Genomic DNA, 72,089 nt, shown 5'->3' on the forward strand with positions numbered 1-72,089 from the left:
CTTTATCCAGCTAACCCCCACCCTGCTTGCCTTGGGCACAGGCCAACCTAATCTATAAAACTGTTTTGGGTGACTGCTGATCACTTAGCATATGCTGCTAAAAATTGTATGATTTCAAAAATGTTGAGAACTAGTGAAATAAGATCTTCGAACATACTTTATAGACTCATGTTTCACACAAAGTACCACCAGTCTTGGTTAGCTGTGCTGTCAAATCGTAACTGATTGATAACATGCAATTAGAGGTGGGAGGACTGAAAGGGACAGTCACACTTACAGTTGACAGACTGGCAATAGGGAAGTAGGCATCTAACCACTATTTAGCTACCTAGTAAAAAGCTAATTTGTTATAATAATAGCAACTCTTGGGGTTCTGTAGTGCCTTGAGCCTAAATTGTGTTCCCACTGAGTTTCCGCAATGTGTGGGCATATCAGAAGGGCTGGGGAGGCACACACAGATGATCTATTTTAAAGAACAATCTCAGGACACCCTAGAGGAAAGATTATTTGGGACATTCCATAGTGTCTTCAACTCATATTATCCATCAGCCAAGTCACCCCTAGCCTATTCCTAAGGAGCAATAAGGCTGTAAATAAAAAGTGAGAGACCTGTTTCTGCATAAAATCTCTGAGTTCTTAGGAGTACAACAACTCAAAAGTGTGAATAAACATCCTCCTCACGTCTAAAGAGCAGCTTCAGAGATGTGACCCTGCCATAGAAGGAGCCTGCAGACATCACAGGAAGTGGTACCAGAGTCACCATGTCACCCAGGGAAACTGGTATGATGACTTTCACTTCTTCATAGGTGGCAGAAGCAGTGGTTGGTCATGAAGCATCAGTGAACGATGGTCACCCTAGTGACATCTTAACTCACAGCAGCAGGCCAGTATGAAAGTTATAGATAACAGTGCCTAGGGGACAGGGAGCAGGACCAGCAGCAGTGGCTGAGTTGAGGAGCCTTCATGTGTCCACATCACCTAAGGGATCAGGAGACAAAGAAGACACTGTGCAGTATTTGAAAAGAGTCGTCCCTTTACGCTTAGAACATAGGACATACCCTTTAGGTACTTTTAGAAATCATTAAGGGAGAAAAATCCTTCAGTAACAAATGGGGATTGAAGTCAAAGAGAGTATTTATTGCTCTTACTCTATTTTCATTTCCTGCCCCACTCCTGGTCCCATTTGGTAGTTCTGGGGAAATACTGACTACATTAAGAAAAAGTGTTAGTTATTTGGCTATGCTATTTAAGATAGCATGTGTCACAGAATACATTTCAGCAGTGTTTTTATCACAATGGCTCAATTTTTAAAAACTTTTTACACTTCAGGTTGCATGATTGTTATCTATGAAAATCACTTATGTGGAACAGTTCATTCCCTGACCGAGTCAGACAAATAAGGTATTGCTGTAATAATAGGACAAATTTGATTCAAGATGGATTTAAGATCACTTGTCTTAAGAACAACTCTTGGTTTAATAAGTATTTTCAACACTTATTTGTTAAACTTGGGCCAGATTTCTTGAAGGACTGATTTTATTTCCCAAAACTTTTTCAAAATTAGTAGTCTTCCTTTTCATCCCTACTATAGACTAGATGCTTAAAATGTAAATGTATGTGCCTCAATGTAATAAAGGCCACATATGACAAACCCATGGCCAACATCATACTCTATGGACAAAAAGTAAAAGAGTTTTCCTTAAGAGCAGGAACAAGACAGGTGTGTCCACTTTCACCACTCTTATTCAATGTAGTACTGGAAGTCCTTGCCACAGCAATCAGACAAGAAGAAATAAAAGGCATTCAAATTAGAAAGAAAGAGGTAAAACTGTCATTGTTTGCAGATGATATGATACTGTATATAGAGAAAGATTCCACCAAAAAAATACTGGAACTGATCAATGAATTTAGTAAAGTAGCAGGATACAAAATAAATATCCAGAAACCAGTTGCATTTTTATACAACAATAATGAACTATCAGAAAGGGAAACTAAGAAAACCATCCCATTTACAATTGCATCAGAAGAAAGTTTAACCAAGGATGTAAAAGACAAGTACTTAGAAGATTATCAGACACTGAAGAAAGAAATTAAAGAAGATACAAATAAGTAGAAGCATATACCATGCTCATGGATAGGAAGAATTAACATCATTAAGATGTTTGGACTACCCAAAGTAATCTACAGATTCAATGGAATTCATATCAAGATACCAATGCCATATTTCACAAAATTAAAAACAAATATTCCAAATATTTATATGGAACCATAAAAGACCCTGAATATCCTCAGCAATCTTGAGAAAGAAGAACAAAGTTAGAGGAATCCCGCTCCCTGATATCAAACTATAGATACAGACTGACAGTTGTCAGGGGGGAGGGAGGTTAGGGGGCTCAGTGAAAAAAAGTGAAGGGATGAAGCAAATAAACCCAAAACTCATAGACAAAGACCACAGTATGGTGGTTTCCAGAGAGAAAGGGAGGTGAAGGGAGGAAGGAGAGGGTAAAGGGGGGGAAATTGTTGATGGAAGGAGACTTGACTTTGGGTGGTGAACACAGAATACAACATACAGATGGTGTAGTATAGAACTGTACCCCTAAAACCTATATAGTTTTATTAAATCAATGTCACCTCAAAAAAGTCAATAAAAATTAAAGAGAAAAGAAAAAAAATGTATAGTTAGGGCTGATGGCCTCTGTAACATAAAATTTCAAGTTCTGAAGTCAGCTTGGTTGCCTCAGAAAGACTTCTCTTCCCATTCACAGGGGAAGACAAACATTTAACTGCTTCACGGCTGGCTCTCTTCTGCTGCGGGCTGCCTCTGCCAGACTTTGGAGCTACAGCGAACTATAAAATTAACAACTGAGCGTTACGATACTCTGCAGAGTGTCATGCATCTGGCCCGAGGAAGCATGTTGGAGAGCAGTGACATGGGTAAGTAACTACAAATCAAGATCAGATTCCCAAATTAGATTGACTTTTTTTTTTTTTTTGCAACTGCAGCTCTCCTATCCAATTTGCATACTCTACAGTATCAACCCAGATGCTAATAAGATGTGCTCTGAGTAAATGATTGCTTTAAATAGCTAAATGAAGTCTGGAAAAAACAGAGGAAGTAGTAGTAAGGAGAATTTAAATGTATGCTTAGCATGAAATAAAAATTGTGCATGCTTTCCTTTTAAAATATTGGGTTTTTCTTGCTGAGGACTTTTTTTTTTTTTAATAAGAAAGAGCTATTTACGTCTAGAGTTCAGACTGGCCATCTCACATCTGAGGCCACAGCAGAAGGCAGAAGATGTGCTGACTATGAACGACCCCACAGGGCTCAACCTTGGATAAAATCACTGATGAGTCTTTCCCAAAAAACTACTCCATAAAGAAATGCATCATCCTAAACTTAGACAGGTAGAGTGTCATTTCCCAAAAATGATATGGACATCCCAAGCCTTGTTTGAGATAAAATTATGTGCACACACACACACAATGCACACACATATTATATATAAATGCTTACTAAGGTGCAGGCTCAGGGTAAACGTTCAATAAATTCCTCTTTCATTTGTTTTACAAACAACAAAAATGAGCAGTAAACAGAAGTCTCGGTAAGTTTCCAAGTCTCAGACAAGAGGGTTTGACCCCCGTTTTTGTTCTTTGTCGGTCCATACGTGGTTTTCTGGGGTCATCTATTTTCCCCCTAAGAAATGGATTGTAACCTTAATCCCAAAGGTATCTTAAAGTGGGTTAAAAAGTCTATATCTTTGCCTCAAGTCCAGATATTTTATGGAAAGAGTTTAAGCAACAAAAAATGTGTCTTTGAAATAGACTCCATTCTGATGTCTAGAATTAACAAATGGGCCATGCTTTGCAAAGAAAAATTAAAAGTTCCGAAATATACTAGTTCCCTCTCTCACCTTCCTCAATGACTGCTACTGTGCCAAGACCTGCCTCGCCTCTTTCTCCCTGACCCGTCTATAAATGTAAGGGTCCTGTACATCTGGGGAAGGGCCCATCATTTCTCTGAGGCTTCTCCAGGGATCTAAAGAGTAAAGACAATGGAGAGAAGAAAGTAAAGAAGAGAAATGCCAACCTCTCTTCTATCTGTTGGGATGGGACCAACTTCTCTATGGGATGGGTTGTGATTTCAAAGTTACGAATTCTACTATATGCTTTATCAAGCTATAATTTTTAACACATTAAAAATAGAAATATCGCCCGGCCGGGCGTGGCTCAGCAGTTGAGCATCGACCTAGGATCCAGGTGATCAGGGTTCGATTCCCGGTCAGGGCACATGCCCAGGTTTCGGGCTGCAGCCAATCAATGACTCTCATCATTGATGTTTCTGTCTCTCTCTCTCCATCTCCTTTCCTCTCTCTGAAATCAATAAAGATATATTTAAAAATAAAATAAAATAGAAATATCCTTCAAGTATAGAATAAAGGCATGTCAAGGATATAGTTAACTCTTTGATGAAAAAACAGCAAGATGATAAAGGTAGTTCAAAGCAAAATTTGAAAGTTTAAGTGTATACAGAAAAAAAAGAAAAGAAAGAACGCTGAAGTAAATTTTCTAGATTACATGGAAAACTGTCTAATGCCCTGCCCAGCAACAAAGCCATAAGTTTCAGAGTCATCTTTCCATGGAACAGAAATCGTGTGCATCTATCTCTACAGGATAAAACCTGAATGTTAACAACATGTGATTTCGCACAGGTTTGACCCTGATAAATAGTGAAAATAGTGAATGGCAAATAAAGACAAAAGTACATCCCCAAAAGAATTAAATAAGAGTTAAGACAATGTCCTGTTACAACATTGTGAAAACAAAGTTATTCTTTTGCCTGATCCTCAAGATAAATTTTTAATAGCATCTAACTTCTCTGGGTAGGTTGGATTTCCTCTCAAAAAATGCTCTCGTGCTCGCCTTCCACGATGATTTAAGGAAGTCGTGGTGATTTAAATGCCTCTCACCCTCTGAGATATGCCTTCCGTCTTTGAAAACCCAGCTCGAGAATCCCAAGAACCCCTCATATTAGAATGAATTGCTACCCACTTTGTGCTCTCCGCAGTTTTTGATTATAACAGCAGTGATCATAACTCATTTCTGTGTCTGCCTCCCCTCAAGATTGTGAGTTCTCTGATGCAAAGATTACATCTTGACAATTTTAGTATCCCGAGCGCTCCTCTCATGCGCTATGCTGAAGGATATACACTTCCTAAAGTCGTCAGCATTGTTGTAAACAGAGACCGGATTCAAGTGATTTTACATAATACCCCTTTATTTGTAGGCTATCCTAACCTGCCCAAAAGATGATTAGTTAGTAGCAGATTATCCAGTGGGCTGCAATAATCAGCAAAAAATTACCCCGAATTAATGCAACATAGTTCCTTCTAACGCATATTAAGATGCACAATCCATGGTCACCTCATTTCATTTACAATATTCATAATTGCACATACAGTATCTTAATTGGCCTAGATTTATTCTTCATTTTGCACAAAGGACACAACTGGATGTGGCAAATAGGCAGTCATCCAAGATTTACAAGGCACTCATGCCTTAATAAGCAGGCCCTATAGCCGATGAGTAGTAAACTCATTTAAATTTCTATAAAGTTAAATGTCCGTGTTTACGCAGTCCTTTATCTAAATGTTGCCATTTGAATAGCAACATCTATTTCATTTCTCCCTTGGTTTCCCTTGATTAATCTTGCAGTAGATTGTGTTGAGGCTGAATTATCCAAAAAAGGAGTTCTAATGTCAAGTTCTTGGCATTTATTCAGTGTAGCAAGATGGAAATACTAAAGTTTTAGTGGTAATGACGTCTGAGCTTCTGCAATGCTGCCGATCTTCCCCAAAGATGGAAAAGGGAATCAGTTAGACCGAGCTCTGGTTAACAAGCTCACATCGAAACAAAAATTCAAGTGATATCCTTGTCAAATTGCATGAACTTTTTAGGTTGTAGATACTAGCTTTAAGCTATGCCCAGTAAGCAGAAGACTGGCTTTCAAGTGCAGCATTTAATTCATGTACATTATTAATATGGATCATTGTAAACTAATGGTCTAGTGGCCAGCTGAATTATCATTTAGGTAAATACCCAACATTTTTAGAAAAAACATGTTTTTGCAGTGTGTTTTTGCATATGCATGGTTAGAAAATTGTTTAGCATCCATAAGTGAATATTAGCATGTAAGAAAGGGGAGGTACTTGTCCATCGAGTCAAGGAAATGTAATGAAAAAAGCAGATAACGTTGGTTTGAGTCTAAGCTCTGCCGTTGACTAACCATCCACCTGGGGAGGGACAACCCCCTTCAGCACTCTGGGTGATAGCAACTTCTCTATAATTAAAGAGGAATTTGCACCAGGTACTCCCTGATGTCTTTTCCAGTTTTAATAAACACTCTACATTTAGGTAGCCCCAAGAAAGAATACTTTGGGGATATTCTTTTAAAAAATCCCTCCCTTACCTCCATCAAATCACTAATCCCTGAGGATTTTTCCTTCTAGGTCTTTATCTCAAATCCATTCACTTCTCTCCTACCTGCAGCCTCCTTATTGGTTCAAGCTACTGTGGATTGCTGCCTTGGTTTTAGTAACGACCCCTTCTTAGTCTCAATCATTCTCTCTTTGCCTAGTGCACGCACACACACACAAACACACACACAATCTTATGCTCCACTATAGCCAAATTATATTTTTAGCAAAATTAACTCTTTTTTTTTGGTAATGTTTTTATTGATTTCAGAGAGAGGAAGGGAGAGAGAGAAACAGAAACAGCCATGATGAGAGAGTCATTGATCAGCTGCCTCCTGCCCTAGGGATTGAGCCCAAAACCCAGGCATGTGCCCTGACTAGGAACTGAACACTGACCTCCTGGTTCATAGGTCGACGCTCAACCTCTGAGCAATGCTGGCTAGGCACAAATAATAATTCTTTAAAATGTAAATTAACCAGGGTCCCTCCTTCTCTGGCTTTCCATTTCTCTTTGGATACAGCCAAAAATCCTTAACATGGCCGTCCAGCCATAACTCACTGACTTCCCTTCCTACTCCAGAAATCGGTTAACTTGTCTTAAACCCTCGGGATCTTCAGCATGGAGTGCTGTTCCCATATCTTTACCAAACTAATTCCATAACCTCACTTCCTCAGAAAAGCTTTCCCTGATTTATACACCAGCTTAGACCCCACTGCAACCCATATTTTTCTCACTATTTAGTACAATTATTATTATTAAATTCTTTAATATCTCCTCATGTATGCTCACTAGTGAATGGTACATGAGAATTAAAATAGGTCTCCAATAAAGCCTTCTATCCTAAACATTTATTTGCTGGGAGGCATAAAGGCTTCCCACAGCCTGTGTCTGTAGTGAAGCCTCAAGCGCCTCACCTGGGCACCCCTGACACACACATGCTGGGTAGGTCCCCTCTGCTCACATGGAATGGTAGTTTTCTGCAGTTTCAGCCAATCTTCCAGTTGTTATCAGTGAAAGCGGCATCCCTTTCCCCACTGAGTGCTGGGAGTTGGGTCCTTAAGATATCTTGAGAAAAAGAATTTTCTGAGACCCGAATAGGAGGAAGAGTGATGTTTATTTGTGTGGAATTATATCTCTAGGTTTCTAAAGTCCCATTTCCCTTAATGCAGTCCTGGAAGATATGCAGCTGGGGATTCAGTGGAGCTAGAAGCAAAGCCAGCGTCTGGAGTGTCTGTTCTGTGGTGGTGGAGTTGGGTCTGGTACAGCATCAGGCTCGTTGCAGTCCATCAGTCTGTTGTGTGGGGTCCACTTGGCTGTGGGCCATGTGGGAGAAAGCAGAAGACCAAGAGAGCGCACCCCCTGCAACAAGAGTCCCAAGAGTCCCAAGGGCCCCAGGAGCCAAGCGAGCAAACTCCTTTGTTTAGGAGATTAAATAGCTCAACCTTCCCTTGCTTGGAGTGGCCAGGCCTACTCTGGCCAATGTCTTGTTCCCAGGTATGACTGACAGGCAAGTATCTTCCCTATGTCACCCAGACGCTACTGGGCATGCATCTGTCTCCCCACCCCCATCCAGTCCCTTCCCTCATCAATCTGCAGGGAATAGGCTGGTGGTTCCCTGGGGAGCTTCCTGGGAAAGCTGCACAAATGAATGCCTGTAACGTCTGGCCTTCCCTTGGCTCCTCTCCTGTTACCTAATTACAATGGTATCACAGCCAGATCTGATGTTAGTTCTTTTAACTGGAGCAAGAAGGACCAGAGTTTGAAGGCCTATATGTTAGACCACCAGGCTAGCTGGTATTCTATATCCCCACCTTTCCCAAGATGACACTAGCTTTACTTAAATTCACCTCATTTCCAAAGTCTTCCCTGCAGGCCAGGAGGCTGGGTCTGGAAGGGCTTCCTCTCTTGTGACAGGCAAGGCCTTCTAGCCAGTGGCAGGAAACTGGTGCAGGAGAGGGCTGGCTTCCGCAGGGAATTCCTGGGAGGGTCCCGGTGCACTTTCCTTCGAATCAGCCTCAGGCCAAACCTCTCTTCACCAGTGCTAAATGCAGTGAATCTCAGAAAAGGAAGACTGAGGGGCTCAAGTCTCTTCCTTTTAAGAGCAAATTGACTAACTTTGTTTCAAAGAAGAAGCTTTAAATACAATCATATGTCGTTTGCCAGGGACACATTCTGAGATTTGCATGCTTAAGCAATGTCCTTAGTGTGCAAGCATCATAATAGGCACTTACACAAACCTGGATGGTATAGCCTAACACACACCTAGGCTCTATGGTGTAGCCTAGTGCTCCTAGGCTACAAACCTGTACAGCATGCTACTGTACTGAATACTGTACACAGTGAAACACATTGGTACAGTAAAAACATGGTATAAAGCCCAGCCAGCGTGGCTCACCAGTTGAGTATCAACCTGTGAACCAGGAGGTCACGGTTCGATTCCCGGTCAGGCCACATGCCCAGGTTGCGGGCTCGATCCCCAGTAGGGGGCATGCAGGAGGCAGACAACCAATGACTCTCTCATCATTAATGTTTCTCTCTCTCTTTCTCTCTCTTTCTCTTTCTTCTTTTCTCTGAAATCAATAAAAATATATATTTTAAAATATATATATATATGGTATAAAAGATAAAATATATGTGTGCACACACGCACATCAGATGTGCAGGGAGAAAGCAGTGGAGGGAGATGCATTGGAGGGTTATACTGGTATTAAAGATATTAAAGATGGTCTCTGTAAATAAGTAGATAGATAAATAATTGTGCATGGGGGAAAGATGGGCCTATATTCTGTTAGGAACAAAAGTGCTAAGAAGATTCCAGATGATAAAATAGAAGATTCAAAGGGAAAGTTGCCCCTTTCCCCTTTGATGTTTATGTCTAAAGTTTTATTTTTTAAAGCCTCTTATTAATTCATTTCTTCAGCAGATAATATTATGTGCTTCCTATGCTGCAAGGACTAGGCTAGGTCCTAGTTCAAAGATCAAAAGTGATAGCGTATGTGAAAGTGCTTTGTAACGTACTATACAAATATAGGAAGAGTGATTGTTACTATGATTAAAGAACCAAACTCACTGGAGTGCATTTTAAAGATCCTATTGGTTTTATTTAGCAGCTCATGAATTGGGCAGCAGCCAACCTAGCAGAGAGAGATGAGCTCCAAAGAGCTGTGAAAGTTGAGAGATTTTTACAGCCCCAGGTGAGCAGGACTGAGGAAGTCACACTGGGCCTTGCTGATTAGTTAGAGTACGGTTCCTCACCCTGTATGGACCAAAGGGAAGACTTGGAGCAGGGTTCCTCACCCCGTATGGACCAAAGGGAAGACTTAAAGCAGAGTTCCTCACCCTATATGGACCAAGGGGAAGACTTGGAGTAGGTCCCGTAACTTGTGTTGAGCAGACAAGCACTGACCCTTGATACACATGTTCCTTTTCTGAGACAGCTGAGCACAGAAACTTAGTGAAGCTTTGCTTTGCTGATGTGGGGCTTAGCATGAGCGACTCCATCTTGGGCCAAATCTGGTGACGTTAACACTACAATAATAACCACGAGACTCTATGTTCTTTTGTTGCGAAGGCTTATTGTTAAGGAGACAGAGGATGGGGACATTTTGTTCCACAGTGGCAGCACAGAGACCTGAATCTTTAGAGTTGGAAAGTTCACTAGAGCCTACACTCCATCCGAGTCCCAGACGCTAGGCAACTTCCCACCACTGAAGGCTGACAGATGCCGAGGTCTGCAAGGTGCGGCTGGGTCTCGGCTGGAAGGAGGAGGTAGTGCCCCTCGCGGGGGGCCAGCCTGTTTACAGTGACCACAGGGCAAACCTCCAATAAAATCTCGTGCTGCTGTTTGATGGAATTTCACGGGCATTATTAGGATTTCACCTATGTGTGTAATACTACAGAGGGGAGTTGGGGGTTGCTGCAAGAAATCATCTCATTTGGAGCATGAGATTTTCTTTGATGTGTCCCTGTGGTGAGTGCACCAGTGTAAGGTTTGCAACCCGTTCTGCACCATCGTGTCTCCAGTGTGACGATAGTTTTTTGTTTTGTTTTTTAATTTTAGGGAAGGAAGAGATGAAGAAAGCCAAAACTACCTGTGAACCCCTCACCCGCTATGTTCCATGGCAAACATCCCAGTCACCTCCAAAAGACTCCCATTCATCAAATGACTACATGAAGTGAAACTACTTGAGCTAGGAGTGGGGGGGAAAGATGCTTAGAGCTTGTTAAGAGCACAGACTAAAAATGTAAAAATCACATTTCTCTAGCTCATCCATTCATTCTACAAATACATGATTGAGTTTTTTCTATTTGCCAGGCACTCCGGATAAATCAGTGAACAAAAGCAACATGCATGCTCATCCAAATGGTATTTACATAGTACTTGCAAAGGAAAGGCAATAATAAACAATAAATATGTTACAGGATTGTATTAATACAGGGTGCCTTGGTTTTCAAACGCCTCCATTGACCAACATTTCGGGTTACGAACGTCAAAAACCCAGAAGGAAATGCTTCGGGTTTCGAACTCGCCTCAGAAGTCAAGCATACCAAGCATCTCCCGCTGAGGGCAAGGTCCTGAGGCCCAGCTGTTGGCTGCTGATCCCTCGGTTTTCGAACATTTCAGAGCTTGAACGGTCTCCAGAATGGAGTACATTCGAAAACCGAGGCACCAGTGCTTGCATAACTGATACTAGCTGTTGCAAAATAAATGCCTCACTATCTCAATGGCGCAACCAGAAAAAGTTTCCTTTCCCTCTTGTGTCATGTCTGTTATGTGCTGGTGGCCATTCCAGCTGGGAAAGTGCCATCTAAAGTCACCGTACCAAGAGGCAAAAGGAGAGGGAAACAGAGGAGGCAAAGGCTACATTGACTAAGAAATGGCCCATATTCTTCTGGTTATATTTGATTGGCCAAAATTTGTCATGTGTCCTTACACTAATTGCTTTCAAAACTGGGAATATAGGGTAGGCCTGCTTGATGAGCACTATGGGTAGGTCTCTGTCAGTGTACGTTAGACGGCAGGAGAATGCAACAAAGACACACACGGCGGCGCAGGGAACAGCTGCACCCGCCGCCTCCCGCAGCCACGTCAGAATCACAACTAAACCACAGACCCACCGTCACTCAGAGCCCCTGAGACCCGGCTGCACAGAAGCCCCGCAGCCAGGGGGCTCAGGAAGCACCAAGATGGTAGGAGGGGCGGAGACGCGGGCGGGTCGGGGCTGAATCCTGGAGACGCGGCGGCGGGCCCACACCCAGTGCCACAGGGTAAACCCAGGAGGGCATCTTGGCGGCAGGGGTTTCCCGGAGGAGGGAGGGGTCCCAGCCCAGGGCTCCAGGGCCGGGAAGAGACGTCCCCACAACTCCGGGCTGTGAAACCAGCGGGGACTGTCGCTGAGGGTCGCAGAGGCTGCGGGAGCCCCAGCAGCTCCTCTAAAGGGCCCGGCGCGGACTCACTCGGACGCTCCCTCTGAGCCCAGCGCCGGGAGCAGCCGGAAAGGACCCGGGACCCTCGGGGGAACTAACCTGCCTGGAGTCGGGGCGAGAGGCGGAGGGCGGCTTCCTCCCGGCAGAAGGGCTGGCGGAGGCCATGGCTCCTGTGGCGCGTCCTCCCCGCAGAGCCGGCAGGCAGGCGCCATGTTTGAGTCGCCAGCACCTGACTCACACCCTTGGCCCCGCCCCGTGATTCCCGGAGGCCCCTCCCCTCCCCACCTGCAGCTCATCCGGGCCATTTCCAGGGGCTTTTCTGTGCAAGGGGCCTCTCGAGCCCCATGCTTAGGACTTTCCTAAAATCTCTCAAACAAGCAGCAGCTGCCCCATACGGCTTGATAAGCGGCCCCAGGCCTGGCACTAGCGGCAGCCGCATTGGCTCATAGCTGGGCCTCTCCTGGGCACCTCCAAGCCCAGTAGAATAGAGGATGCTGAGAATCAAATCAGCAATTTGGAACATGAAGAAACAAAAAACACCCAACCAGAAGAGCAAAAAGGAAAAAGAATCCAGAAATATGAAGATAGTATAAGGAGCTTCTGGGACAACTTCGAGAGGCCCAACATTCGTATTATTGAAGTGCCAGAAGGAGAGGAAAGAGACCAAGAAATTGAAAACCTATTTGAAAAAATAATGACAGAAAACTTGCACTACCTAGGGCAAGTTTTAGAAAAGAAATGGACTTACAAGTCCAGGAAGCACAGAGGGTCCCAAACAAGAGAAACCCAAAGAGGCCCACAGCAAGACACATCATAATTAAAATGCCAAAGGTTCAAGACAAAGAGAGAATCTTAAAAGCAGCAAGAGAAAAGCAGTTAGTTACCTACAAGGGAGCCCCCATACGACTGTCAGCTGATTACTCAACAGAAACCTTGCAGGCCAGAAGGGAGTGGCAAGAAATATTCAAAGTGATGAAAAGCATGGAACTACAACCAAGATCGCTCTACCCAGCACAGCTATCATTTAGAATAGAAGGTCAGATAAAGAGCTTCTCAGATAAGGAAAAGCTAAAGGAGTTCATCACCACCAGACCAGCACTACAGGAAAAGTTGAAGGGTCTTCTTTAAGAAGAAGCTAATGAACAAAAGAATCTGACAAACTAAATAGAGCCAGAGACATTGATGCAGGCAACAGACAATCATATTTCAGAGGGAAGAGGGAAGGAGGGTGGAGGGTGGGAAGAGATTTACCAAAGAAGTTATATGCATATATGTATAACCCATGGACACAGACAATGATGGGGTGAAGGCCTGGGGAGGGGGTGGGAGCGAGGTGGAGGGGGTCAATTGGGGGGAAAAATAGGACACATGTAATACTTTCAACAATAAAGATAAGTTTTTTTTTAAATGCCATGAAAAAAACCTAAGGAATAGTGAAAGGGGACATTAGGCATGTGGGGCACTGAGTGGTGAGTAGGTTGCATTTTAAGTACAGTGGTTAGGAAAGACCTCAATCAGCAGGTGACTTGCAGGGGCTTTGGGATCAGATTTGAAAGTGAGGGAAGTATCCATGTAGCTTTTTGAGAGAAGAGATTTTTAGGCAGAGAGAGTAGCAAAGGCAATAGTCATGATGCAGGAGTGTATTTGGCTTATTGAAGGAGCATCCGAGAGGTCACTGTGGTCAGAATAGACTGAGTGAGGGGAGGGAAGGAGGAGACCAGGCTATAGAGGGGCTTGTAGGCCACTCCAAGAATTTGGGATTTTACTCTGAAATGGGGAGCTTTTGCAGGACACTGAACAAAGGAGTAACATGATTTACATTTTAAATGATCACCCTGTCTGGTGTGTTGAGAATAGGCTGTAATGTGTAAGAAGAGTTGGGAGTAGGAAGACCACTGCAAAAATCCAAGATGAGATAACACTGTCTCCAACCAAGGTGGTAGCAACGCGGATTCTGCATATATGTTGGAGATAAATAGAATTTCCTAGTAGATAGGATGTTATGTGTAAGAGACGGAGAGAAGTCATGGGCTGATGCCAAGATTTTGACCTGAGCGACTGGCGGGATGGAGTTGTTATAAAACCAGATGGTGAATGGCAGGTGTGGATTTCACATAATGAACACATTAAGCTCGTATATTCAAGTCTGGATATATGAGGACTGAGTTAATTATGGAGACCTAGGTTTAAAATGTAACTTGGAGAATTCATGTCATATGTGTGGCATTTAAGTAATGAGATCTGATGAAATTACCAGAGGGGTGAGCAGAGAGAAGATCAGAGATTGAGCCCCGAGGCATTTCACTATTGAGAGGTCAGGCAGAAATGGAAGATAAAAACCAAAAAAAACCCTGAGAAGGATCAGCCAGTGAGGTGGAAAGAAAACCAAGAGACTGTGGTATCCTGGAAACCAACTGAGTAAAAAAAAAACCCAAAGAGGAAGAGCCATTAATTGTGTCAAATGCTGTGGCTCTGTCAAGTAAGGAAGGAACTGATCATTGGCAATTGAATTTAGCAATAAGAAAGGAATTGGAAACCTTGGAAAGAGATTTTTCAGTGAAAAGCAAGAGGAATCTGAAGAAGTGGGACCAAAGGCTAATTTGAGTTAAGAGAGAACTTCTCAGACTATAAGATGCATGGCCCAATTCTGGGCAGAGATTGAAAAACAGAGTATCCAATACATCTTTCTGGAACATCGAGTTTATTACAAAATTTGAGATCAAATACTCTAATAAGAACCCCTGCAAACGTGGGAGCAAAGGAGAGCAGGGGAGGGAGAAGGGCCCAGGAAAAACTGTCCAGTCTCTGAAGTTTCATTCAGGTGAGGGCCGAGGGATGGAACCACAGCAAGGGCAGCCTCTCCTCTTGACCCCAGGGGGCTCCAGACAGTTCTACAAGCTCAGCAGGTGCTTTGGATGAGACGCTTTAGATTCCACCTGTCAGAGTGGCCACCATCAACAAATCAACAAGTCACAAGTGCTGGAGAGGGTGTGGAGAAACGGGAACCCTCATACACTGCTGGTGGGAGTGCAGACTGGGGCAGCCACTATGGAAAACAGTGTGGAGGGCCCTCAAAATATTAAAAATGGAGCTGCCTTTTGACCCAGTGATCCCACTTCTAGGAATATATCCTAAGAATCCTGAAACACTCATCAGAAAGAAGTTATGCACCCCTATGTTCATAGCAGCGCAGTTTACAACAGCTAAGATCTGGAAACAGCCCAAGTGCCCATCAGGAGATGAGTGGATAAAAAAGCTGTGAGACATTCACACCATGGAATACTACGCAGCTGTAAAGAAGGACCTCGTACCCTTTGGGACAGCATGGAGGGACCTGGAGAGTATTATGCTAAGTGAAAAAAGCCAGGCCGAGAAAGACAAACATCACATGATCTCACTTGTATGTGGAATCTAAAGAAGTTAATAAACTGATGAACAAAATGGATTCAGTGACATAGAAGCATGGATCAGACCGAAGAATCTCAGAGGGAAGGTGGGGGTGGGGAGAGATTAACCAAAGAACTTATACGCATATATGCATAACCTATGGACACAGACGACAGTGTGATGAAGGCCTGGGATGGGTGGGGAGGATCAATGGCCAAAAAAAGGGGGCCATCTGTAATGCTTTCAACAATAAAGATAAATTTTTTAAAAAGTATTTAATAACATTTAATTAAATTTCTAAAATATATATTAAAATTTTAGTTTTATTTAAATGCCAATTTTTTGTATTTATTAATTATAATTTATAAAACTTGTGTTATCCATCATTAGAATAGATTTTCAAATGTATTAGGGTAAATACCTTTTTGAAAAAAATGATTTATACTTTAATAAATATATTTTCAAATTTATTACTCCAATACAATTATATTTATTTGTCTAAAGTAATCATTTTAACAAGAAAAAATTACGTGAAAATATAAACTATGAATTTTAGTAGAATTTTAGTCCTTTTGCTGAAATGAAGGAAATAAAGGTAAACCTTATAAAACACATACTTAATGGATTATGAATTATAGGTATATTTCTTTTCTTATCATGTAAACATTAACCAGGCTATTAAAAGAACACTCAATAAGAGGTTAAACCAGTCATCCTTGGTATTTTGTCAACTTTTGGTCATTTAAAAACCAAAAGCTTTACACAAATATTTTTATTCCATCATTATTTAAAAAAAAAAAAAAAATCCCAACGAAGTAGGAAAAATAAATCTTATTTTATTTTTTGTTTGCTTTTTCTGTAATTATAAAAAAAATAACCTATGATCAGTAGAACTTCATTTGTATCTCCTGCCTCAAAGCAGGAATGGTACCTGGCCATAGAAACAGGAGCCCAAGCTGAAGTCTAAGGCTGTTTCCTCTCCTATTATTGTTTCCCCTCGAGGTGTGTGTGCCGCTCTCTCGCCCCAGTAAAAGGTGAATTGCAGGGCAGAGACCAGGCCTTTCGCCCCTTCTCTGTCTCTCCTGGTCCCCATCACTGTTGTGAGCAGGATGCTGGGCCTTAAGCAGCTGCCAACTGGTTAGAAAACAGATGAGAGAAAATAATTATGAAATTTCAGTAACCAGTGTTTCCCAGGGGGGTGCTGGGTGCACGTGGGTGGGTGGGTGGCAGGGGGGTCGTGTGTGGCCCTGAAAAGGACAGCTTCCCACAGGGGTGGAAAAACAGGCCTAGGAGCCACAGGAGGCTGCTTGGAGCAGGGTCTTCCTGATGGAAGAGCAGCGTTTTACGGCCCCACAGCCACGCTCAGCGCTGTTTAATTTAAAAATGAGGGCCTGAGAAGTGAGTTCTTAGAAAGCAAATCTGCAGTCAATCTTTTTTGTTGCTCTATTTTGCAGCTGTGTCAGACCCTTTCATTTCCAGACCCTCCGCCAGTTTGCTCAGAATCAATTTTCGTGTGAGCAGAAATAAAACACTGCCCCCCCGCCTACCCTCACTGAAGAGAAAGGACATGATATGTAAACTGAAACTGACCTTTAACCACTGCCAGTTTGCTATGAAGTAAAAGCTTTCTTTTTAAAAAAAAAAAAAAATTAAGCAAATACAGACATCATTACTTTACAAAGACATTTTGATTTAGCTGGTTTGAAAGCTCTCATTGGGCAGCTGCAAAATAGTTCAGTTAATGAGATTTCATGAGTGTGGAGAGCCAACCATTGCAAGATATGTGTTGCCAAATTCCTAAATGAAAAGTGGCTTATTGCTCTGGTTTTAGGCATTTTGGTAACTATGTGTAAGTAAGATGGTACTCAAGATAGTTTTTAGTTGGGAAATAAAATTTACAGTGTTCCTCAACGGTCAATGTGATTTTCTAGAGTTTATGTGTTCCCCTTACCCATTCCAAAATACGTTTATGTTTATATATGCACAAACAGTGATTTCCAAAAGGAGCAATGTGAAAATCAAGAGCTCTGCAGGAAACGTCACCGTACTTTATTAACAAGGCCCGTTTCACACTGCGTTTCTTATTTCTTGTAATCCGAGTCAAGGGATGTCGCTTCACTCTCATGTCCTTTCTCTTCAATGAGAATGGGAGGGGGCAGCTTGCTTAACATTTTATTGAATAAATTTGATGTGTAATGTGTCAGTTTAAGGTGTACACTGTGCTACTTTGACACATTTACATATTATAATAGGATGGCCACTGTAGCGAGAGTTATCACATTGCATAATTATAGCGCATTATTATCGCCGAATGTCACCATACCTTAGTGCATTAGCTCGCTATGGCTTATTTACCAGTAACTACTAATCGGTACCCTTAACACCCTCACTCTCATCCCCCATCTCCCCATCCCCCGTCTGCTGGTAACCAACATATTACTCTGCTTTATACAGGTGTAACCGTTTTAGATTCCACATATAAGCAATATTATAGAGTGTTTTCCTTTTTCTGACTTATCTCACTTAGCATCAGGTGCTCAAGGTCCCCCCATGTTGTCCTATATGGGAGGACAGCTTCCTATGTCGTGGCTGAATGACACTGCGTAGTGTGTATGTGCAGCATCTATGTTACCCATTCATCTGTTGACGTGCATTCGGGTGGTTCCCGTATCTTGACCGTCTCGAAGAATACTGGGATAAACATACGGGTGCTCATATCGCATGGCAATCCTGTTTTCCTTTAGGTATCTACCCAGAAGTGGAATTGCTGGATTATATGGTAGATCTATTTTTAATTTTTTGAGGAACCTCCATTATCTTCCCCCCCACAATGGTTGAACCAATTTGCATTTCCACCCTCATAGCTGAAGCAGACGTGCAAAGCATCTTGCTATTTTAAACAAGCATCGGATGGGACGTTCAAGTCAGGCATAAAGCTGGTCACTCGCATCTACCTGGGTCTGGCATTCCCGATGGAATAATAGATGGACTTCTTAAGTAGGACTTTGGGGAAAATGAAATAATTAAGGCAAATATCATCCTGAGTAAACTATACACACCTTTTCTGTGCATGGCTGACTGAGCGATGGGTACACAGAGAATATTTCCATTGTAAATTCGTGATAAGATCTCCCCGGGGACAGGTAACCCTCTGACGATCACAGGCTGCCACCAGGATTAGATTTGCAGGCTGTTCTAAAGCAACCTCTTATCTTCCAAGTTATGTTTTGCTTTTATTGAGTTCCACACGGGCTCTGCCTCGTCTGTCAGATCACTGCTCCCATTATATAAATTATCCAGACTCTCAGATTCCCTCCAGACTTGTCATGAGGCCTGTCGCAAGCATATCCGCATTTTAGCTACTCTGACCCCCGAAAGACTGGCACTCGCATTCCTCTTAATTATTTCCTCCTTTGACTTGTGTTTCTTTTTTTCTTGGCATCAACATCAAAATTGTGCTTACGGCATGACACAGAGGAGGGTAACGTTTCTTCTCTCTGAAAATGGGACGTGTTATGTGGCTTCCCCGTCGTGGAAGCCGCAATACCGAAAATGACCCTCCAGAAAAGCCACGCACATTCGCCGTGCACCTGACAGCAAGGAAAGGGGACATAGCTCCTGGTGGATGTCTCGTGTTACCATCAAGTCTACCTGCTGAACTGTCTTTTTAATGCCTTCCCTTAAGAAACGCAAAGGGATTCTTTGGGGACATAGTGACTGAGTAATCGCACTGTCCCCTACCAGCTTTGCAACCGGAGGCAAAGGTGTGCAGAGGGACCCAAATGCTGGTGCGAGCCGCCCTGATGTAGCCGTCACGTCTGCAAAGCAGTTTTCCCGGGAATGCCCGGGTGACAGTGGCCGTGTCGGAGGAATGGACTTATTGATTTACTAGAAATGTATCTCGGGCAAGACGTTTAAGCCCCACAGGCTGCCAGGCGAGGATCTTCTGGGTCATTACTTGTTCATACCCTGACAGGAGAATACGTTCTCTGGAGACCGAAGGAGCCCACTGCGAGCCTGACACCACGGGGCTGGCTCTCGCCCTGGGCAGGCCCTGCCCGACCCCTGGGTGGCCAGGCCTCAGGCTCAGGAGGGGAGCGTGAAGAATCGTGCTTATACGTATCCCTGTATCCTCTCCGCAATAAGAGAACCCATTCCCCTTTTTTAAAATGTCTATGGAATTTATGGGTTAGTAAAATTATATAGGTTTCAGGTGTGCAGTTCTATAATGCACCATCTGTATGTTGTATCGTGTGTTCACCACCCAAAGCCAAGTCTCCTTCCATCACCATTTTCCCCCCTCTACCCTCTTCTACCTCCCCCTTTCCCTCTGGTCATCACCACATTGTTGTCTGTGTCTCTGAGGTGTTGCTGTTTTTGTGGGGTTGGGGTGTGTGTTTTTTTGGCTTAGTCCCTTCTTTTTTAAAATTTTTAGAATTTTATAAATGATCATGTAATTGTAGCTCTATGATGCAGATTGAGAAGGGTGCTTTGATTTCTAATTTACCCCTTATATAAGGATGCTGCTTTAGTGTTTGTCCTTAATTACAAACATTGGGGATGCCATGGGAGTTTAAAACAAGGAGGGAAAGCCACCAATCAATTCTAGCTGATCCACAGCAGCATTATAGAAGTAAATGTTCTCTATGGCTTCCTTCAGCTCCTCACCACCAAAAGTATTCGGTGAAACACGCTCGATTTGCACATCTGTAAGGACAGCTTGTGTTTTGACAGAGCTCAGTGAGAAGGGACGCCTCGCCTTAGCAGTGAATGGTGACGTGACAGTTCTTAGCGAGGGAGGAGTGATGCTGGGGGCCCAAGCCTACAGGGCCCAGGCACATGTAGAGGGGAAAGGAAGGAGTCGTTGCAGGAATTCTAGGTCCCCTGGGAAGGTGATATTGACTCATTATGCGGGGTGAGGGGAATGGGCCCCTTAAAGACCCATCTGCGCTCTAAGAATGTCAGGATGCATGCATGACCTGGGAAGCTGCACAGAGTCATACCTGCAAAAAAGCTCCCTGTACAGCTAAAGGGGGGTGTGTGCGTGTGCGTGTGCGTGTGTGCATGTGCATGTGTGTGTACTGCAGGGAAGTCTAGTCCATGAAGCCATGTACCGAGTCTGGAGCAGTCTCCATCTGAGGGTGACAGTGGCTTCGATTCAGGCCTCGCTACCACATGTAACAGCAGAGACCCCCCTCTCCTCTCCCTTCGATCCCCTACTCACCTCCATCCATCCTGTTCTACTTTCCCCCCGGCCTGTCCCTCCCTCAGCCCCCTTTCCTTCCCTGTCCCTCTGAATACTACAAGGGCCACCGTGTGCATGTGCCGAGAAGACGCGCCTGGCCTCCCTCGGGCAGCGAGCAGCAGGAGTGGGGAGCAGCGAGGCCCGTGAGGAAGGGCAGTGGGGGGCTGCTGGCAGGCGTTCAGCGCCAGGTCCCGGGCTTCGGAACCGGCGCAGCATTTCCAGGGAACTGACGCGCTGGTGCTCACAGCGGCCGAGAGGGGTTTCTTTCCCCCAAATGTGCAAAGAGCGAAGGACACCGGGCAGAGGCTAGAGAGATTCATTTTAGTTTCCCATAAATGAGCGAATTATAAAAAATATTTGCCAGGGAAGCGAGAGCAACTGGACCCTCCTGGGCCAGATGGAACCAGCCAAGGCTGTACACAGGGAAATTAAGAGAGGGCCAAGGGGCCGTGCTTGTGACAGAATCTGATACACTGGCTTCCAGTAACGGAACAGGTTTTGTTGAATTCTGAGCAAGTTAAATAGGCACGGAAACAAAAAAAATAAACAGCAGAGCATTGCAGAATACTAGATATATGTATACCTGATGTGGATGGATAGAAAACTTCTAATGTTTGTGGGATCTGGAAGGAGTATTAATACCTCCCTAACTGCAAAACCCCCAAACAGGTTTGACTGGTTAGGGTGGTAAAACGTATCTCAAGAGACATCCCTCTACTTCTAATGATTTCTTCCTACAAAAATTCAAATTGTAAAAGTAAAGTGAAAAATGTAGGCCTTCTAAGTAGAGATTGAGCTTCATATATTTTAAAAATTATAATAAAATTCCAAGACTCAATCTTGGCAACCTATTTCTAGCATTTTGTACATGCTCTTTAATTTTATTCTTTCCCTTATAATTGGGCACGCAATTAACTGAGCACTCAGCTGACGCTAAAAATTCACCCTTTTTTATATGTAACTATTTCAATATTTGTCTCAGTTTTGTGAAGTTCACGAGACCCAAGCCTGTCACTTTTTCTCTGTATTGCTTCATTTTTTGGTAAATGAACAATGTCAAACGCAATAAAATATTCAAATAATAAAGAAATTCAACTGTGTAAATTGTTAACACTGATCAATACAGAACTGTTGGCTGTGATGCAGTGCCAATGTAGCTCAAAATCCTTGATTTTCAGATAACGCAGGAAGTCTAAGTTCAGAGTACTACTGGAAATGGTTTATGGATATCAGTCCCCAGTAACGTAAAACAGGAATAACAGCTTATGAAAGATGGACATAGAAATTTCAAAATCCACCTACAGTTTTTAAAAACCACCCCACCAATGAAGCACATACACTATCTCCACAAAAGGTGAAGTCAGTTTACAGAAGAACCTAGAATATAAAGGAATTGGAAATATACTCTTCTATACATAGACACTATGGTTATTTTGACTTTCAGATGCTAAAAAAATAGATTAGATATAGATATAGATATAGATATAGATATAGATATAGATATAGATATAGATATAGATATAGATATAGATATAATCTCATAGAAGTAACAGCAGTAATATGGAAGATGCTCAGCTGGAGTTCATCTTGACCATAAGCCAGATTGGCTCATGATGTAAGGTGCTATGATCTATGTGACATAATCATATTTATATTTTTTAAAATTTAATAAGGATGGAATGGACTGAAAGTGAGCACTACTGGAGTCTGGGAGATGAACTAAGTGTAAGTTTGGGCTCAGCCACACAGGTTGCCTTTCACTGATAAATGAAGTCATGACAATTTGGTTGCCAAGGATGAGTGGCATGGGGAGAGGTCAGCAGGTCCACCCATCCTGAGTTCTACAAAGTTGGTCTAGATGATTATATTTCACCAGCCATTTGTGTATGGCATAGCTGCAAATATTAATGTCCCTTCCTGTTTCTTAAACTGTCTTATCTAATCGCTAATAAACCCAAGATCCGAGTCTACTGCAGGTAAATCCCGCAGACACAGGAATGCCATCACAAAAATGCCTGGCTCCTGCCTCTTAACATTCTCCTTCCTGGTTCCTTAAATTTCTTAAGACTATTAAGTTGTTTGAAATATTACAAAAACAAATTGAGTGAAATTAGCCTAATTTTCTTAGACTGCAGTAATAACCCTTTCGTATAGCTAGTGTCCTCGCCAATTTATCACAGAGTCTGTAGCAGTAATCCAAGAAGCTAGAGGCAAAGTGGGGTGGAGGGAAGTAATGAGCACACGTATTCTCTAGAATAGGTAAAGCAGTTAGGTAATAGATTGGATATTGGGAAGAGAGTAAGTAGAGAGAATAGCAAAGATTATAACCTAAAGGAACTGTGCAGGGGCTTAATAAATACTATTTACTCACCCCCATTAGGTCATATGAAATTGGATGTCCTAACATCACATCATAGTCATTGTATGAGTTAACCCCTCACCTCTCTTAACTAACCCGCTTCTACTCATGGTTCTTAAGAATCAAACAGTTGAAAAACAAGGCCCTCTCTGACCCTCACGTCTCCTTTTGTCTGTACGTTCATTTATTTCCCCAGCTCATTAACTCACACTTAGATAAATAGTATAATTTTACATTTGGTCTTTCTGGTCCACATAAGCTAGAAAATTACCTGAAAAAATTATCCAGTAAGCACATTCCCACCTACTTTCATACAGGTCTTAGAGATGATTCCGTTGAAGCCCAGAAAAGTTAAGTGAACACCATGTGGCTAGCAAGTTCTAAAATGAAAATTATAACCAAGGAAATCTCTCTGACAATACAATACCTTTTCTGTCACACCCAGCCCACAGCCTGCTTTCAGTTACATCTTCTTCAAACACTAATTTCAACTCAAAAGCTGCCAGTGTCTCTCTTTTGTCTGAAAATACAGTCCAAATTTTCTGTTATTTAAGGCTGCCCATTACCTGGCCTTCTCTTACCTACATTATTTCCCGCCATATCTCAACACAAATCTCCACACCTCTCGCTCTCGTATTATTATCGTCTGCACACACCAGCCTCTGATAGGCTGTAAACACCAGCTTATGATTTTCACTACACTTAAATTGCCTTTTTCTATCCTTAGTCTCAATCCACCCATTTTTTTCAAGTCAATGGAAGCTCATTTTATTTTCTCCAAAACAACGTTCTTTTGCTTTCCGAGAAATAAGTAATCTCTGATTGAATTCTTGCTTATATCATACATTTGGACAAACTAGTATTGTACTTTGCTAAATAATTATTTAGAGTAAGTAAGTTATCTCTTCCAAATTATTTTCAAAATGCTTGAAAGGGGTAGTAGCCACTCCTGGGGTTTCTTTGGTGTTCCCTTTAGCAAAAAACAGTGCCATTCAGCCCGGCCGGGCGTGGCTCAGTGGTTGAGCATCAACCTAGGGTCCAGGAGATCAGGGTTCGATTCCCGGTCAGGGCGCATGCCCAGGTTGAGGGTTAGGCAGCCGAGCAATGACTCTCTCATCATTGATGTTTCTCTCTCTCTCTCCCCCTCCTTTCCTCTCTCTGAAATCAATAAAGATATGTGTTTTTTTAAAAAGGAAAAAAACCCACAGTGTTATTCGTATACTAATCATTCAATAATTACTAGTTAAGTGAATAAAATCAATTTTCAATGATATGATTTAAGAAGAATATATTTTCATAGTGAATGTCACTTTCTTGGCTTTTACTTGGGACATCAGCTCCCCTCTACCACCATCCACAGGCAGCAAATTTTCATGACACGGGAGGGAACTTAAAAAAAAAAAGTTCCTGGCCCTGGCTGGTGTGGCTCAGTTGGTTGGGTGTTGCTCTAAGCACTAAAAGGTTGCAGGTTCAATTCCTAGTCAGGGCACATGCCTTGGTTGCAGCTCAGTCCCTGGTAGGAGGCACCCTATATATTTTTTTCTCTCCCTCTCCCTTCCTTGCTCCCTAACAATCAACAAAAATATTTTTTTAAATAAAATAAAAACAAATCCCTGTGTCAACTAATACCATGTTGTTTACCATTGCAAAGCAAGCTAGCATCTCAAACAACCTTACATACCCAGGAATCCCTGGGTCCTAGGATTCACATCCGGCCCCATCAAGTTGCTCTCCAACATGCAGAAACACTGCTGTAGAAAATATTTACATAATTTAGATTAAATTTGGGGAATTGATTACTACCTTTCCTTGTTTAACTTAATTTTAGAATTTAGAATTATATATAATATGTATAATATATAATTATTTTTATGCAATTTACATATAATTATATGTATAAATTATTTTCTATAATTTACATATCATTATATACATTATTTTCTATAATTATAAGCATAATTAAATATATAATTATAAGTCATTACATATAAGTTCATAATTTGAGGTTAACTGTGGTTATTTCTATTCAAAAGTGAGTATCAAGGGCTTATTTAACAGTGTACCAAACTGTATTTCCATTTTTAAAATTATTCAAATTATATATTTCACCTTGCTTGCCTTTCCACAAGCATAACCCCCCACAATTCTGAGAACAGTGTTAGAGAGCATCGTAGACGATTAGACTTAGAAGGAACTTTAAGTGATCACACAATCCCAAACATGATTTTTCAGATAAAGTAATTCAATGTGAAACACTTTCTGCAAATAAATTCAGTTAGCGATGCACGCATGACACCGGGCAATATAACTCAAACCCATGATCATTATAATTCTTTACAATATATTTTTATTGATTTCAGAGAGAGGAAGGGAGAGGGAGAGGGAGAGAGAGAGAGAAACATCAATGATGAGAGCCACTGATCGGCTGCCTCCTGCACGCCCCCTGCTGGGGATCGAGTCCAAACCCCAGGCATGTGCCCTGCCCGGGAATCCAACTGTGACCTCCTGGTCCTTTGGTCGAAGCTCAACCACTGAGCCACACTGGCTGGACTAATCATCACAATATTTCACATTCCTTTCTGATTGGCTAAGTGAGACTAAAGTTATTAATTTACTTGTGAGATACCGTCTACCTTTTTTACCACCTCAGAACCCTACCCCAAGCTGGCAGTGCCTGCAGGAATCTTGCATTATTGTTTGAGAGTATAAGATCAAACACAGCCACAGAAAATACATAAAAGAACACAGCTCAAAGGCATAAAAACATCAGTGAGCAGAAATTCCCCTGAAATTTGAATATTCCCCTCCCATATACCAAAGAAACTTACATGAAAAATATTCCTTTTTTTCATATTTTTTTCATTTTTTTTCTTACACATCTAATATCCTTGTCTTATTAGGTAAACTAATTTGCTATCAGCTGCATTTTCACCTATCTCTGTTCTGTTTTACTATAATTTTCAATGCTTTTTTTTCTTATTTATCTAATAAAATTTCTAATAACTGCCCAACGTAGTCCCTGGGTGGTTGTAGAATTTAAATGTGCTAATAACTAATAGATACAAAAGTGTTTTGAAAAGCTAAAAAGCTCATTAGAGCTGTAAGATATAATTATTATTGCCCTTCTTTCGAACAGTAGTCATCTTGTAGTAACCTAGGGAAAAAAAAGTCCTTGATATAAGATTATAGGAAAACAGGGAATTGAGGAAGAAAGAACAATAGATCTGCTCAACTGAACCAAAGATAGCGGAGAGCTGAAGTGAAGGAAACACAGGTGAGAAATGCACTTACACCAGCAAGTTGGGGTGGCCCCAGTTACCATCGAAGGGCAGTCTTGTCCTGGTTTGTTTGTGTGTTTGTTGGTTTGTCTGTTTTTAGTCCCATCTACGTGCCCTGACTATCTCAGAAGCTTTCTCTGTTGGTCCCCAGCTTTTTCAGAGCTGAAAATTTCTTCTCTTTTCCGAGTGACCTCCTCCCTCCAACCTACATTTCTGGGTTTCTCTTTGATAAATAGGCCTCCCCAACCAGAATCATGTCATCTCCCCTGGGAGAAGGGGAGTGCTTATGTACCCAACGCAATGAAGAGAGAGACAGACAGAGACAGAGACAGAGACAGAGACAGAGACAGAGACAGAGACAGAGACAGAGACAGAGACAGAGACGAGAGAGAGGGAGAGAGAGGAAGAGAGAGAGAATCTCAGCGTGGTTCGATGAAGGAATCCACTTATTGACATATGAGGATACTACTCAGCAGCTAAGGGCAAGTGTGTATGTGTTGGCACCTCGCAGTAACCAAATCACAAGGTACACAGATAATCTGTCCAAAATACTCCCCAGATTAAAGCCATGGGTTAATGCTTCCAGAAGAAAAAGTAGCCTGCTTCGTGACCCCCAGGGTCTGAGGCCGCCCCTTTGGGGGAGCTCTGGCCCCGCAGCGGTGCTCTCGACGTGCGGCACTCATCCATCCCGCAGGGTCTGTCCCAAAGCTGGTGCTCAGCGACGGTTTGCGTGGCTCCTCTGATCCTGTCTCAGGAGCGAGATGATGAAATGAGCACTTTGATGTGCGGATGTGAAATGTAAATGTACAGGCTTTAAAGATTTCAATTTACAAGAAGGTAAGAGGGCAAATGCGACGACGCTGTGAAAACGCTCGTTTCTGTTCTTCTGTAGAATTACTAGGCCCTGAGCAAAGGAGGGAAAATGAAGGTTAGATTTAGATTTTTTTTAAAAGGCCAACATAGGGAGAAATTCCTAAAACCTTATGACCTAAGAAATGAGCTTAGTTTGGATGCAAAAAATAAAAATTGAATATTAGGATCAAGTATTGGTAATGTCTTGTTTCCTCTGTAGTTTAATAACTGAACACTGTAATAATCCTGGATAATTTCTCCAAATATGAATAACTTCTGTACCAAAGACTTATTTTGTAAAAGGAGAAAAAACGCACGAAACAATAAAACTCAAAATTTTCTCTGTATTCAACGTACAATTACCATATTCATGGGCATCTTTATTTGGGGCTCTATGTCCTTCACTGTGGCTTCATAAATTTGTTTTCTAGACCAGGCCTAGAAATGCTGACCCCTTGCCAGCCCTGTGGGTGCATTTTCATCAACTAGCCAGAGGTAGTCAAGTTTGCTAACAAGGCTAACAGGCAAGTCGGTCAAGAGAAGGTATCTACACGCAGAAAAACAAAGGTCCCAATTATCATATATGATCCAGATAATATAATAGCTGCCCTGAAAGAGAAAGACTCTTAAAATAATGGCAACAAATTTTCCCATTCACTACATTTGCCCAGTAGAAATAGAAATTATATGAAATAAGAAGATAAAAGCTATCTATCTTCTTCCTCTAAACTCAGTTTTTGTCTTTGAACTATCTAAGCTAAATCTGTTCTGCCTTTTTTGTCTTTAGGATAAATATTTTGCTTTGTCCCATTTATGCTTTGAGCATCAAAACTGCTTTCATTCTGTGGCTGAAACGTGTCCTTTTGCAACTCCAATTATCTAATTAGAATGATCTTCCTCGACTCAGAAACACCCACATCCTCAGTATGTTTTTGTGTTTTCTTTCTGAACTTTTCCATCCCAGTTGTGAAACTGAAATTGTTGCTTCCCTGAACACTTTCAAGAAGCTGTACAGGGCTTAAAATTTCTGTTACTATCCCAAGCAGAACAAAATGTATGATCTTTTAAAATGTCATATTCCTAACACATAAGCAGCATTTCCCCATAACTCTTTCATTCCTTCATTCAACAAAGACTGATGCTCAACAATATACTCTAGACCACTCATTTAGAACCAGAGAACTTGAAGAAAGTCAAAATGCAGATGGAAGCACACGTGTATATCCGGACCCCAGTTAAGAAATACTGTGTTTCTGTTAAAGTTACTACTTATAATAGTTGCTGGAGGACAAAGTGATCACAGACGCATATGCAACCAATGACACCAAAGAGTTATGCCACTGCCTGATTATACATTAGCCACCTAGAGCATGTTATCAACTGTTTCCATTGTCATCTACATAAAAATCACATAATTAAGTATATAATGAGATATGCATATAAAAAGTAAAGGCGATAACTTGAGGTTCTGAGAATATGAGAATGGCCTCCTAGGAGTGTTATGACCTCGGGTTGAGAATCTCTGCTCCAGGTTAAGATATCGGTTTCTACTCCTTTGAAATTCTAGCTTCTACCTCACACAACCTGCCCCTGGTTGCCTCAGGTAAATTCACAGCCTGGTTTATTCCCACCACCTCTAGCCTTTTAGCCAGCCCATCAATTCATTTATTCAGCAACTGACTAAATAGTGGGTCTTCTTTTATATCCGTTCTGTCTTACTTAACTTTTTCAACATATGGAGCACATGTCTAATAACTGTCTTTATGCCCCTCTCTGCTAATTCTAACATTTGGGTCCATTTCAACAAGTCTTCTTATCCATAGTTCCCCACCTGACAGTGATCTTTCGTTGGATGCCAGACTAAATTTTCCCTTGGGTGCTGGGGGTGGTTTTTTTGTTTGTTTTTTCCTGTGAATATTCTTGAGCTTTTTTTCTGGAACACAGGTACATTCATTGGAAAGCAAGTTTGATCCTTTCAGCCATTTCTTTTAAGATTTGTTAGTGGGGACGAGAGCAGTGTTTAATCTCTTTTTTTATTTCTTGGGAGAGCTGGTTAATTCAAGAGAATGTTTTCACTTTTCAACCTTCCAACAACTTACAAATACTATTTAGGGAAGTGGCTCTTTAAGAGGAGTGGGATTTAAATTAGAAAAGCTGCACTTACAATTTTTTCTTCTCCCTCAAATTTATAAAGCTTATTTTAGTCGGAGTATAACAGTGGCACGATTCCTAATGTGCACTGGTGAGAATCGCACACTGACTCTGAATTCTAGATGGGAAGGAATTTTAAAAGCTGTTGGGTTCAGGATCAATTCGGATTTCAGTCGAAAGCACATAACTTTTTAATTAAATGTATTGGCGTGATGTTAGTTAATAATATATAGGTGTCAAGTGTACGTTTCTAGGATACGTCATCTGTGTATTGCATTGTGTTTACCACCCAAGGTCAAGTCTTCTTCCATCACCATGCATTTGACACCCTCTACCCTTTACTACCCCCCATCGCCTTCCCCCTGGTAACCACTGTCTGTGGCTATGAGTTTTTGTTTGTCTTGTGTGTGCACTTGTGCTTTCTGTTTTATAGCCCACATATGAGTGGAATCATAGGGGTCTTGCCTTTTCTCTCTGACTTATTTCACTTAGCGTGATATTCTCAAGATGCGTCCATGTTGTTGCAAATGACAGAATTTCATCTTTTCTTATGGCCGAGTAGTATTTTTATTTTTTATTTTATTTTTTTAATATATCTTTATTGATTTCAGAGAGAGGAAGGGAGAGGGAGAGAGAGAGATAGAAACATCAGTGATGAGAGAGTTGTCACTGATCGGCTGCCTCCTGCAGGCCCCGCACTGGGGATCGAGCCCGCAACCCGGCCATGTGTTCTGACCGGGAATCAAACCTCGATCTCCTGGATCCTAGGTCAATGCTCAACCGCTGAGTCAGGCCCGAAAAGTATTTTTAAACAATATTTCCCAGACTTTTTTTGTGTTCATTGGAACAAAAAGGCAGAAGACTTGAGAGTTACTGAGCCTCTGTGATGGAAAATGGACAGGTGCCAGGGGGAAGTCAGAGAGAAACTCTGGGGCTTCTAGGAGTCTGAATTCTCACAGAGAAGAGTGCGGCCTAAGGAAATGGAAGATGAATATAAAACTAACAAACTAAATCACTGAAATAAAATTTTATACCTATTGATATTCTTTAGGTCTGGTGGAGGGATGGGAGAGGGCATTGTGAAATTTGAGTCTGAGAAAATGTTTTGTTCTACAAATAGTTTTAAGCTTTCCATGGCAGATATCTTTTTTAGAGGATGTTTATTAAAGCCGGGGACAGTGAAACAAGGAAGGGCTGGGGAGCGAGCCTAGGCTGGGCTGTGTTGGCTCACCAAGAAGGCAGAGAAAAGTGGGCCTTGAGGGGTTCAAGGGGTTTGCCTGGGGTAAACTGCATAGCAGATGTCATGAATGATTAATAAAGGATAGCTACCACTTTGATTTAGACAATTTCAGTAACAGAATGGACAGATTCCTTTGATATGGGCTGAATCAGTCCATTTCCCACTGAATCCAGGCCGTGGTTATGAACTAAATACTGTCAGGATCTGACGTTTTATGTCCTGTGAGAATGAGCACAGACTGTCTTGTGTGAAAGAAACCTGCATGTCGGCTTTAGATTCGAGATCAATTTTCTGTGCCTCTATGTTGCAAACACCTAAGAGTCTCCACTCTTTCGGTTTTATACGCTTTTAACACAGGACCAGAATTACATCTACACATTAGTGTCACAAGGCAATAGAGCGCAATGAGCAAAGCTTAGGCTTTGAAATCAGATATCCTGGCTCCAGCTTTTAATAAACTCCACGGATAAAATTAGGTAACCTCTCAGATGCTCTGTCTCCACATCTGTAAAGCAGGGGTGACAGCAGCCATTTAATAATTAAATAGATATTAACTGAGCACAGTCTTTGTCAGACGCAGGAGAAATAATGCCTCCCGCATTTAGGACCTTATAATTTGGCCAATGCTACCAACAGATTACATTTCTTCAAGAAGTTTATTGTAACTCTCGAATGACCCAATAGGCAGAGAACTCTTAGCGGACTGCCTGTTACGTAATAATTGCTGAAAATCATGCTGGTTTAATGTTGTGTTTTGATGCAAGCATCATCACTATCATCATTTCCTAAACCAAGCTATCAATTAGCTACTTGCATAACATGGCTTCAGAAGAATCCAGGAGGCCCACGTACCCACCTGATGATGTTGGGCTATAGGCAAGTGTTCAAATCCAAGGTTACTTATGGATTGTGGGCAGTAGCTTGTTCTGGGGCATAAGTGAGCAGCATACACGAGGGAAGACACACTTAGCTTAGGTTTTGGAGGGAATTGAAATTCATACATTTTTACAAAGTAAGTACTGTGGGAGGTTAGAGGTATGTGTTAAAATATGAATCAAGTTGCATGTTATGATTTGAATTTGAAACTCTCAGAGGCATTTCAAGCTTATTTTAAACATCTGCAGATAAGAGACAGGAAACCAGGCTGCTTCCAAATATTGGAAATTCTACTCAGGCTTTTGTATGTATTCAAATGGAGACCTTAGGTGGGAAGTGAGGTGATGATGAAAAAAACAATAGGTTTGTTTAAGCTGATTCTGTCTGAGCCTTTTTTTTAAACATTTAGCTTTATTGTTGTAAGTATTACAGATGTCCCCTTTTTTTGTCTGTGCTTTTTAACTATAAAAAGTGCAATTTGTAAGCTAGCACAACTTCCTCCACTGTCAGGTTCTAAGACTTTCCACAATTATCTGAAATGTCCTTCACAGACTCGCAGCACAAATGCCCAGGCTTCCATTTAACAGGTTGCATTTCCACTGAGGAAAGTGACGACACATGTGCCCTTACCTGGCTGGCTGGTAAACACCGACAGAAAGCTCATCGCCACCACACGGGTAGGGCATGGTCAAGTTTAAGCTTGTCGGAAACATTCACTTCAAGTGTGGCTATCCAACCCATGCTTTTCTGTCTAGGTTAGTAGGTCCAGAGTTTGGTTTCTCATAAACACTCAGAAGGTATTTGTAAGACAGAAACCGAATATATGAGTATTCCCCCCTCCGCTCTCCGGGATATTGCCTACCCAGATTCTCTTTAATTAAAGCTGATTGTTTTTTTAAAGGAAGAATCCTTTTTCTGATTTTCTATTTTCCTGCATCAAACAAAGGACTTTTAATGTTGGATTCCATAGGGAGAGCATTAGCCCAGAAGAAAACACAGGGAAGGTTATACATCCCAGCCCCTGGGAGGAACTGAGCAATGGTTGTGAGTGAGGGGGTCAGTCATTTAAAGGCTGGAGCTGCCTGGGAATTGTGTGACATGCAAGCAAGCTACCTGGCTATTATTTGAAAAGTGTGGTATGTCATTATCTGCCCACTGAGCTCCCTAATGCACCTAAGAGTACTTGCCCAGCCCAGCTGGCGTGGCTCAGTGGTTGAGGGCCGACCTGTGAGCCAGGAGGTCACAGTCCGATTCCCGGTCCCAGTACAAGCCCAGGTTGCGGGTTTGATCCCCAGTAGGGGGGTGCGGGAGGCAGCGGACCCGAAGATTCTCTCTCATCATTGATGTTTCTATCTCTCTCTCCCTCTCCCTTCCTCTCTCTGAAATCAATAAAAAATGGAGCTCACCTAAAACAAAAAAATACTTGCCCAGTATTCATACATTTCCAGGAGAGGAAAGCGCTTTGAACAATGTTCTTTCGTTACGCGGCTCTGATACGCTGAGGGATGCGCAGGGCGACGGTGCCAGGCCACCCGGAGGCCCTCGGTGCTCCCGCTCCTGCCTTAGGCGGCAAATTGCATCAGAAATAATTTAGGAGAGAGGAGACGCAGAGAGAGCCTTGGAAAGAACGCAAAACCCTCAAAAGCAACAAAGTGGGGATAATATGCCACCCTCTGCTCATATTCCCGTGAAACCGGCTCGGAGGCGTCCAGCTCATGATGGTCGCAGCCAGGACGAGAGGTGTGGCTCCCGCCTGAGAGAAGGACAGCATCTCGGCCTTTCCACTGAGGTCATTAACGACCACATTGTCCCCTGAAAGCGGAGCGTGACAGGGAGACACAGGAGAGCCGGACACAGGTTCCCGGGAGGAGCAGGATGGGGGCTGGGCCTGCTCCAAACAGGGGCTCCCCCAGACAGGGGGGATCCGGAGAGAAACTGCGAAGGCCTCACGGCTGAAGGCAGGGGCTGTGGGTCCGATCTGCTCCTTTGGTGGCTTGGTCGGTCGCCTCATTCCTCTAAACTGCACTTTCCCCAGCTCTCCAATGCGGACGTTAAACCTCCTTCCAAAAAGTGATCGGAGCGAGGCCTGTAAAGCGGTTAGCACGGGGACTGGTACGAAATTCGTCGTTGATTCCTGTTAACTGCCTTCATTGTTGTCATTGTCACTGTCGGTGGGGGCAAGGGGAGCCCTCGCTAGAGACAGAGTCTAACTAGCTAACGGGGGGCTCCTGGCTACATCCCTGAGGCCTGCCAGGGCCCTCTCGGTGACATCGGAGGACAAGAGCATGCCTGGGGCTCGGAGCAAGGGCCTGGAGGACCACAGGCCCTTCGATGGCCTAGTCCTCGCGTCCGTGGGAGAAACCCGGCAGGACTGATCGCCCAGAAGAAAACCTCCCAGCCATCGGCTCCTACAAAGTTTCGAGCTCTCTCTTTTCCGACTCAGGAAATGTGTTTAAGGCTTACCCACCAGCGTAGCTGAAACACTGCGGATTCAGAAAATGAGAACGACGAATGCACCGTGTAATTTTCTTACAGATTTCAACGCTTCTTTTCTTTTCTCTTACTTGAAGAGAAAATGAATGCAGAAAAGAAAAAATACTGAAATGGGCAAAACTTAAGCATCCAACACTCAAAAATGTACAGTAATGGGGCAGTAATCTTACAATATACGGTCTAGTCTTATTAAATGTAATTTCTAAAATAAAGATAATTTTGCATCCATCTAGAAAGTGGAGATTTTGAACTTTCTAAGTGTCGTACACTGAGAATGTTAGCTTTTAAGTTATATCTAAGACTGCGGATTTACCTGCTGTTTGACCTCATGAATCCAAAATGGAGAAGTCGAAACAATTCATTAGAAGCAATCCTTTGTTCCAACAGTTCATTGTTTTTTCACAATTTCCATATCTATGCATTTAACACTGTATTTTCTCTTAACTAATACAATAAACATGCAGAAACTGTACCAAAAAATGCATCAAAGAATTTCTCCAAAATGCTATGTCATAAGGATCTTAGTTACTTTCAAACTTACGAGTCCAGAGAGCAGTTAAGAAATTATGTGTGGGAAGGAAATCCAAAATGACCAGAACAGAACTTAAAATTGTGGAAGAACCTCAGCTCATTCGTGTATAAAGCAAACTGAGTCTGCATATATTAAAATGGCAAAAACAAATAGGCTCTTCTCCCTGCAATTTTAAAGTTGTCAATTGCCATCTGTTAAAATCAAACTTTAATATGGCACAAATAATGGAGCTAATATTGAGTACGCGGCGCCGAGCTGTGAACAGCAAAACGTGATCCAGTTTCAAGAGACTGATTTATTCGTAGAGTAAATGTAAAGGGAAATATTTCTTTAATTAAAACAGAGATCTGGCAAGCACTTCTGAGCATGAAATAATATCAAGAGCCCTGAGTGGTTAGGTAATTGATACAATGAAATATGAAATAAAGATGATAGTTTCCTAATGACCCTGATGCAATGAAAATTCCATTCAGTTAGAAAATGTTAAATTCAAGATTTAGGAGGACTGTGTTTGTAGAGGAAAGAGGTGAGATCATCAACTGCTCCACGAAAAGGCCCTCGTGGTGGTGTCTTTATGTCGCTGGCAGGGGCCACACGGACATGCATGATGGAATTTCATTGTAATAAACCAAATTCGTGATGACAAAGACCAACAGTTGAGACATTTCAGAGCTTCTTCAGGCGGGGTACTGAGGCACGGGGTAAATTAAATATTGTAGGTGGGGATCGGGCAAAATCTCAAAGTCTACATTAAGCCCGGAGTAGAGGGGTGATTATATAGATAACCACAGGTATTTTATTCATTTATCTATTCAGCCATTCAAAGGAAATTACCAGACTCATCCAGTGTTCCGGAAAATATCCTCACTTCCAAATATTTAACAGTGTTTCACAGATTAGTCCTTGATTTCAAGGCTCTTAGGAGCTCAAGGCTTCCCCTGTGCCCTCACCTGAACTGAGGGGCATCCTGAGAGGGCGGAGTGGACATGGCTGATCCTAATGCTAATGGCATTCTTTGGCTTAAAGTCCTGCAAGGTTTTGCCCTTTTTTAGGCTAAGTCTCAGACTTCTTGGCATTGCTCACGAGGCCCTCCTGCCTCGCCCTCTGCACACTCCCGGCCTCAGTCGTACCCCATCCCCCCCGCACTCTTTCAAGGAGCTGCGCAGCCTATTTGGTTCCTCCGAAGCTTCTGCCCTTGCTGTTCCCTCTGTCTGGAATGCCTTTCCCGGTATTACCCACCAGGTCAAACTGAGTCAGTCCAATTAATATTTCAGTTCTTTATCTCAGTTCCTCCTTCCTGTGGAAGAGTGCATATGTGCATGCACACACACATACACACATGAGGGCACGCACGCACATGCATGGACACACATGCACATGCACACACCATGCCTGAGCCTGAGTCAGCTGCCTCTTTTCGGTGCTTTTTTTCTGTGTTCTTACAATCCTCTGAGTGTCTTTACGGTGCTTATCCCTTAGGTGTATCATTGACTGTTTAGCCTGACCGAATTGCAAGAGGAAATCCATCTCACTGAACGTCCTACAAAGAGCGGTTACTAGCTCATCTGGCTGTTCATAGGTTCTCAATAAAAAATCCTCTTCTTCTGATAGACGCCAGAGCTCAAAGAGATCACCCTGAAAATAAAACCTTTCCGTTCTCGACCCTACATATTCCAATTAGACCTTTCTTTCTTTAGTTTTTACATTTACACCTTTCCGTTAAATATTTCCATAAACCACATGTTTCAGAAGGTGAAACATAATCCCACTCTCATTTAGGAAGAGACCAGATGCAGAAGGAGAGAGGTAGGGAGCTTGGGGCCCGGTTGCTGTGAAAGGAAATCCCCTTCTCTCCGTGGGACAGGGGAGCACAGCCACTTTCCACTGAGGTGACTGACGTCCCTCCCGGCACTGGCTGGGTGGAAATAATAACCATGAGAGCCGGAGGGACGAGACAGCGAAAGAAAGGAGCCGGCCGTGCAGCGGAGATGGGGTGCTTTCCAGGAGCCCTTCTGGGGGCTTCCTCTGCGCCGCCCACACTCACAGGAATGTTACTAATCGCATGGCCTGGATGGTTTCCCTAACTCTGTTTGGGGTAATCAATGTGGCCCAGGGCTAAATTAAGACATCTTTTCGCTGCTTTCCCTGAACTGCTGGTTTCTGCTAATGGGCATGTCCTTCCTGCGGGCAGGCGAGCCTGCAGGCCCCACCAGGCTTGCTGCTCCTGCCCCAGGGCCTACCCGCCCAGCGCCGCCCTGCTTTCCAAGGATGCTTTCTTCTTTCAAAGTTGTACTTTTGGGAGACACGCCATCCCGTTTGTATTCCCATTTCGTGCCTTACTTTAATTATTGCATCCGATATTGATGGTGAGGAAAGGAAAACAAAGCTAAAGGTGTACCATCAAGTGCCTAGTTCAAGTATTTGCACTCACAGATCCTCAAAAGATATAAAGTTCTCCAAAATGCTATACAAATGCCTTTCAAATTATGGAAGCATCTCTCACCAGACAATTAGAAAGCTTTTTTTTTTTTGTAAATAGACTACGGCTATAATATATTCAAAACCAAATAAGTTCTGTAATGCCTTGACCCGGGTGAAATGCCTACCATATTGTAACTGCACAATTTCATGATCGTCGGGAGTATTGGGGATTTTTTGTTTGTTTTATTTTTCATTTTAGATAATGATTCTATTATAATTTAGTTGTATAACAGCAATAATTGGGCTTAATACTTAATTCGCCAAGTAAACATGGTTTGTTGCAGTTTCAGATTGCGGCTTGGTCCATAGTTTCCATTTGAGTTAATTCCTCTGGGAAGGCATATGCTTAATTTGATAATACTTTCATTCAAAACAGATGGTTATTTGGAAAGAGAATAGGTAGGAGATTGCCTTTTCCACACGTAGAAAGAAAAAGTCATTTAAACATAATTTGAAGGAGAATGATCTATTAAGGGGCAACTAAAATGTTTTCAATCACAAAACATAAACAAAATACATGATGTGATTTTTTTTACAGTTGAAAGTGTTACAGATGTTGCCCATTTTCTCACCTTCCCACCCAGTCACCCCCGCCCCAGTCACCCCCACCCCAGTCACCCCCACCCCAGGCCTTCACCACAGTATTGTCTATGTCCAAGGACTACGCGTATATGCATATAAAGTCTTTGGTTAATCTCTTCATGATGTGATTTTTGATGTAAAAAAGGCTTCTTTTTAAAAGACAAAGAGAACTGAGAAGAGTTTGACCAGCAAGTGTAGGTAAGATGAGGCAGGAATAAATGGGGGAAACATGACCAGGGGTGAGATTGTGTCAGATGATTGGAACTTGGATTCTTCACTGCCCACGCTGGGTGAGCCATCCCACAGCGAGGTCATTCTGAAAGAAATGCAAAAGGCATTACAGGAAGGGGAGATAGTCCCAAATTGCATTACCTAAAAAGATTTGGAAAGCGTAAACAAAAAAATCGACAGAAGGGGGAAAATGATTTCACCAACAGTCATATTAGGAGACTTTTTCAAAGAAACAAAATTTTAGTAAGGATGTAAAAGATTTGAATAGCTTGATTAACAAAATTCAAATAAATTATATATAGTAATCTCTTTATAAGCTGCCCAAAACACATTCTTTTCAAATCACATGGAACATTAATTATAATCAACACATTCTGGGATATTAAACAAAGAATTTTAATCACATAGTGTTCTCTGATTGCAGAGAAATAGGTTAGAAATCAAGAACAAATAACTGCAGAATCTTCGTGGATTTAGAAATTAACAAGCACATTTCTAAGTAACTCATGCGTTATAGCAAAAGCCACAATGGAAATTAGAAAGTATTTTTAACTGGATGCTTATATAAATATATCCAACTCGAAGAATGCAGAAGAAGCTGTGCTTGTAAGAGAGATAGAAGCTGTATGATTTCCCATGACCTGGGCTCAAAATTATGCAAATTCACTTCAGCATTACTCTTGTGAAATGCTTGTGAAAGGACCAGTCTAAATTTAAGGGAGGGTGACACAGTTCACACAAACATAATCACACTTTCTTTCTTCAAGTAAAAATCAAACTTGGCCCACCCACCATACAGCCTTCCACAAGGGGGCCTCCCTAGGGTGACCCACTGATGGTCTGTCCCTTTTCCTGAAACTCTTCCTCACTGAGATGAGACGGGGGAAGAGTTACATGGGTCATGTCCTTGAGCCACCTCTGTGGCTTCCTTTGAACCAAGACATGGAGCCTTCTAGCAGTGGGTTGACCCTTTCAGTCAGAGGGGAACTGGCCTGTCTCTTTGGCCCATTTGAATAAATTTATGTGATAGCCTTTAAATAAAGAGCATGTGCTTAGGAATCACTTGCCAGAGTTTTCAATTTTTAATTTCATCAGAAGTTTGGTCTTCTCAACGGTAGATCCTACCATCTCCTGAGAGACTCTCTTCAAAGCTATTAATAAAAAGCAAAGAGTTCTACTCTGGGCAGGCCTCCCCTCAAAGTCTGCTGTTTCTCAGGACATTGGAGGCATCTTCAACTTCAAAGATGACTAACCACTGCCCCAAGTGGGCTTTTCATAGGCTTTTCCAGGAGGCCTTAGCGTTTATAGCATAACCTATTGTGTAATCTTGGTTGGCATTGACCTCAAGGTTTCCTAATTTGAATTTTCCAAATTTGAGTTTTGATGATTGTGATAGGATTTCCTACCTGAGTTGTAATTTTAAGTATTTCTAGTATTAAAACAATATTTCCACTTACCACACTCTCTCAGATTTCAAGAGTTTTTTAGGACACATGATTAAAATCTTGGACAACTCCTACATATGTAAAATCTTGGATGATTACTACGCAATTAAAATCTTGGCTGACTCCTATATATATAAAATCTTGGACGGCTCCTACATAATTAAAATCTTGGACGCTTCCTATATATATAAAATGGACCTAAGCTTAGGAAAAGGGATAATTAAAAGTGATTAAATACACTCAGTGTATTTTGTGTGTTACTCTTGGATTACTTTTTTGAAAACCACTTTCTTTGGTGGAGAAAAGAGAGGCAAAAGCCGAATCGATTACTTTTCAATTTTCTGTGTCAGTAGCTCTGAGCTTTTGTTAAGCACTATATATACTTGTGTCAAGAAAATAAAATATACCTATAAGTACTGTGCTACCTGCTTTTGCTTCATTCATCTTAATGCATTAAAAAAAAATACTATAAACTATATCATAAGCTTTTCTTATTTGACATATGTCAAATAATTTGCTTTTGTAAAACTTTAGACTCTAGATATTTTTGGTGCCTCCTACTCATTTTTGCTGCATCCGCAGCCTTTCATCCTTCACTTAGATTTATTTTTTTTAACATCCGAGATTGTAAAGAAATTCCCTCTGTGGCTGACCCCTCCACTTTCGGCCTCCCTTGAAGAGCACTTTTGGGAGAAGACCAGAACCCTTCCAGTCCTAACCCGTGAATAATTCACGCTGTGCAACTTCAACCTGACCTTCACTGGCTCTCAGTGACTCCTCTATTCAACTTTCATTGACTTGATGGAGAAAACTAAGGCCTTGTACACTCTCTTCTTTACATCGGAGAATCGATGACCCTACATTTATACAACTTCCAGACTCAGAGAAAGAAGAGAGGAAAGGTTATAATCACCGACTTACAGAAATACAGGAAAGTTTGAAGGTCATCTAGTCAGAGACTTTTCATTTGCAGCTGATGGACCTGAAGCCAACAAAGGTAAAGTCCAGAAACCCAAAGAGCCAGGGGTATCTATTTCATTGTCCTTTCCATTCCTTCTTTCTTAAAAAAAAAAATAAATAAATATTTAATTCTATTCTTTTCTGCCTTTACAAGATGCTACTTAATTGAAAACCTTTCCCTTGTTAATATGTTTTCAGTGCACTCCATTGAACTGGCGACTTTTGTTCGTGCCATATGTCACTGACTCAGAAATGCATTGAACTATAGGCAAGATAAAAGCTCAGCAGTTGCTTTAGAATATAAGGGTTATTTTTCTCACATTTCAGACTGTCAGGAGTTAAGGGTTCAGGAGCTCAAGGACCGGGCCTGGCTACTCTGATTATTCAGCCTTTTCTTCATAGTCACAGGCTGATGGCTTAACCTCTAGTATCACAGGTCTTAGAGGCAGGAGGTAGGGCTACAACCACACTACCAGTCATAGTCACACCTTTAACCAGAAACATTTCCCTGCCAACTTCACTGGGGCATCCTCCACATCTGTGTTCTTGGACAGACTACACCATGTGGCACTTCTGAATGCAAGGAAGATTGGGAACTGTAGTGGGTTTTGTTTTTTGGCAAGGAGGGAGAGGGGGGCATTTATACAATTTATGTGGTTTAATTTTTATGTACTCATCACTAATGAAAACAAATTTTTATATACTCATCACTTATAATATTCTTATAAAAATATTTCTTGCCCAGCCAGAGGCTGAGCGTCTACCTAGGATCCAGGAGATTGAGGCTCGATTCCCAGTCAGGCACATGCCCGGGTTGTGGGCTCGATCCCCAGTGGGGGGCGAGCGGGAGGCAGCTGATGGATGTTTTGCTCTCACATCGATGTTTCTCTCTCTCTCTCCCTCTCCCTTCCTCTCTCTGAAATCAATAAAATATATATATTTTTAAAAAGAGTATTTCTCACTCATCATTATATTGAACATCTATATGTGCTTAACTCCATGTTGAGGTGGCAAAAGAAATGCAGTTTTTCATCACTTGAACCATTGCCAAAATTGTCAATGATGACATGTGAAAAAAAATGGTTTTATACCATTGAGACTTTTAAAGATATTCACATTCTTGGTCACAGAAATTTTTGCTTATGGGAGTTTGATCTCTGTCATATCATGTGACCTTTTACAGAATGTACTCATAATAGAGAAAGTCTGTCCAGTAGATATAGTTTCAAAATGAGTAATTTAGGCAGATATGTCTCCATAAATCTTTTCCCTGTTTAAAAAATAAGTGAGGGAGAAAAGGAAGTGACTATAATGGCTAGAAAGAGCAGACCAACTCCAAGGAAAGATTTACAGTTTGCAGAAAACCACGGTGACCATCAATTCTAAAATTTCTACCACTTAGACTGAATTCTAAGTGGAAGTTAGATTCATTTTCTCTAGTACAAATGTATGACTGATAAGGTACTGCAATTTGAGATAAAATATGCTTTATCTTTGAAAACATTCACATGTTCCATTCAGATTAGAGATGAATGCATACATCTGGGCCACTTTCCTTGTCATCAAAAGGAAAATAGAAAAATTATGCTTCTTCTTTCTTCCCTCCTAAATATATGAAGATACTGCTATAGATACACAGATATACATATAATATGCATTTATATATTTCAGTGAATCCTGATAGTTTCACTCTCTATTTATTGCTTAATTCTGTGGCTACCAGGAACTTTCTATTTCTAGGTGTTATTTATTTAGTAAGTAACTTGCTTTGCCAGCTGCACATATGTTCAGTGAGATTCCCGGGTGCCAGGGTTAACCTGTTCATTTAAGTCAAGCGAATGACTGGGGCACAGCAGCTACATGAAGCCAAGAGGCCCTTCCCAGCGTATTATGGAGAATAACATTTCAAGCAGCTGGGATAGAGTTTAGAAATTCTGTTTTCTCTTTAAACAAATGTGGACAGAGAAGTAGTATCAGAATAACATTCACTCTCTTCTCAAGTTTGCCCCTATATGTGGTCAAGGCTTAGTCATGGTCCGTGGTATTGAGAATATCCCTCAATAAGAAGGCAAAAAGGGATTTTTTTTTCTACTTTATTCATTTTTTTCATTAAAAGTGTTAAGGTGTACAACACAATATCCTGATAGACACACGCACAGTGAAACGATTACTATAGTCAAGCAAATTAGCATATCCATCTCTGCGCATGGTTATGTAGGTATGTGTGGGGAGAGGGTCTCAGATCTACTCCCTTAGCTAGTTTCTGGTGTACAGAACAGTATCATTAACCATAGTCATCAAGCTGTACATTCAGTCTCTAGAACTTATTCATTGTATATGAATGCAATTTTGTGCCCTTTGACCAACATCTCTCCATTTCCCCCACCTCTCTACCAGACAACTACCTTTCTACTCTCTGCTTCTATGAATTTAACTTTTTTAGACTCCACATATAAGTTAGCTCGTGCAGTAAATCTCTTTTATTTGTGTCCTTACCACAAAACAAAGCAAGGAGGGGGACAGGAGGAAACTCTGGGAGGTGCTGGGTATGACTGTTCCTCTGACTGTGGTGATAGCATCATGGGTGTTGGCATATGCCCAAACATTTCAAATGGTCCACATTAAATATTTGCAATTCTACGTGTGTCCATTAGGACTCAATAAAATGGTTTAAAAGACAGAAATGTATACTTTAAATTCTTACATTTTAACATAAGCAAGGCTTAACATTAATTAGCTAACTTCTCATTTTTATTTATTTTTTTAATTTTAGGGGAAAAACGAAAGAGGAAAATAGGGATAATAATAAATATAAGGCCAAAAATTAAAGAAATAGGAAACAAAGATTTAATTGAGGGGTAAAGTAAACTTAGCTTTTTAGAACAATTACTAAAATAGAACATACCTTGCAAGTTTCACTAAAAAAAAAAGCATAAGTATATAAAATTTCTAGTTAAAAGGGAGACAAAGCTATATATATGACAGAGGTTAAGGAGATAAGACATCAGAGTTTTGTTTTTGCTGTAGTGGTGTAAGTCCATTGCTCCTCCTGATTTCAGCCATAAATTCTAGAAAAAATCCAAAATAAACTACACAAGGGCTGTGAAAAGTAAAGTAATCAGATTGTTCATGGGAGTCAAAAATTAGAGAAGCAATTTGCCTGGAGATGAATTTTACATAAATTTTCCCTAAGGGCAGGTCACAGTTTGGGGAGTTCAGCTCAGTCAGCTAATAGTCCAGTAGAAATCCCATCATCATTCTTATTAGTGAAATCAGGGAAAACCCCTGAGAGCAGGAGAGAGAGAAGAAAATATCTAAGGAGATAAGGCCAGAAAAATAAAATCCCCTAATTTTATATATGACTTGTACAAGTATTAGTGTAACTCTTGAACTGCACATGCATGGGACAGACTCAAATCAGAAAAGTAAAAGCTTAACTGAGGTTTGAACACCACACACAGAATGAAAGATCTAATTCACTATGCGAAAAGGATGGACATATCAGGAAAGATAAGCAGTAAACTTGAAGATAAAACAAAATCAAAAAATTCAATTGGAAAGAAGAGAAAACAAAATTTTAAAAATGGACAAAGTCGAAGGAACAATATCAATGATTTGATATACATATAATTGGAGTCCAGGAGAAAGTGATTGGTAGCCTCCATACCAAAGATGTGAAGGAATAATAGGTAAAAATTCCAAAATTTGGTGAAAAACTTACACAGTATTTACACGCTCCAAAAACTCACTGAACTCTGATCAGTATAAAATCAAAATGTCCGAAACATAATAAAACTACTGAAATATATGTGTGTGTGTATGTATGAAACCCTCAAAAAACCCTAAAAGCATTGCTATGGTAAGTGATGGAAGGAATAATTTAAATTACTGTGGACTATTCACCAGAAATCATGGAGGTCAGAAGGCAGTGTAATATTTGTAAAGTGCTAAAAGAAAAAAAAGATTAAAAAAGCACTCTCAACCCACAATTCTATACCCAGCAAAAATATTCTTTGGATATAAAGGCAAAGTAGAGACATTTTCCAGCGAAAGAAAACTAAGAGAATTTTTCACAATGAAATTTAAAAGACTTTTTCCCTCATTTTCATCTGGATGGCTTTTTAAAGCAAAACTACCTTCTGGGTAAGGTTTGTAGATGTAATACATATGAAAAACTAAAGCCAGTGGAGCATGAGGATAAAGGATTCTATCTAGTTGCAAAGTTTTTAAATTTTGAATGAAGTGGTACAATATTAATGCTAAATAGACATATAAGTTCAGATATATAGATTGTGATATAATACAAAAATAGCAAAAATATCTAATAGATAGGTTAAGATAGAATTTAAAAATTATCCAACTGATCCAAAACAAGGCAGAAAAATGGGATCAAGGGGGGGAAAAAATAAAGGAGACAAATGAAAAATAATAATGTTAAGCCTAAATACAACCATATCAAAAATTTTATTAAAGGTTATTAGTCTAAATTATTTCATTAAATGGCAGAGTTGACAGAGTTCTTAAAAAGCAAAACATCCACGGGCTGCTGCAAGCAATACATTTTAATATAAAAATGCAAATAGGCTTGCAAGTACATACAGAGTAAAAGATTATATCATGGAAACTATAAGCAGAAGGCTAGAATAGCTGTATTAATATTAAATGAGATAGACTTTAATGCAAAGGGTCATATCTAATATAAAGAGCAACATTTAATAATCATAAAAGGTAAATTTTATGAGGAAATAATAGAAATTATAAATGTGTATGCCTAATAAAAGGACCCCAAATTAAAAGGAGATAAATAAAACAATTAAAGAGAGAAACTGAAAATTCCACAATTACCAAAGGTTATAACACCACTCTCTCAGCAATTGAAAGAAATGTAAAATGTGCATTCATTTCAAATGCATATTTGCCAAGAGAGACAAAAACAAAACAAAACAAAAACCTTCCCCCAATAAACCTCAGGCCCAGATGGTTTTAGTGGTTAATTCTATCAAATATTCAAGGAAACATTTGACACAAACATTTGCAGAAAAATTTTAAAAGAAGGAAGATAAACTTACTGCCCAAACCTGTCCGCAATAATAAAAATATTACAATTTCAAAATATTATGTAGGAGGTACATGATGTAATGAATAATCTGTTTTACTATATAAAACATGACTGTGACAATATATCTGAAAAGCGGGCTAAAATGAGGGGAATATAGAATGCAAATTGTAGAAAATCAGAAAAAAAACTCTTGTATGAAACTGTTCCCAGCATAGGAGGAGTGTTAGAAAGAGGCTGGGTGGCAAAAAATTATGACAAATATCCATTAAAGTAGGAAAGGTATTAGGTTTTTTCCAGTTATTTGTAGTTCTATAAAATTTATTTCATATTTGTTATATTACTTCTAATTTATAGATTGGAATTGGAATTAGTCCACTGTTGTATAATATTTCAAAAATATATACTTGTAAGTATACATATTCCTCTTCTGTTTACTTATACCATTGATTCAGTCCGTTGAAATTATTTATTGAGCATTTCCTATGCACCAGGCACTGTTTGAGGCCCGGAGATACAGGGAATAAAGCAGAAGTCTCTGCCCTGGTGGAGCTCGCATCCCAACGAGAGAGCCAGCCTCCGAAGCACTGCCGATCTCCAGCACTCACCCTGAGTTTGAACAGCAGTGCCAGGCAGGAAATAAAAACCAGTGATAATCGAATTTAAACATATGACACGTCAGGAATTGTCAACAGGTGTTGAAAGAAATATGGATAATTATTATAGCCCATTACCAAAGCGTTGAGGTGTCCAGAATTCTGCTGGCAAATGTGCCTAGTTAAGGGGGGAAAAACCCACAAAGTTAACCTCCACAAGTCAGGATAAGAGTTTTTCTATTCACTGAGCTACATCCTGAGACTAACACAGTTACTTAAGGACAGGGCTGCAACCCCTAAGCATGTCAGGTGGCGATGTACCAGGGGCTTATTGCACCCCAGAAAATGCTTCCTAATGAAAGACGCCGTGCAAATCTAAGCCCTCTGCTGGGCTAGCAATTTATATTCATGAGGGTGTGCGCCCAGCAATGATCATTTAATTAACAAATAAAGAGTGTTCTAAAGAGAAAGGAGCCTTCCCTTCTGCCAAATGTGTCATCCAACATCAGCGTCACTGCCGCCGTATCGGGAATGTCAGATAAATCTTCAGATGCCTTGCGCTCTGTGCAGGGGAAGTAATTCCACTCGGAGATAAAACTTCCATTTGGCTCAATTACCCTCATACACTCTAATTCCAGGAGGCAGGCGGGTTTCTTTTTTAACACCCTTTTAAGCTTCAAAGGGTTTCATCACCAGAATGATTTCCCTAGACGTGGAGTATGTTTTGCTTCAGCATTAAATACAGTTTAAAGCCAAACAATCTTTGGGAAAGATTTGAGCAGGCAGTTTAGCTCTCCCAGCGAGTGCCTGCGTTGCAATGAGACGGAGCCGGGGCCCTGCATCACCATTCGGGTTTTCTAAACAACCTGCAGAGCGGGACTGGGCTTTTCTCCATGAGTGGTGGGATGAGTGATTTCTATAAGGTCAACAAAGGTTTAGGGTGAGCAGGAGACAGACATTCAAAGCCCTGGAGTGCCTCTGTGTCTACTGTTCATTCCGCATGGGCTTTGGGAGCTCCTTGTAACTTTTACACCTTCAGTTCCACTTATAGAAAGCACCTTGCAAAAAGAGGAATGTTACCGCAACACAGGGTGGGGCAAAAGTAGGCTTACAGCCCTGGCCTGGTGGCTCAGTTGCTTGGAGCATCACCCCATGCACTTAAAGGTTTTGGGTTCGATTCCCAATCAGGGCACTCGCCTAGGGTGCAGGTTTGATCCTGGTTGGGGTGCATACAGGAGAGAACCAACTGATGTTGCTCCCCCGCCCTTCCTTTCTCTCTCTTTAAAATCAATAAACATATCCTCGGGTGAGGATTTTTAAAAAATAAAATAAAAACTAGATTGACAGTTGTGAGTACATGGAACAGTTTATTCTTGTATTATTATTTATTAGTTATTGTATTATTTTCCGTATGAACAACTGTAAACCCACTTTTGCCCCACTCTGTACATGCACAATACAGTGTAAATCCCATTTTTAAAGAATATTAAGTAATATTTTGGACAAAATAACATTGCTGTGTATTTTTTTTTAATTTATCTTTATTGGTGAAAGTATTACAGGTGTCCCATTTGCCCTCCAATTGACCCCCTCCACCTTGCTCCCACCCCCTCCCCAGGCCTTCACCCCATCATTGTCTGTGTCCATGGGTTATGCATATATGCATATAACTTCTTTGGTTAATCTCTTCCCACCCTCCACCCCCCTTCCCTCTTTCCTCTGAAATATGATCGTCTGTTCCATGTGTCAATGTCTCTGAATTCATTTAGTTCATCAGATTCTTTTGTTTATTAGCTTCTTCTAAAGAAGACCCTTCAACTTTTCCTGTAGTGCTGGTCTGGTGGTGATGAACTCCTTTAGCTTTTCCTTGTATGAGAAGCTCTTTATTTGACCTTCTATTCTAAATGATAGCTTTGCTGGGTAGAGCAATCTTGGTTGTAGTTCCATGTTTTTCATCACTTTGAATATTTCTTGCCACTCCCTTGCGGCCTACAAAGTTTCTGTTGAGAAATCAGCTGACAGTCGTATGGGTGCTCCCTTGTAGGTAACTAACTGTTTTTCTCTTGCTGCTTTTAAGATTCTCTCTTTGTCTTTAACCTTTGGCATTTTAATGATGATGTGTCTTGGTGTGGGTCTCTTTGGGTTCCTCTTGTTTGGGACCCTCTGTGCTTCCTGGACTTGTAAGTCTATTTCTTTCCCCAGGTAGGGGAAGTTTTCTGTATTCAGTTTTTCAAATAGGTTTTCAATTTCTTGCTCTCCTTCCTCTCCTTCTGGCACCCCAATAATACAAATATTGGGCCTCTTGAAGTTCTCCCAGAGGCTCCTATGCTATCTTCATATTTCTGGGTTCTTTTTTCTTTTTGTTCTTCTGGTTGGGTGTTTTTTGTTTCCTCATGTTCCAAATTGCTGATTTGATTCTCAGCATCCTCTACTCTACTGTTGATTCCCTGTAAATTATTCTTCATTTCAGTTTGTGCAGCCTTCATTTCAAATTGGTCCTTTATCATGTCATCAATTTCCTCAATTATTTTCGACATACTCTTACCAATATCCTTGAACATCGTTATAAACAAAATTCTGAACTCTGTATCTGTTAGCTTGCTTGGATCTATTTCATTTAGTTCCTCTTCTAGAGATTTCTTCTGATCTTTCCTTTGTGACATGTTTCTTTGCCTCTGCATTTTTGCTGCTTCCTGGTGTTTGTTTCTATGTATTAGGTAGAGCTGCTATGTCTCCTGGAATTTGTAGAGTGGCTTTGTGTAGTAGGTGTCCTGTAGGGCCCAGTGGCTCAGCCTCCCCAGTCACCTGAGCTGGGCCTTCTAGGTGCTCCCTGTGTGTGCTGTGTGCACTGTCCTGTTGTAGTTGAGCCTTGGTTGCTGTTGGCATCACTGGGAGGAATTGACGCCCAGGCCAATCTGCTGTGAGGACCAGCTGCAGCTATAGCCAGAGAGCTGCTGTGCTGGAGACACCCCTGTGGAGCAGGATTTACTTCAGTGGGGCTTTGGGGTTCACCAAGTGCGCCCCTTGAGTGTGTCACTCATGGATGTGGTAGGGTTGTAATCCAGTGTGGTCGAGTCTGACCACCAGGTGCACTGTCTCTGAGGCCTCCCGGGAGGTGCAAAGTCAGCCTCTGACTGTGCCCTGCCCAGGGCCACCCAGCATGAGCTACTCAGCAAACCGTAGTTGGCTGCTACTTGCACTGGGCTTGCAGGTGCCCAGGAGAGGCCCAGCTATGAGCCAATGCAGCTGCCGCTAGTGCCAGGCCTGGGGCCACTTTTCAAGCTGGATGGGGCAGCTGCTGCTTGTTTGAGAGATTTTAGGAAAGTCCTAAGCATGGTGCTCAAGAGGCCCCTTGCACAGAAAAGCCCCTGGAAATGGCCTGGATGAGCTGCAGGTGGGGGGCGGGGCCTCCGGGAATCACGGGGCGGGGCCAATGGTGCGAGTCACGTGCTGGCGACTCAAACATGGCGCCCGCCTGCCGGCTGTGCGGCGAGGACTCGCCACAGGAGCCGTGGCCTCCGCCAGCCCTTCTGCCCGGGAGGAAGCTGCCCTCCGCCTCTCGCCCTGACTTCAGGCAGGTTAGTTCCCCCCGAGTGTCCCGGGTCCTTTCCGGCTGCTCCCGGCGCTGGGCTCAGAGGGAGCGTCCGAGTGAGTCCGCGCCGGGCCCTTTAGAGGAGCTGCTGGGGCTCCCGCGGCCTCCGCGACCCTCAGCGACAGTCCCCGCTGGTTTCACAGCCCGGAGTTGTGGGGACGTCTCTTCCCGGCCCTGGAGCCTGGGCTGGGGGCCTGCGTGGGGCTGGGACCCCTCGCTCCGGGAAACCCCCACCGCCGAGATTCCCTCCCGGGTTTACCCCGCGGCAACGGGTGTGGGCCCGCGGCCCCGTCTCCGCCCCTCCTGGTCTCGGTGCTTCCTCAGCCCCCTGGCTGCGGGGCTTCTGTGCAGCCGGGTCTCAGGAGGCTCTGAGTGACGGTGGGTCTGTGGTTTAGTTGTGACTCTGACGTGGCTTCGGGAGGCGGCGGGCGCAGCCGTTACTTGCACCGCCATCTTGTTTCCTCCCGCTGTTTATTTTTAAAACAAGGCATTATTTACCTACGAGCTGAAAATCAAATTTGAATATGAACTTAAATTTCCCTCTTATGGCAAAGTGCGTCTATAAATGTCACAAAATTGGCATTTTTTGGAGGACAGTTCTTCAGCGTGAGCTTGCCTAAGGTTTTGGTGATTGGCGTCAGGCGAGGCCCTGGGGCCGCAGAGCTCAGGAACGGAATAACTGACACTGTCTTCAAAGTACCGCCTGTGGGGACACAAATCACCAGGTCAAAGAAGTCCCCACCAGGCTTCTCTACCACGATATTACTATCTCCCTTTTGTTATAAATGAATACCTTTGTAAAGCAATATCTTGATTTTCTGCGAAGGTCTTGCCCCTCATCAAAATGCCCCACGTTAGCTTTAGCACTTGTTGAAAATTCTTGCCTGAATTACAACTGTGGTGGTGGCAGAACTGAGATTTTCTTGCTTTATCATTTGATATGTATCTGTTAGTTGGCCTTCGACTGAAAGCAGGAGCTGTTCCTTTCCATTGTTTAGTTTGTTCCTTTGCTATGTTTAGTTATAGTGAAAATCATGAGATGCTTGTTCAAGCCCGTTTGGTTCTGTTTAGGGTGTTGGCTCTACTGTTTTCTTCTGCTTTGTGGTTGGGTTTGGGGGGGAAATTTTCTACAGCTGTAGTATTTTGATTTTCTTTTTTTTTTTCCTTACAGTAACTTTGTATGGATGTGGTCAGCTTGTCCCTGTTCCAACTCATTTTCTGGACAGAAGTCTTCCTTCTGGTAGGGTGAAGTGCGGCTTCTTGGAAACACGGTTCGTGTAGGGGCAAGTTGCTTTGCCCTGTGGTTCTCTATCTTTTCGGCCTTGATTTCCTCCTGGATATTTAAATAGAAACAGACTGTAGCCCCTCCTGGGGATCATCATACGGGTTTGCCAAATGCACTTTGACATTTCTCAAAAATGACTCGGGTTAGTTTTCCTCACCTTCAGATATGAGTTAGCCCTTCACGCCTGTATCTTAGTTTAGGGTACCACCTACCAGTCATCAGAATCGAAACTCTGACTCTTCCTACGTTAGTGTCAAGTGATTAAGATAAGGGCAAGGTAAGGACGAGAGTCCTCATAACAGGGAGGCAGGAGAGTCCGAATCAGTTAATTAAATTCTGTTGATTCTATTTCGTATATATCTCAGAAACCCATCCATCATCCCCTGTTCCTGCTGCCCCTGCCACAGTTCATAGATCTTCTCTAATTCCACGTATTATGATCATCTTCGAACCAATCTCCTGGCTCCAACCCTCTCCAACACATCTCCGTTATTATCACAAAGCTACAATTTAAATCTGTCGCTTCCTGACACTAAAAGGATTCCTTAATACGCTATCTAAGATCTGTCGCAATCGATTTGTAACCTCCCTTGCCATATATATCTTCAGTCTCTTATTTCTGCCCTCAGGAGACACCACCCCCAAAATGCTGCTTCCATCCCCACCCTACAAACACCGCACGTGGCTGGGTGCTTCTCTGCTTCTGCAGATATCGTCATTACTTCTCCAGCTCCCGAGGCTCAGTTCACCCTTTAACATCCACCCCGACGTTTCACTCCCTTGTGACACCTCCTGTCTCCCTTTGTGAACACGCCAGTGTTTCCTTCCTGCCTGATCCCGCAGCCCCGTGCACATTTCTATAACAGCTCCTCACACTGCTCTGAAATGGCTTGTTTGCCTGCTCCCAGTCTTTACTATTTTGTCAGCACCACAAACTATTTTTTTCAGGTTTGTCTCTGTACTTTCTCGCGCCTGGCATAGTGCCTGGCCGACATTAGCTTCACGGTAAAAATGTGGTGAATGAATGAAGTCAAGCTCGCTAAATTATAGCTTTGGAAATAATACCATGAGGGAGCGCTAAAATATGTTTCCTAAAGAGCTTCTAATGCCAGCTTGTAGACGTCAATTTTTCATTACCTCTCATTATATTATCAAGAGGCATTACACTGTGCAATATCGGCTAAAAATACTTGGCAATAATCAGAGGGTAGGAAATGGAAGCTAAATATTTTAGAGGAAGGCGGATATAGAGGAAGGCAGTGCCTAGTTTGTGGCCTCAGTTGAGGGAGACAGAAATGGGGGGAAAGTAAATCAGTCAGGTTGTGATCATATATGGATAATATCCAATATATGGATAATATTGGGCACTCCCTGTGCCCAGTCTCTCAGCTCCTCATTGCACTGTGTGCTCCGGCCATCAGTGCTGCCCCCGTTCTTAGGACGGGTCATTGGGCAGCACCTCGAGGGAGCTGCACGGCGTTCTCACTCTACTCCAGGGTCCGGACCCTGCCGCCTGGGGAGCCTGTGTGATTGGCACCAGCAGCGGGGCAGGTCCACATCCCTGGGGAGTGGCTGCGGATAACAGATCCTGTGATCTCTTCCCCAACTGAAAATTCTCAAGGCTCATTCTACTCAGCGCCTTAGAAGAGGCCAGGATGGTCCAGCCTCCCTTACCCCTAGAGGGAACACAGGTGACGCATACCCTGTATTGACTTCTCCTGCTTCTCTGTTTTATTTCTCCCAGTCTCCCAGAGAAACCCCGACTGAGAACACTGGTATCAGAGTCGGCCCTAGAAAGCAGGCCCTCGAGATGAAATTCTGAAACCGGCCAGATGGTAGTCAGCTGGGCGGTAACAACCCTTGGCACAGAGTAGCCAGAGTTAGGTACTAAGATGGTCACAGGTGGGGACTAGGATTCAGGAGACGTGGGAGCTGTGTGGCCACGAACAGTATGGGGCAAAGGTAATTTTAAGGGCCATGGAGTTGGCAGCTTTGTTAACTACTTTAGAAGCCTTGAAAAAGAAATTGAGAGGGTCAAAGGTAATCTAGTTACAACTTGAGGCATGGGAGTCAGAAAACTCCCATGGCGGTGTAAAAGGAAACTTTTATCTTGTTAGGTCCTGGGTCAGACTATGCTGAAAGTCAGGCCCAGGACATGATCATAAGCGCAGAAGAACCACGAAGGAGGTTGCATTCATAAGCTCAACAGCTGAGAGGAAAGGAGTTGGCCCCTGAGATGAGCCTGAGATGCCAGGTGGACTTGAGAATCTTGAACCCCTAAAATCCCCTGAGCCCTTCAGGTCAGCAGAATCAACTTCCTCCCCATTGCTACAAGAAGAAGTGTCACCTTCTCTTGACACCCTAAAACACCTTACCTGAGGCAGATGACTTGCTACATGATGTTTGCCCTCTAGAGCTACCCATGTGGAACCCTGTTGCCTCCAGACCAAGAACTGGGGTTGGGTCACAGCACAGCCTGCACAGGGAAATATAATGCTTTTTCCAAGAGGAAATAGCAGTCCTCCACCAAAATTATAAGACATGGCTGAAGATGCACTGGTAGCAAACAGAGGAACGGGGGCAGCAATGTCTCTTGACGATGTCAGACCAGGATGGAGTGAAATCTAGATAGGCAATAACATATTGACAAAGGAATGCTCTCCCGTGATTCAGAGCTTAATGTCTGGGCAAGGACACTTAGTGCCGGCCCTCATATGTTTCTGAGGTGGCTCCTTGAAGTTAGGGATATAACGTTGGCCGACAGCAAATGTAGAAATGCAGGAATTGCTTTAGCAGAGTACCTAGGAGCCACTCGGGGGTATGAGAATGTTAAGAATGGATTGATTATGCAAGATGGGAGAACCTGCCATCTGACCATTTCCCAGGAGGGCCCAGAGAACAAGCCCTGCATTAGCATAATAAAGAATGTTCAGGTACAAGTGGCTGGTCCACTTTCGTGGTTTGCTGACCGTTGTCCCAGACTAAGCTCTCTAGTGTCAGTGGGAGTAATAGGATTCTGGAATGGCAGAGACTAGGGGGAAGTCCTTACCTCACCAAGGTAAGGTGCTTGTCACCACAATAATGGGCGGCAAGACTTACATGGCAACTAGGGTACCTTGTTCCACAAAGGTCCATGACAATACCTGGGGAGACCTCAAAGCCCATCATGTTTGCCCTTAAAATCGTTTGTTAAGGAGGCCAAAGGATAAGCAAAATCCTGGCCCAAGAAGGCATCACAGGGGGTCAGTGAGCCTGCAGACCTGTTCTGTGGTCTTTCCCCAAGCCCCCCAATATATAACTGGAATGGGTATACGTAGAATCTGACCAAGCCCAGACCTGTACAGTAAACGCCACGAGGGAGAAAGGACCCCCTGGAAGTCCCTGACATGCACCATGTCCTCTTCTGTACTAAGTTTGTTGCGATGTGTCGTGTTAGTTGAATTCTTTAAAGAAAATCCTGCCTCCCACAGATGTGTAATTAGAAAAGGCAGAAGTATTTATCCTTTACAGGTAGTTGTGGTGGTTGTGCTTTCAGACTATGCCAAAATTCAACAAGTAGTGGCTCCTTAAACACTGGCCGCAATGTGGCGTCTGAAACCATATCAGTGAACTGTTCCTACTTAGCTACTTCAACATCTATTTGTCTTGCACTTCGAGTGGATCTTTTTAGCCATTCTTGATTGTATAACACCTTCCCAATGCTGACACATTTCATTATACAGTATGAAAAAATTAGATTCATTACTATCACCACCAATTTCCCCAGAAAGGTCCTCAGGTATCGAGAAACTGTCAAGGTCTCAGTGCAGCTGAACGTCTTCCAGGATTCTAATTGTTGCTTCAAAGCTTGGGTTTTGCCACGGGCAGTAAATTCTGTCAGCGGCTTTCCTGAAGGTGACATGGTCATTTCATTCGTTTTCCAGAAAATATATCTGCCAAATACCTATGTCTGAATGACCATAGTTCACCTAGAAGTTGATCTTTCAAGTACAAATGACATCCTATGAGAAAGTGACTGGACTAACCTGTCCTCGCTGGTACTTTCCTGGAGCATCTTCCCCCGTTGGTGTGCCGCAGGAGCTTTCCAGGCATATGCTTCCCATGGGATTACACAGAAGATTGAAAATATGCATCAAACATTAAGGTAAATGACATCTTATGAAAAGTAAATACATTTTCAAAGAGCACAGTGGAAAGAGTGATGCTGCTTTACAAGATCAGAAATTAATGCTTTTGCCATTTCATCAGGACGTTCTTAATCGTTAAGCTATTTCAGCAAGACATTCCTAACTTTTCTCCAGTGAGCGTGCATGGGGGTAAAAGATTCAGTGATGACAGCTACCGGCTGGTGCTGCTGCTTTGACTGGTGCGAAGCACAAGCCAGCCATTGACTTTGCATCGCTGGAGCGAGTACCCACGGAATGAAAACGGCAAACAACGCCTTAAATTATTATAAAAAATAATTTGCATCCAGACACCCCCTAAAAGGGTCCCAGAGACCCCCAGTTATCTACAAACCACATTTTAAGAATCGCTGTCTTGCATGGGGAACAGAGTCAATAATATTGTCATAACTATGTATGGCGCCAGGTGGGTACTGGAAATACCAGGGGAACACTTTGGAAAGTATATGATTATCTAACCGCTGTGCTGTACACCTGAAACTAATACAAAACAGTATTGAGTGCCAAGTAATTTAAAAATTAAATTTAAAAAAAAGAACTGCTATCTTAAACCGACGAAGGCTGAGGCACCAGATAGAAATAGTCAAAATGTGATCCTTATGGAGACAACTCACAGACTAATGATCAGAGCCTGCAACACGTTTCAAGAATCCCAAGTGTGCAAGCAGAAGAGATTCAGTCCCCAGCGTTTCTTGTCACCTGATAGAAACAGCCCTGGGTCCTAGCAGCGAAGAGGGAAAGGGTGCCTGTGGGAGGAAGCCATTCGCTGCTCTCCCTCCAAGGCATCAGCAACTCCAATAACGGAGGCCCTGGGAAACTCACATACACCTTTCCCCAGACCTTTTCCCTTCGCCCTTAGGCGAGGAGCCTTTGTGTATACAGAGCAGTAGACACTGTCACGAAGTTTCCGAAGGTTGGTATGAAAATAAGACCTCACCTGAGTGTGGCAGGGGCTCTTTCTAGCCCCACGGACTTGTCATTTCCTTGGCAAGGAAACGCATCGTTTCCCTTTCTGAAATGCACCCCCAGTCTCCAGCAGAGCCTCGGCCCTGCAATAAGCCTTAGGTAAATACCTGATTCTAAGACTTACTGATATAATAAAAAACTGAGTTAATGAGTGCCTGGGGTCGGGGAGACAAGCATAATAGCAAATATGCCCCAGGCAGAGATATTTCCTGTGAGATCCCAGGTAACAAAGAGATGCGTTCTCTTAATTCTATTTCCTCGGTGTTTTTTATCTGCAGATTGAATAGTCTGCCTTTTTTAAAAAAATGCATTTTCATAAGTATTCCGCACTGCGTGTCCTGTTCGGTAAACATGCGCCAGCTGCTCCTTCCCGGCTCCTCCTGGAAGGGCTCCGAGCAAGAAACAGTTGAAAGAGTCCACGCTCCTCATGTCACAGAGTGAGGGCCTGAATTCTCTTTCCGAAGCCCTAAGTGCTTCAGGAGTGTCTCCCTCCTAGGGCCATTTTGCTCCTGTGACACTTAAGACACGTTTCAAACTTGACAATACATTCAGCCGTGCAATTTAGAGGAGCCGATGCCGCATTGAGCGCACCCTTCAAAGCCTGGTGCCAAATGCAAGTCAGACAGCTCCTGGTCAAGGCCTCCTGCTCCTGAAGACCGTGGTAGTTTTCTATGCCCCAAAGAGCTAAATAGCTTGTTAAATGGAAGCCTCTGTGCAAACCACCTAGAGGATCAGGTTTTCAATGTATATATGTGTGTACATGTGTATACACACATACATACATATATATATGTAAAATATCCTCTGATATTTTCTTGTCTTTTTTTTTTCAGAGAAAAAAAATATACCCAAGTGATTTATTTTCTATTACATTTTAAATATGCTTACAATCTGTTTCCATTTAAGATTTGGAGTGGGTTTTTTTTTTTATTATTATTATTTCATATTTTAGCTCATTTCTTTTCACTTATTTCATGTAGAATAAGACCATTTTAAGGTTTTCATCTCACTGTTTTTTATCATTTTGCTTAACATTCTTACTGCTTCTATACTAATGGGGTTTTTTTTAGAATTTGGTTTTAGCCTTTATTTTGAATTTAATCTATTTTATCTGAAAGTTAGAAGTTTAGCTTTCAGGTTTGACTTTCTTATTAGATTCCATCTCTGCTACACTTATGGGAATATGAGTTAATAACGTGCTCTCATTGAGCTAACTTTTCTTCTTTTAACATTTTATGTTCTTATAGATTTTTACAATCTATTTTTCTAATTGTTTCTCTTCTCTCACTCTTTCCTGTGTGTTTTCATAATATTTGGTGAGAAGCTTGGTCCACCCGAATTAAGTTGCATGAGTCTAAATCGTAAGAGACAGGGGAGGGTGAAGGTTTTGCTTCTAAAGCTATCCTTATGTTTACTTCTCTGGTTTCTCAAACAGACCTCGTAGATCCCGCATCTCATAGTGATGGGTGTCAACAAACAAACAAATTTAGGACACTTAGTTCAACCTATAGGTTCACTCTTAAAAGATACAGTTCTCAAGTAAGCTTTCCTTTGTAAAAATTACACGCCATCAAGCCTTGTGCAGAAAGAGGCACATTCTGACATTTAAAGTCTCCATATGTATCAGACACACGCACCATGAGCCTGGAGGCTTTGCCCATTCAAAGCCAAGGCGAGGCCCCCCATTCATTGCCCCTGGCCATAAACGTCCTCGTGGTTACTGATGATTGGAAAGTAGCAGAGGAGCCATAGAATAATTCTGGTTATACTTGTAGGTGCAATACATTTTCTGAGTTGGCCCTGGTCAGTGTAGTTCAGTTGGTTGGGCGTCGGCCCCTGCACCAAAAGGCTGCTGGTTCGAATCCCAGTCAGGGCACAGGCCCAGGTCCCAGGCTGATCCCAAGTACAGGGTGTGCAGGAGGCAGCCAATCGATGTTCTGCTCTCACATCGATGTTTGTCTCTCTCTCTCTCTCCTCATTCCTCTCTCTTTAAAAAAAAAAAAAAAAAAATCAATTAAAAATTCCTTAAAAAAATTTTCTGAGTTGGTTCCATTTCCTTCCGAAAAGAGTCACCTAAGAGTCCTCCTAGTGTTGGAAAACCATTGACTTCTTTCTCTCGCTGGGAGAGGTAAGACGGAGCTCCCAAGGAGAAGTTTATCCAAATTCTGGGAGGTGCGTGTCCGATTTGTGTCGGGAACTGTATTGGACACCCCCAGGCTGGAAAATATAAACATTTTAGCTTAGGCCATGGTTTTCGGTTGTCTCTAGGAAAATTCTGATACCACAACTGAGGGAGATTGTTATTCCTCAAGGACCTGGGACACTTTTCTGGGGAGAAGAGAATTTCTGAAAGAACTGAATCTATCAGAGCCTGGATGGTAATCACATCACTCCTGATCTTCTGTGCTTTATGTCACTCCTGCTGAACCCTAGTATGTAGTTACATCTTATCTTGGAGTTAACTTGAATTTCCACATTGACCAATGGCATTTAACATCTTTTCAGTGCTTTTTAGCCATTTGTGAATCTTCTTTGGTAAAATATCCGTTCAAATCTTTTGCACACTTCCAATTTTTTTTTTTGCGTGTTGGTTTTTTTTAGGGGGGAAAGAGATGTCATTTTATTATTGAGTTGTAAGAGTTATAAATGTATTCTTAACACAAATGATTTGTTACATATATTTTTAAAAATATGTGTTTCTATCTGTGTCTTTCTTTTTCCTTTCTTAAAAACCCAGGAGGTGGTGTGTTTTGTCCAGGGCCACACAGCAGGCAGCTTGATTCTAATTTCACCATTATTTCCAATGAGCAGGGACCAGGGCAGATTTCCTCTGTAGAAACCTCACTGACTATTTAGAAAACAAACCGTAGTGGGGGGACAGGAATCTATCATCTCTGTGTTGCTTCTTAAGAAGACTGTGGAAAGACTACCGGGCTCAAGTATTAATAGTTGTCCTTTTGTTTGTTTTTTTAAATACCTTATAATGTAATGAATAGCTCTTACTTTCTCTTTTTTAAAAAAAGCCTCAATATGCTAAAATATCGACTCTACATGTAAACAAATTTAAGCCTAATAGAATGCAAAGAAAAATAGCTTTGCAAAAATTTCAGTGGGCCAGTTCCTGCAAAATATAATTTCTGCATAAGCACAGAATTTTGCTGAATTAACAGAACCAGTCATTCAAGACCACAGCAATGACCTGAGTTACTCTCATTTGCATAGGAGTAGACGTCCTCACAGAACATCCCAATCCATAAAGAGTGTTTGTGCTGATCCATTTACATTCTTCCACCCCCCTAAGCAACTGGCAGAGGCACAGTGACCTCTACCTGCATCCCACCTACACCCTTCCGCTGATGCTTCCAACCAACTTACTGAAATTTTTTCCCTCCAAAAACAGAATTTATAAAATTCTTTCCTGATGATCTGAAAGAACTTCTACTTATATTCACAGCAACTAATTCACAGCAACTACAACTAAACTTTGTTATTGAAGACAGTACCAGAATCACCAAAAAGAATTGCTGCTTCTAAAGAATTAATTTTTTTTTTTAATATATCTTTATTGATTTCAGAGAGAGGAAGGGAGAGGGAGAGAGAGAGATAGAAACATCAATGATGAGAGAGTCATTGATCGGCTGCAGCCCACAACTTGGGCATGTGCCCTGACCGGGAATCGAACCCTGATGGCCTGGATCCTAGGTCGACGCTTAACCGCTGAGCCACGCCCAACCTGGCTAAAGAATTGATTTTAAGGGAAATTGCAGCTTCATTATTTACCAAGAAACTGTCACCTTACAGAGAGAGGAAATTGTTATGGTCCATGCATAGTTTCTCCTCGATGAACACAAATGCATATTCTTTCGATTTCAGAGAGGCAAGCTGCTTTCTGAGCTTCTTCCATGCCCTCTAATTTTATAAAATTTTATTTTAAAAATCTAAAAAAATTTAAAAATATAAAAGACAAACTAACAAAAACCCACACACCTGGGGAATAGTTCCCAACCCAAGAAATGATCCAAGAGTTCCCTGAACTGCGAGCTTTGATTACCGGCTGGTCATTTCTTTTTATGCACACTGTTGGCGTGGTTCCAGCTACCTAGATGCAAAGGAGCGTCCAGCCTTAGTTTTAAAGGGGCAACGCGTTACTTCCTTCCACCGACACTGTAGATGCATTAATTTCTTATGCGGTCTGTCTGAAATGCACGCCACCATTCTCGTTGATAAATGGGGCCTTTTCGGCCTGTGGGTCCTTAGAACTTCATGCAGACTTTGGACCCAGTTATTTCTCATAGGACCCCAATTCTCACTTTTTTGCCTCAACATAAGTTTTTATCTTTATCCAAATTATATATGCCTGTGTTTTAAAGTTAAACATTTCCATAATGTTGTTATATAAAATAGATATTTTCCTGCCTAACCTGTGTGGTTCAATTGGTTGGAGCGACGTCCTGTGCACCAAGAGGTCGCCGGTTGGATTCCCGGTCAGGGCACATGCCCAGGTTGCGGGTTCGATCCCCAGGAGGGGGCGTGCAGGAGGCAGCTGATGGATGTTTCTCTCTCATCGATGTTTCTGTCTCTCTCTCCCTCTCCCTTCCTCTCTCTCTCTCAAGAATCAATTCTTTTGCAAAATAGATATTTTCCTGACCATTCCCCTTGGCTTTATCGCACTCAGTTCTTTCAAAGCTGACATTTAAAAGAATACTTTGTTGTTATTAAACAACACGCTTACTAATCTTGCTTATTCAGTTTTAGCTCTTTCAAAAGAATTCCCGTCACAGACGAAGATAAAGCTTCATTTCCTCGCCGCCTGTCTGTAAGTGCCTTGTGTTCATCCCCCTATGCTTCCAGGATAGTTATATTATAACTTAAGATAGATCGATCCTCAGCACGTACATTTATGGGACCAGGGAAACGCTGTTCTCAACTCAGCTATGCAATAAACTAGGACTGCTTGAGCTTACTGTACAGCTCTTTGTTTTTCCTGGAGTTAATCGTTGTACAGTTGTTTAATTTTCTAGGTAATTACCATTAATCCCACCCTAACCTTTCTACCAGTCCTGTATCTCCCTCAGCAAATAACAAATGCATAAGGCAGTCTATCAAGTCGGCCTTCTTTGAGGAATAACCCCTGGAGCCATCTGAGGCGTTTCCCTATGAACTAGTTACCTGCTAAGCCTTCATCCCCTCCTAGAAATTCCCTTTGTCTCTCCTCTGAATTGCCTTTCTTATTTTTTTAAAACCTTCTACCTTCCTTACTCTTGGGTTACTTCCTTATTTTGGAAGAAAATGTTTTCTTTTTTTAATATATCTGTATTGATTTCAGAGAGAGAAAAGGAGAGGGAAAGAGACAGAAACATCAATGATGAGAGAGTCATTGATCGGCTGCCTCCTGGGCTCCCCCAGCTGGGGATCTAGCCCGAAACCCGGGCATGTGCCCCAACCGGGACTCAAACCCCAATTTCCTGGATCCTAGGTCGACACTCAACCGCTGAGCCACGCCCAGCCAGGCGAAAATATTTTCTAGTATCTTCCAAAGTAGGATGCACTGGAATTAACTTTTTGAGAACTTACGTATCCAAGAATATCTTTTCCAACTCAATTAATAATTTGCCTGAGTACGGAATTATAGATGAGAAATCATGTTCCTTCAGAATTTTGTTTTCTAGCATCCAGCATCATGAAGAACCCATATGATTCCGGTTCCTTTGTGATTCTTATTCCTGATTTCTCTAGGACACCACTGTCCTGTAAAAATTTAATGTAACCCACTAACGGTAGCCACATGTGTAATTTTAAATTTTTTAGGAGCGCTGTTTAAAACTTTAAAAGAAAACAGGTGAAATTGATTTTAATATTTTATTTGATCAGCTCTATCCAGAACATTACCATTTTAACAAGTAATAATATAAAACATTTTAATAATGTATTTTGCCATCTTTACTTTTTAATCTAAGCCTACTAAACCTGTAAAATTTTCGTGGGCAGGACGTCTCAGTTTGGACTAGCCACACATCAAATGTTCAACTGCCACATGTGGGTAGTGGCTACTTATTGGACAGTGCAATTCAAGTGGAATTAGGATCTTTTTTTTTCTTTCCTTCTGGTATTCTGCTACATCTTAATAACTTGGGTGAGAGACACATGTTTCCTATTTTTCTCAGCCCTCATTGGGCCTGACTCATTGGGCTTCACTGCTCATGTGCATCAGTTCTAAGAAAATTCTTTCAGTCGTTGCCTTGATAATTCTTGCCTTCATTTTCTGTATTGTCTCTCCTGTAGCTCCTCTTACTCCGATGATGTGTCCACCGGTCCTCTAACTCAGTTATTTACTTATTTCTCCTATTTTCCATTGTTTAGCTCTGATTTCTGGGAACTTTAACTTTTCAACGCTTTCTAGTATTTCCTGATATCATATTTTTTATTTTGAGAAGCTTTTTGTTTCCTGTATGGCCATCCTCAACGGTAGTTGTTCTGGTTTCGTGATTAGCTTTCTGAGGATAGTCATGATTGGTGTTTTTTAAAATAATCTTCTCTGTATAGCCTCTGTTCCCTCAAGTTTCTTTTTTCCCTTCTTAATTTTTTTAATCTATTTTATTTTTATTTTTATGTAAGCTGCTTTCCTCTGTTATCAGCCTCCTCTGAGGTGTCTTCTTATTTAAGAGTGAGAAATTAAGAGTTGACCCGTTGGGTATGAGGGTGAAGCCTCTCAAACATTAACTTTACTGATTCATCAGATTATCCAGAGAAGAATCTTCTCTTCTCCTGTTCTAAGGATAAAAGACTGGCTATTAAATTCTAGGAACCAAGTAATAAAAGAGGACCAGGGGTTATCAGCGCCGTATATGCCTATGATCACAACTCTAACAGGCTTCAGTATAGTATCTCTGCTTTCCATTGTAATTGGTGTCCCCATTTTCATAACCCTCTATTTTACCCACCGAAGGAAATAAATCTTTGGTATTTTGCTGGGGTGAAAGAATCTGTATTATTTTTGCACTCTTTAGAAGTTCTTTTACTGTGTTACGCTTTGGCCTGGTGCCTTAACTTTATGTTGAGAAATGCTGTATAAGGGGCAGTGTTAGCTCTACTTTAATTAATTACCCCACCGTATAAATGTTCGGAATTTGGAAAATAATTACGCACCAGAATAGTTTGCAACACTTTTTATTCTGCCTGAAAGTACACTATGTCCCAACATCCTTTGTCTAAGCACAGATAGAAATGACCTTACCAACCACAACTAGCGAGTGTGAGGTCGGAACCATCTCTGCACCTGAAGTTCGGCAGGTTTCGATCTCACAACGATGCCCCCTCTTACCCGGCTCTCAACACCCGCCTACTCGACGTGTGCAATTAGGATATGCTACCACCAAGTGGTAGATGTTGGTATCCTTTCCGGTGTCAACTAGGAATTGCATGTTTTGAAGGCGATTCAGGGTTTATCCATTCATGCATCTATTCATGTTATTTATATAAAGACATACTTTATTGAAGAGCATAAATATTTACATATGTCATAGCAAAGAACACAATTCACATTAAGTGAGCATTTTTCTTTGAAAAGTAATTCCTAGGGGAAACATGACAACCTTCCTGCTAATCTTTGGTGGTTATTAAAAACAGCTTAATCTTGCCCTGGCCAGTGCGGCTAAGTGGTTAGAGCATCAGCCCTTTCACAGAAAGGTCAAGGGTTTGATTCCTGGTCAAGGGCACGTACCTGGGTTACAGGATGGATCCCTAGTTCCGGCCGGGGTGTATGCTCTAGGCAACCAATTGATGTGTCTCTCTCACATCGCTGTTTCTCTCTCTCTCTCTCTCTCTCTCTCTCTCCCTTCCCTCCCTCCCACCTACTCTCTCTAAAAATCAATGGAAAAAATTAACCAAATAAATAAAAATAAAAACAGCTTAATCCCACCCTGTTCTTTTACTTACAGTATATAGAATAGAATACTCCTAATACTTCTTGAATTTTAAATTTCAATGTAAGATGGTTTTAAATATTTACATATGACTTCTTGGCCTCACCAGTACCTGGGCCTGAAAGATTTTGGACACCTCTCCACTTCCCCTAGCGGTTCATTTGTTCCAGCTGCTGTATTTCTCTGCTGTGTTAGGGATCCCTAGATAAATCTCCCTACACCTCATTAGAGCAAGCGATACCATGCCAGGAACCAGGATCTAGATCAGTGCAAAGCCATTGTGAGAAAAAGTAAATCTCTACTCAGCAATAAAAGCGAGCAAACTATTGATCCGCACAATTTGGATGGATCTCAGGGGCACTGTGTGGAGCGAGAAAAAAAAAAAAGCCACTCCCAAAAGGTCGGATACTGTATGATTCCATTTCTATGACATTCCCACAATGACGAAATTACAGCGATGAGAAACAATTCATCGAAACTGGCCGGGGTTAGGGGTGGTGGGGTGAGGGAGGTGCAGGGCGACTACAGAGGGATAGAAAGAGAGATTTTTGTGATGGAATAGTTTTCATCTTGGTTGCAGTTGTGGTTATAATACGTATACATGTGATAAAAAGATGGAACACTGTACCCACAGTCTACCAATTTCAATGTCCTGGCTTTGACGCTGTCCTGTAATTACGTAAGATGGAACCCTTGGGGGAAAGCAGCGAAGGGTACCCAGAAACCCTCTGCAATGCCCCTATCATTCCCTGTGAATGTATAATTTCAAAATAAAAAATATTTTTAAAAGAATAAATAAATCAATTTCTTTGAGTAACCAAAACTTACATACCTGAAATTTAGACGTTAGAAATTTGCTTGAAGTTTCCTATCAATTGTGAGAAAATTGTGTTCTATTGTGTCTAGTAATAAAACTCCAAGATTCCAGGTAGGAGTGAATAATTTTCATCTCACTACATCATGGTCCTGGTTACCACGGTGCAATCCACTCATGCAGTTCGAGAATCTGTGTATCCTAATCTCTCTATATTGAATTTGGAATTTAATTTGATGAGTCCTAAGTTCTTTATCTGTGCTTCTTTTTGGTTTCTTGGCTTCCTCCTGAAATGGTAGGTTCTTTTTATAATAATGAAAAAAAATGCTTTAAACTCGAATATCTGTATTCAATAATATGGCATCTTAGAATTTTGCATTTTTTCTTTATTACTTGTCATATCATTTTATTACCTCATGAAAGATTGTTTTCTTTCTCTTATTGTTTTGAGCTAGAGACTGTTAAAACGGTGGCAGCAGACATTCAGAATAATAACAGCATTTTATGGAGAAGTTTGGAACCTTTATTTCATAAAGAAAAGTCATTCTGAAGTTTTAATGAGGCCCTGATCAATCATCACAATCATGTTGTTGTTTGAACCCGCACCACTGGAGAACAGCGCCCGACATTCCCCCAAATCAACTTCTAATGAACGACAACCTGATATTTATTGCATTGCCATTGTATGCTGGTAGTTTTGATTTAAACTTGAACCATATCAACTGTATATTTAATTGACAACTGAAGGCATTCTCTAGCCTAAAAACTGACTATTCTGTGTATAAATGGATGGCTTTTAAGCATAAAACTTACATTCTCATAGTGACACTGTTACTTAGAGCTGATTCACAGATTAATTCACAAGGTGGGGTTCAAGCCTAGAGGTAGGTATATAACCCCCAGGACTGTCAGGGGCCTGTCTGCTGTCATTTAGGTCTTCCTCTCGTATTTCTTCCAGTCTTGCTTGCCTTTGTCCAGTTCTGGCCTCCGTGGCTCCGAACTTCAGTGGGAGCTGAGGCTTCCAGCAGAAAGGCCTGACTCTGAGCAGGGCCGTCCCCCGCACGGCCAGAAGGCCTGCTGGGCCTGCTCCTGCCTCACCGTCCTCACCGGTCACCCTGTCAGCTCCAGGTGCACCCTCCCTATCTGCTCTTGACAACCGCTGGAGCCCCTTCCCGCATTTCTCCTTTAGAGCGAGCACAGTGTCCTAAGGTCATGGGAAGGTCACTGCAGGAGGAACTCTCCTGCTGTCTCCAGCTGCAGCTTGGGGTCCCTTGGTGCAGGTTTGAGGACCTGGGGCAGAGACCCCACCCCAGAGCCCTGCCTCAGTTACCTTGCTGCCTCCACCTGGCATCACCTTTCCTTGGAAACCTGCACCCCTCGAACGCCCCGATGCTTCAGAAACCTCACACTCCCATTGTCTCTGCAGCTGCTGCACCCACTATGTCCCTCCTATGCCCAGGGGGGTCCGATCCACTGAGCCTCTGCCACCCGGCCTCTTGGCCACCCACACCCACACCTGCTAATCGCCCGCTCCCTGCCTGGGCTTCCTCGGCTGTCACCTGCCAGCCCAGCTCCTGCAGGGCCAAAGCCGAGGACGTCTCTGTTGCCTGAGGAAGGAGAAGGGGCCCTAAACCTGGGCAGGGGGTTAACCCTAAAGCAGAGTAGTGCTCAAGCAAGTGTGAGCATCTGTTATTCCATTTTTTTTCTGCCCAAGAACAAAGAAATTGTTCTACCTGGGAAAAGGCGGGCTCAGGCAGGGAGGTGGCACGGGCTGGATGGGAGAGTGCCGCAGGGCTACCTGGCAGGCCCAGCACCCGGGGGAGAGGCGGAGGGCACTGTGTTTGGGAGGAGAGGTCAAAAGACAGCCAGGAAACACCAGTACTGGCTCCCTGGTCCTTCATGGTGTGTTTGAATGGACTATTTGTCTTTTTTTTTTTTTTTTTAATTTGTTCTATTTTTGTGTTATATTTTGGGGGAAGGAAGCTGTGTTTGGGCTGATCTGTTAGCCTCTCTTAGCGGTATTTACACTGTGTGGTGTGGACTATAGATCTCAGCCTGGGGAAGCCCGAGATTGCCTCTTTGTTTTACTTCATTTCAACCCCAGAGAAGGGAAAGGACCTCTGATGTGTCTCAGAGATTAAACAAAATCCCAATTAGACAACTAACTGGTCAATGATTTTTTTAATTTTATTAAAGCACAAATTTCTAAAATGCACATTGTCTGAGGATTGCAGAGCCTGTTTGAAAAATGCTTTGTTCCCCATCACAAAAGGTGTCCGAGCAGAAGTTGGACAACAACTAATCTGGAAAATTATAGAAAGGGCACAAACCACCTGTCAGCCCATGGGTTCTCTGCTTTCTAGAAGTTGGGGGGGTTAAACATTAACCTAATTAAAGCTTACCGAGTTCCATCGCAGCCTGTAATTCCAGTTTTCTGTTTGTGTAACACACACTGCAGGTTCTTCCCTTTCCTGATAACAGTCAGCCTAAGTCCTCCAAAGTGTAATTCTCAGGCACGGAGAAGACATGCTGAAAATATTAGGTGATTCGAGATGGCAACGCAGCAAAAGCTTTCAGCCATGAAGAAATAACTACCTCTAAATTTTGACATCGGCCTGAGTACTATAATTCTATGCCCACCCGTCTAATGCGGAGACGGTTTAGCGTGGGGTGTGGAAGCGTGCGTAAAGCTCTGAGACCACGACTGCTGCCGTTTATAACCACACAGAGAGTAAAAAGCAAGGTGGCTTTTTTTTCAGAATCTTTGCATAAAATAAACTGCAAAAGTCAAATCAAGCATTTTACTTCCAACACATTGTCTAAGTGTAACACTCTATTTCTGAGTAAAAATAATTTAAACATGCCCTCTTGAGATAAACTGATAAGAGTTAAACCTTCTTATATTAGCCCAGGTGGAGTGGCTCCGTGGTTGAGTGTTGAGCCATGAACCACGAGTTCGATTCCCAGTCAGGGCGCATGCCCGGGTTGCGGGTTCGACCCCCAGCAGGGGGCGAGGAGGAGGCAGCCGATCAATGACTCTCATCATTGATGTTTCTCTCTCTCTCTCTCTCTCCCTTCCTTTCTCTGAAATCAATAAAGACATACATATTTTTAAAAATCCTTCTTACGTTAGTTCAGAGAATTAGGAGCTGGTCATAAATCGTTTTCATTTTGACCTTATTGTCCACTGCATCGATATATCTTTCAGGGCCCACCGACCAGCCGCCTTAGCGTTTACAAAGTGTGGACCAGCGTACCATCCGTAGGTGTGGAACTTCGGCTTGCTGCAAGGGGAGATGTGGCCACAGGCTCAGGCGTGAGTTTTTCATTCGCTTTCTTTGGTCACACGTATCCCTCTGTTGCTACTGACCTGAAGCTTCCTGGTGTCCAGAGTCCACGTATCCTGACATTTTACCTCTTTCACCTGTTGAAACGTGACAAGTGCGTATCCAATTCTGCATGAAGTTTGTGTTGCCCCTCTCCCGGAGACGCCTACAGGTGTCCGTCTTCTGCCCTGAGCAGGCATGCACTCATTCGTCCCTGAATAGATGGTCTCGCTTCAGTAAACCCCAAAGATTTCTGACCTTTTTAAAAAGTGATTCCCACCGCACAAGATATTTTACAAAGTGACAAGGACTTCTGCTCATTGAGATGAAATCAGCACCATTTACAATGAGCGTATTTCCTAGGGAGGCTGTTGACGGCATGGCATTCGAAAATCACATCATGTTAAATAAGGGACGTTTTGAATCATTTCAGTTGTGCTTTTTTCTGAAAAGGGAAATAGTGTAAAAAAATAAAACTCCTTGTCATAAATTGAATCTAAAATCAGCAGAGGGATTAATAACGGAAGGTGATATTGATATGATGTAGCTATGAAGCTGAGTAATGCTTTTGAGTTTGAAGGAGGGATTAAACCAGAAAGTAATTAGGCCATAAATGATCCAAATTACTGTGTAGCGTTAAGATGTGAGACTACTACGTGATTTAGAGTCAAAAGGCCTGTCTCCTGCGCTCACATCTGCCACTTGGTGACATTTACTTCCCCTGCAAGGGACAGTTCCTTCACAAATAAGAGGAGTGTGTGGAGCTAGCGGATCGCTAAGCTCGTCTCTCGATTTGACAATCTGTGATTAACCAGGTCCACGTGGCATTAAATAAAAACCTAAGGTACAAGCAGACTAATTTAAATAAAAGCTCTGCACTCATTCATTCAAAAAAAAAATATTTATTGAGCAAGCATGATGTTAAAAGCATTGAAACGGACATTGGAAATGCAAAGTGTGTGGGAGGAAACGTGCGTTCGGCACAGCCACCCATCATCCCCGCAGAGGCATCCTGGAGGCCTGCTGAGGCGCAGGGGAGAGGTTGGAGCTGGAGCTGCGGCTGTGCCAGTCACCCGCATGTGCTTCTCTTTTGCACCCCAAATGCTTTCAAAGGTGTGGATAATTAGTGCTACACACAGGTAAGTGTCATGGGTCACATTTGGAGAACTCACAGACCCCCAGTCTTGCGTGAAACCTATTGCGCCCGATAGCACACCGTATTGCCACAGAGCCTCTCTTCTCATGTACAAATGAGCTTTCTTGCATAATGTCTTGCGGCTATTAAAATGATTCCTCAAGAGTATATGCCTTTCGAAAAGAAACAATTATTTTAGTAACCTAAAGAGATTAACCGACAGCAGGAACATCAGGCATCCCCGATCAGCTGACTCCTGGGGGGACATTTCTCTGGGGGGGGTGTTAACAAGGCCTTACAATGACATCGCCCAGGTGAGTAGCGAGAGCAGCCTTGAGAAAGAACAAAGCCGGGGGTCGCATTTCATTTACTGAGTCAAATATGCCTCTTGTTCTGAAGTTTGGGGGCTTGAGCATTGTAGTATCTACGTTCATCGGGAATATGGGCGTGTAATTTTCTCGTAGTTTCCTTGTCTGGTTTTGATATAAGGATAATGCTGGCCTCATACAGCGAGTTTGGAAGTGTTCCTTCCTCTCTTATTTTTTGGAAGAGTTTGAAAAGGGTTTGCTTTCTTGCTTGAAAGGGTATCCCTCGCGCTAACATTTTAAAACGCTTTTGTATGTTTTCTTCCGTACTTTTCTATTGGTTTTTTAATGTTTACATTACTCCTACGCTACATTTCATTTTCTCTGTGAATGAAGTAGGAGTCTATGCTCGTGTTCTTCTAAAGGAATGGCCATCTTTGCCTAACGCCCTGATACAATAAGCCACCCTCATCAATAACATTTGTCACATGGTACGTTTTCCTTAGGCCAGATACATTTCCGGGTGTTGTGCTCTCCTGCTGACCTATTTCTTCTTTTGCTATCATGCTACTTTATTGTAGTGACTCCGTAGTCAGCTTTACTATCTGTTAGGCCAAAACCCTTTTACTATATGATTGTTTCTTCATTTAGGGAGCTGTTCTCCAGTATTTACTAGTCCATTTAAATTTTAGACTTAGTATCCTATTTAAAAAAAAAAAAAAACACAAACAAACATGCGAAGTGAAACTTTGTTACATGTGGACATCTAGTTAGAGATAGAAAATTAATTCTTCACATCCTGGAACGTGGTATGACTTGAACTGTATTCAGATCTTTTCAGAACCCTCAATACAATGTATAGATCTTTTCAGAACCCTCAATACAATGTATAGATCTTTTCAGAACCCTCAATACAATGTATAGACCTTTTCAGAACCCTCGATACAATGTATAGATCTTTTCAGAACCCTCAATACAATGTATAGATCTTTTCAGAACCCTCAATACAATGTATAGATCTTTTCAGAACCCTCAATACAATGTATAGATTTCTGTATAAAAACGCTGAACTGTCTTTTTGTTTATCCCAGGGTATTTTATAGTTTTGTCACTGTTTTATTTTTCCATTTTCAATACAAACTATTTTCAGTGTAGATAAAACCTAATGAATTTTGTAAGGTTATTTGTTATCTAGCCAGCTTACTATCTTCTCTTATTAATCTTAGTAGATTTATAGTAGGGTGTATATCCATCATAAGTCAAAAGACTAAACGACATAGGAGAAACAGTATTTGTAACAAAAATTATAGATAAAAACACATTTCTTCTATTTTTTTATTTTTTTATTTTTCAAAATTGATTTTGAGAGAGAGGGGAAGAAAGGGAGAGAGGCGGGGTGGGGGGCAGCGATGTGAGAGCAGAACTGGATTGCTGCCTCCTGCATGCCCCCTCCCGGGGATCAAGCCCGCAGTCCAGGCCTCTGCCCTGACCGGGCATCGAACCTCAGTGCACAGGATGACGCCCAACCAGCTGAGCCACACCAGCCAGGGCTACATTTCTTTACACATAAAAATTCTTACAAGCCAATAAAAAGATGCAATAGGAAATCTTTTCAAGAACGTGAAAAGATAGTCACAAAAGACGAACCCAGAGAAAAATAGAAATGACCTATAAACATATGAAAAGATGTTAAAACTCACGGCATTCAAGAAGTGCACGTTAAAATGAATTACTATCAAATTGGTAAACATTTTATAGTTTGCAATTGCAGAGCTTTCCAATGGCAATAAAACCAAGATACTCTCAAGGGCAATTCTTAATGGTAAATTCCATTTAAATCAAACTTAATGTCCGTTGGAACGACCTGTCTGGTTTGGTTGCCAGTCGGCTTGATCAGAGCATGAACGTTCCTGTAAGGCAGAGGCAAAATGTGAGACTAGAGACGTGCGCAGGAATGGGTTTGTGTAGTGGAAGGAGAGAGGTCTATTCCCTTTCCAGATCCAGAATGTCTGCAGGGACCTGCAGAGCGCTGCATGGCCAGGAGACTTAGAGAGTCGTGCAGCAGAGAGGACCGAGGACGCTCAGCTTTTCCTTCAGCCCATGCAGATGCACCGCCGGGCCGGGCCGGCATCCGCCTCCCCCCTACCATTCCCTGTCTTCTCTCCTTCCTTCATGCTCCTTGAGTCTTTTCTAGTAGTTGTTCTTCACCCTAGAGCTCCAGGTTCCACCTTGAAGGGCCACTGCTGTTGGATCCATTCTATGAACAAAGGAAACTAACAAACAAAATAGAAACAGACTCATAGATAGAGACCAGAGTGACAACTTTTAGGGGGGGGGGTATTGAAGCTGGGTGAAAAAGGTGAAGGGATTAAGCCCTCCCCCCCAAAAAAGAGCCTCATGGTCACAGGCAACACTGTGGTGATGACCAGAGGGAAGGTGGGGTGGGGGTAGTAACGGGTAAAGGGGGGATAAATGGTGATGGAAGGAGACGCGACTTGGGGTGCTGAATACACAATACAGGGCACAGATGGTGTGTTATACAACCGTACCCCTGAAACCTGTATAAATTTATTAACCAATGTCACCCCAATAAATTCAATAAAAAAGAAACAAAGAGGTATTCAGGCTCTTCACAGTAGAGCATCTGTAAGACATAAAACCTTAATGACTGCGTTTCATACCATAAACCATGTGATTCTACTAAAACATTGTGCATATTTATTCCCAAGGTGCCCCTCACGTCGGAGATGAGTGTGAGGCAGGAAAGGAGGGAAGTAAACCTTGTCTTGCCTAATCATCTCTGTGAAATATGTTAGAGACCAAAAACGTATGTCCCATCCTAGCTGCATTTCAATAGTCCAGCTCCCGCTCTTAAAAAAAAAAAAAATCACACGA

Source organism: Miniopterus natalensis, chromosome 10, assembly GCF_054644295.1.
Source record: "Miniopterus natalensis isolate mMinNat1 chromosome 10, mMinNat1.hap1, whole genome shotgun sequence".
Lineage (NCBI taxonomy): Eukaryota > Metazoa > Chordata > Mammalia > Chiroptera > Miniopteridae > Miniopterus > Miniopterus natalensis.